General features: G+C 43.7%; 2 protein-coding genes across 2 annotated transcripts in view; one reads left to right on the top strand and one right to left on the bottom strand.

Annotated features, from left to right (window-relative positions):
* Nucleotides 1-4,431: 4,431 nt before the first annotated feature.
* On the bottom strand, nucleotides 4,432-57,015 carry LOC139451864 (mucin-2-like). Its single transcript, XM_071233158.1, has 13 exons — nucleotides 56,985-57,015; nucleotides 54,885-54,982; nucleotides 53,007-53,129; nucleotides 51,926-52,022; nucleotides 48,941-49,113; nucleotides 48,306-48,353; nucleotides 41,832-41,914; nucleotides 41,082-41,100; nucleotides 40,266-40,364; nucleotides 10,076-10,423; nucleotides 8,544-9,884; nucleotides 6,857-8,314; nucleotides 4,432-6,552 (listed from the first exon to the last, which is right to left on the bottom strand). The coding sequence occupies exons 1-13, from the start codon at nucleotides 57,013-57,015 to the stop codon at nucleotides 4,432-4,434; spliced, it is 6,039 nt and encodes a 2,012-aa protein (XP_071089259.1).
* A 4,263-nt stretch (nucleotides 57,016-61,278) lies between these two features.
* LOC139452612 (nucleotide exchange factor SIL1-like) overlaps nucleotides 61,279-72,089 on the top strand; it is a 13,162-nt gene continuing 2,351 nt past the window's right edge. The window contains exons 1-7 of the mRNA XM_071234142.1: nucleotides 61,279-61,451; nucleotides 62,997-63,101; nucleotides 65,231-65,347; nucleotides 66,615-66,715; nucleotides 67,718-67,906; nucleotides 69,258-69,379; nucleotides 70,293-70,560. Coding sequence (XP_071090243.1) covers nucleotides 61,298-61,451; nucleotides 62,997-63,101; nucleotides 65,231-65,347; nucleotides 66,615-66,715; nucleotides 67,718-67,906; nucleotides 69,258-69,379; nucleotides 70,293-70,560 — 1,056 coding nt within the window. The 5' untranslated portion in view covers nucleotides 61,279-61,297. The remainder of the gene's footprint in view (nucleotides 61,452-62,996; nucleotides 63,102-65,230; nucleotides 65,348-66,614; nucleotides 66,716-67,717; nucleotides 67,907-69,257; nucleotides 69,380-70,292; nucleotides 70,561-72,089) is intronic.

Below are 72,089 nucleotides of genomic sequence, written 5' to 3' on the forward strand. Positions count from 1 at the left end.
TTTTGAACATTTTGCATAGCACAGCATATGCTTGAAGCTCCGTTATGAGAAAAACTATCATGATGATAGACAGAAAATCTCACCTAAATGTCGTTGACATCAGATATGTCAACACACGTTGATTATAGTTTCATTCTCAGAAGCTGGAGAAGGAGCTTTTAAGTTTCATCGACGTGTGTTGATTCATCAAATATCAAAAGACACTTAGGTGAGATTCTGTTTATCATCAAAAATCATTTTTCCAATTTTTTGAGTTTGTAAGCAGTAATAACCAGTGTTCTGAGAGTAAAGGTTCAGTTATCCAGCTTCAGTGGTCATTTGATCGTGACGTCATGTAACCGTTGACGTAACTTTTGTCTGCAAAGTATTGTGATGCAATTACATTGAAGCGATATCTCATATTGCCTAATCTCAAATAAGTGATATCTCCTCTGGAAGTCACTTTTGAATGATAAATATACGCAAACAAGTATAGTGTTAGTTGTGCCAAGTTTTATCTTTCGATATGAAAATCGACTTAAATTTTATTCATAAACTTTAGCTTATTGTATAGTTATTGGCTGTGTGGTCTGTCTGTTTACCGGGAGACACGATCAGCATGGCCACGGTGTTACTTTGTGTGTTCCTTCATAGTGAACACTAAATCTCTATGTCTGGTCTCATGGGAAAATGTGGTTTTAAACAGCGTCAATCTTGCCCCGTGTTAATCCCTGCTCATCGATCTCATCGACTGGTGCTTTTTTATCCCCGTATCTGGGACAATGACCTCGATCATCAGCCTGGTGAATGATTTAAAGGTGCCCTGACCATAATGAGAGAGGTTTTTTTCGACTCTTGAATTTCTTAATCCAGATGAAACGAACACTGAATTGACAGTTTCACCATATGGGGTTAGAACATGGACCAGAATGTGACGAGTACGTGACCCACTGCGCCACCAATATGATGTGTTCTGTTTTGTGGTTTGTTCCATGAATAAGTTAATTCACTCACTTTTTGAAATATGTCATACAATTTACAAATCGTGTCAATGTTTTATATCATGAGACCAGAAGAGTATCTCTATCAAATACTGAGAAATACATGTATAATTCGTATTTGATTACCATTATTATCAATTACCATTATCACCCAGGTATTAAATAAATTTTTATTCAAAGATATCCCTTTCAGTTTTAGTTCTTTCTTTTGGCTTTATGCTATATGCTTTGATATTTCAGTGTTCTTTATACGCTGCCTTTTTAATTTCTGTATCGTATATTTAAGAGAGGCTTGATATGGTGGACAGGGTGGGTTCCCCGGCAACCTTCTCGCCTCGCTCCTGATTGTGACACCGCCATTTTCTCAAAGCAGGAATATATGACCCCACGGTGATTTATCTGTAAAAAAAACCCCTTAAATGATCGCATCGGGTAAAGAGACTAACCTTGGTGAAATCAGTTATTATCTACCCCTCGAACCTCCGTTTCTCACGCACTAAAAGCAACACCCGGGGAACACATACATCGGGGAAACTGCAGTACATGCATAAAATGACACCTAAAGCAGAGCCCGCCATACATCAGGTGAACTTCAGCATATTGATATATTGCCACTTAAAGCAACACTCCCTATACATCGGGTAAACTTCAGCATACGTATATATTGCCACTTCAAGCAACACTCCCCATACATAAGGTACACTTCGGCATATGTATATATTGCCACTTCAAGCAACACTCCCCATACATAAGGTACACTTCGGCATATGTATATATTGCCACTTAAAGCAACACTCCCCATACATAAGGTAAACTTCAGCATATGTATATATTGCCACTTAAGGCAAAACTCCCCATACATAAGGTAAACTTCAGCATATGTATATATTGCCACTTAAGGCAAAACTCCCCATACATAAGGTAAACTTCAGCATATGTATATATTGTCACTTAAAGCAACACTCCCCATACATTAGGTAAACTTCAGCATATGTATATATTGTCACTTAAAGCAACACTCCCCATACATTAGGTAAACTTCAGCATATGTATATATTGTCACTTAAAGCAACACTCCCCAGACATAAGGTAAACTTCAGCATATGTATATATTGCCACTTCAAGCAACACTCCCCATACATAAGGTACACTTCGGCATATGTATATATTGCCACTTAAAGCAAAACTCCCCATACATAAGGTAAACTTCAGCATATGTATATATTGCGACTTAAAGCAACACTCCCCATACATAAGGTACACTTCGGCATATGTATATATTGACACTTAAAGCAACACTCCCCATACATAAGGTGAACTTCAGCATATGTATATATTGACACTTAAGGCAAAACTCTCCATATACCAGGTAAACTTCAGCATATGTATATATTGCCACTTAAAGCAACACTCCCCATACATAAGGTAAACTTCAGCATATGTATATATTGACACTTAAAGCAACACTTTCCATATACCAGGTAAACTTCAGCATATGTATATATTGCCACTTAAAGCAACACTCCCCATACATAAGGTAAACTTCAGCATATGTATATATTGACACTTAAAGCAACACTCCCCATACATTAGGTAAACTTCAACATATATACAGTGTGCTTAGTACGGACAGTTAACACTTAACAGTATAGTACCGCTCTACCAACACAAAGTTAACAGTGTAGGATTCAAATAGTTGAGTTCGGAAGGCGTTAGGGATCAAATGTACTCCTCCCGATTCATTCAGATTACTATATTTCATGATGTAATGACATATTAACTATAGAAATTTGCAAGAATCCGGTGGTCCTTAAGTCTTTTGGAAGAGGTGGGGGGTGGGGGGTGGGGGTGTGTGTGAGGGAGGGGGGGGGGGGTGAATTTAAAAATATGATGACTTAAGGATTTCAAAGGTCTATGCTTGTATCTAAACTAAGAAACTTAATCCGTAAAATTTCACCGGGAACCGTATGATCCAGACTAACGAGGGGTCGCTATATGCAGTGTGTAATTAGAATATTTGACGACAAACGCGGTGTGTGTCCCTCACAATTGCACTCAGCTGCCACCTTGGCCTGAAGTCAAGGTCATGGTACCAGAGGTCAGCACCTACGAACGGAATACGTTGTCATTAATGTCCATATTATATGGATATAATTATTTTCTCACATTCGGCCCGAGAGATCCAAGTTAAGTCACGTACGAGCTTTTGACAGGTGTTATGATTAATTCTAGTATCGCTGGTGTTGTTTACAAATAGTATGGACTGCGGTCAGCGGTCAGTGTGAGAACGGGATGATATAGCAACACTGAATGGGCTCAACACGTTCACACAATGGTAAATGGTCAGTTGTCTACATGGGATGGGTGTATGCTTATCATATTGGTATTTAATTCATCGTTTGATTGACCTTTGCGGGGGGGGGAACCTATGGCATAAAAGTGCCTGTTGTTCAGATGTATGGGGCTTTGTGTGTTGAGTACACAAAGCCAGGAGTATGTTCGTTGTAAAGACAGCGGAAAAGTATGAATGTGTGTATTTTTTTGCATCATTGTCAAACAGACAAATGTACGATTTCAGCAGTCACCTAGTAACAACGGCAACAGTGGTGCCATTGTGATTACACGGCGATTCAGCAAAAAGCATTTAGTCGTGTTCAATGTTCATTGTCGGTCCAGGAACGACACATAGAATCATTCGAAGGGAAATAAAGCGCATTATTACATCCGATGTTCGCAAGTCGTTAATTATAATTTAACGCATAGAGAACACAGTGTTACTTCCTTACCACATTGTTCCGCCATGTAGCGATATACACGTTATGTCACGATTTTCAGACTGATTGATTAATTCCTATTGATAGAGCGACTCTGTGCCTTTCATATGGCGCAGAAGCATATGCACGTCTATCATTAAAACGGTATTCATTCGCAGCGTGTGTCTGAATGGACAGGGAGTCACGTGGGAGACTGTGTGTGGGGAAAGCGTATGACAGTGGGATATTATATCTGTAACTTCTTGTCCGTGAATCACTGTCCCCCAAGTGTGTTTGCTCTAGCCGACATTCGGCTCATGGGGATCTTCACAGTCCCTTACTGCTCATTTGAGAAATCGTTCGCACCTTATTAAGCAATGAAACAGAATGCCCATTGAGAAGACTCACGTTCTCGTGTTTGTGGTGTCGGGGGGTCATGGCCCGCTCCTAGAAAGTCTCAATCGCTCGGAGGGGCAGGGGAAAACGATGCCCCCGGTACATTCATCCCTAGAGCTAATTGAGCAGTTAGCTTTCAGGTCTGGCCAGGACTTTTAGCCTTACACAGGTGTTCGAGCCATGAATTTGATATGATTTTATTTGTTGGGATCGTCTTCTTTTTATTGCGTTTCTATCTGTGAGCTATCACTTTCACCGGTACAAGGGAAAGGGTATCTGGCTTTACAGGAGGCGGGGTAGCATTACGGGGCTGCTCGGGGGTTGTTGAGAAAGCACACACTCTCTCTCCCTATTCCGCTTGTTAGAGGGCAGATTACGCTACGAGTTGACCAGGGTGAGAAGATGAACGGGGTGATGTGTCGGTATGGGGGTACCTGTGGAAGGACTGGGGTGATGTGTCGGTATGGGGGTACCCGAGGAAGGACTGGGGTGATGTGTCGGTATGGGGGTACCTGTGGAAGGACTGGGGTGATGTGTCGGTGTGGGGGTACCTGTGGAAGGACTGGGGTGATGTGTCGGCATGGGGTACCTGTGGAAGGACTGGGGTGATGTGTCGGTGTGGGGTACCCGAGGAAGGACTGGGGCGATGTGTCGGTGTGGGGTACCTGTGGAAGGACTGGGGTGATGTGTCGGTGTGGGGGTACTTGAGGAAAGCCTGGGGTGATGTGTTGGTATGGGGTACCTGTGGAAGGACTGGGGTGATGTGTCGGTGTGGGGTACCTAAGGAAGGACTGGGGTGATGTGTCGGTGTGGGGGTACCCGAGGAAGGACTGGGGTGATGTGTCGGTGTGGGGTACCTGGGGAAGGACTGGGGTGATGTGTCGGTGTGGGGTACCTGTGGAAGGACTGGGGTGATGTGTCAGTGTGGGGTACCTGGGGAAGGACTGGGGTGATGTATCGGTATGGGGGTACCTGTGGAAGGGCTGGGGCGATGTGTCAGTGTGGGGTACCTGTGGAAGGACTGGGGTGATGTGTTGGTGTGGGGGTACCTGTGGAAGGACTGGGGTGATGTGTCGGTGTGGGGTACCTGTGGAAGGACTGGGGTGATGTGTCGGTGTGGGGTACCTAAGGAAGGACTGGGGTGATGTGTCGGTGTGGGGGTACCCGAGGAAGGACTGGGGTGATGTGTCGGTGTGGGGGTACCTGGGGAAGGACTGGGTGATGTGTCGGTGTGGGGTACCTGTGGAAGGACTGGGGTGATGTGTCGGTGTGGGGTACCTGAGGAAGGACTGGGGTGATGTGTCGGTGTGGGGGTACCTGGGGAAGGACTGGGTGATGTGTCGGTGTGGGGTACCTGTGGAAGGACTGGGGTGATGTGTCGGTGTGGGGTACCTGTGGAAGGACTGGGGTGATGTGTCGGTGTGGGGTACCTGGGGAAGGACTGGGGTGATGTGTTGGTGTGGGGTACCTGAGGAAGGACTGGGGTGATGTGTCGGTGTGGGGTACCTGTGGAAGGACTGGGGTGATGTGTTGGTGTGGGGTACCTGGGGAAGGACTGGGGTGATGTGTCGGTGTGGGGTACCTGTGGAAGGACTGGGGTGATGTGTTGGTGTGGGGTACCTGAGGAAGGACTGGGGTGATGTGTTGGTGTGGGGTACCTGTGGAAGGACTGGGGTGATGTGTCGGTGTGGGGGTACTTGAGGAAAGCCTGGGGTGATGTGTTGGTATGGGGTACCTGTGGAAGGACTGGGGTGATGTGTCGGTGTGGGGTACCTGTGGAAGGACTGGGGTGATGTGTCGGTGTGGGGTACCTGTGGAAGGACTGGGGTGATGTGTCGGTGTGGGGGTACCTGTGGAAGGACTGGGGTGATGTGTCGGTGTGGGATACCTGGGGAAGGAGTGGGGTGATGTGTCGGTATGGGGTACCTGTGGAAGGACTGGGGTGATGTGTCGGTGTGGGGTACCTGGGGAAGGAGTGGGGTGATGTGTCGGTGTGGGGTACCTGTGGAAGGACTGGGGTGATGTGTCGGTGTGGGGTACCTGTGGAAGGACTGGGGTGATGTGTCGGTGTGGGGGTACCTGAGGAAGGACTGGGGTGATGTGTCGGTGTGGGGTACCTGTGGAAGGACTGGGGTGATGTGTCGGTGTGGGGTACCTAAGGAAGGACTGGGGTGATGTGTCGGTGTGGGGTACCTGGGGAAGGACTGGGGCGATGTGTCGGTGTGGGGGTACTTGAGGAAGGACTGGGGTGATGTGTCGGTGTGGGGGTACTTGAGGAAGGACTGGGGCGATGTGTCGGTATGGGGTACCTGTGGAAGGACTGGGGCGATGTGTCGGTGTGGGGTACCTGTGGAAGGACTGGGGTGATGTGTCGGTGTGGGGTACCTGTGGAAGGACTGGGGTGATGTGTCGGTGTGGGGTACCTGTGGAAGGACTGGGGTGATGTGTTGGTGTGGGGTACCTGAGGAAGGACTGGGGTGATGTGTCGGTGTGGGGTACCTGTGGAAGGACTGGGGTGATGTGTCGGTGTGGGGTACCTAAGGAAGGACTGGGGTGATGTGTCGGTGTGGGGTACCTGTGGAAGGACTGGGGCGATGTGTCGGTGTGGGGTACCTGTGGAAGGACTGGGGCGATGTGTCGGTGTGGGGTACCTGTGGAAGGACTGGGGTGATGTGTCGGTGTGGGGTACCTGAGGAAGGACTGGGGTGATGTGTCGGTGTGGGGTACCTGTGGAAGGACTGGGGTGATGTGTCGGTGTGGGGTACCTAAGGAAGGACTGGGGTGATGTGTCGGTGTGGGGTACCTGTGGAAGGACTGGGGCGATGTGTCGGTGTGGGGGTACTTGAGGAAGGACTGGGGTGATGTGTCGGTGTGGGGGTACTTGAGGAAGGACTGGGGCGATGTGTCGGTATGGGGTACCTGTGGAAGGACTGGGGCGATGTGTCGGTGTGGGGTACCTGTGGAAGGACTGGGGTGATGTGTCGGTGTGGGGTACCTGTGGAAGGACTGGGGTGATATGTCGGTATGGGGGTACTTGAGGAAAGCCTGGGGTGATGTGTTGGTATGGGGGTACCTGAGGCAGAACTGGGGTGATGTGTCGGTGTGGGGTACCTGTGGAGGGACTGGGGTGGTGTGTCGGTGTGGGGTACCTGTGGAAGGACTGGGGTGATATGTCGGTATGGGGGTACTTGAGGAAAGCCTGGGGTGATGTGTTGGTATGGGGGTACCTGAGGCAGAACTGGGGTGATGTGTCGGTGTGGGGTACCTGTGGAGGGACTGGGGTGATATGTCGGTATGGGGGTACTTGAGGAAAGCCTGGGGTGATGTGTTGGTATGGGGGTACCTGAGGCAGAACTGGGGTGATGTGTCGGTGTGGGGTACCTGTGGAAGGACTGGGGTGATATGTCGGTATGGGGGTACTTGAGGAAAGCCTGGGGTGATGTGTTGGTATGGGGGTACCTGAGGCAGAACTGGGGTGATGTGTCGGTGTGGGGTACCTGTGGAGGGACTGGGGTGGTGTGTCGGTGTGGGGTACCTGTGGAAGGATTGGGGTGATGTGTCGGTGTGGGGGTACCTGAGGAAGGACTGGGGTGATGTGTCGGTGTGGGGTACCTGAGGAAGGACTGGGGTGATGTGTCGGTGTGGGGTACCTGAGGAAGGACTGGGGTGATGTGTCGGTGTGGGGTACCTGTGGAAGGACTGGGGTGATGTGTTGGTATGGGGTACCTGTGGAAGGACTGGGGTGATGTGTCGGTATGGGGTACCAGTGGAAGGACTGGGGTGATGTGTCGGTGTGGGGTACCTGTGGAAGGACTGGGGTGATGTGTTGGTATGGGGTACCTGGGGAAGGACTGGGGTGATGTGTCGGTATGGGGGTACCTGTGGAAGGACTGGGGCGATGTGTCGGTGTGGGGTACCTGTGGAAGGACTGGGGTGATGTGTCGGTATGGGGTACCTGGGGAAGGACTGGGGTGATGTGTCGGTATGGGGGTACCTGTGGAAGGACTGGGGCGATGTGTCGGTGTGGGGTACCTGTGGAAGGACTGGGGTGATGTATCGGTGTGGGGTACCTGTGGAAGGACTGGGGTGATGTGTCGGTGTGGGGGTACCTGGGGAAGGACTGGGGTGATGTGTCGGTGTGGGGTACCTGTGGAAGGACTGGGGTGATGTGTCGGTGTGGGGTACCTGTGGAAGGACTGGGGTGATGTATCGGTGTGGGGTACCTGTGGAAGGACTGGGGTGATGTGTCGGTGTGGGGGTACCTGGGGAAGGACTGGGGTGATGTGTCGGTGTGGGGTACCTGTGGAAGGACTGGGGTGATGTGTCGGTGTGGGGTACCTGTGGAAGGACTGGGGTGATGTGTCGGTGTGGGGTACCTGTGGAAGGACTGGGGTGATGTGTCGGTGTGGGGTACCTGTGGAAGGACTGGGGTGATGTGTCGGTGTGGGGTACCTGGGGAAGGACTGGGGTGATGTGTTGGTGTGGGGTACCTGGGGAAGGACTGGGGTGATGTGTCGGTGTGGGGGTACTTGTGGAAGGACTGGGGTGATGTGTCGGTGTGGGGTACCTGTGGAAGGACTGGGGTGATGTGTCGGTGTGGGGGTACCTGTGGAAGGACTGGGGTGATGTGTCGGTGTGGGGTACCTGTGGAAGGACTGGGGTGATGTGTCGGTATGGGGGTACCTGTGGAAGGACTGGGGTGATGTGTTGGTGTGGGGTACCTGGGGAAGGACTGGGGTGATGTGTCGGTGTGGGGGGTACTTGTGGAAGGACTGGGGTGATGTGTCGGTGTGGGGTACCTGTGGAAGGACTGGGGTGATGTGTCGGTGTGGGGGTACCTGTGGAAGGACTGGGGTGATGTGTCGGTGTGGGGTACCTGTGGAAGGACAGGGGTGATGTGTCGGTATGGGGGTACCTGTGGAAGGACTGGGGTGATGTGTCGGTATGGGGTACCTGGGGAAGGACTGGGGTGATGTGTCGGTATGGGGGTACCTGTGGAAGGACTGGGGCGATGTGTCGGTATGGGGTACCTGTGGAAGGACTGGGGTGATGTGTTGGTGTGGGGTACCAGAGGAAGGACTGGGGCGATGTGTCGGTATGGGGTACCTGTGGAAGGACTGGGGCGATGTGTCGGTATGGGGTACCTGTGGAAGGACTTGGGTGATGTGTCGGTGTGGGGTACCAGAGGAAGGACTGGGGCGATGTGTCGGTGTGGGGTACCTAAGGAAGGACTGGGGTGATGTGTCGGTGTGGGGTACCTAAGGAAGGACTGGGGTGATGTGTCGGTGTGGGGGTACCTAAGGAAGGACTGGGGTGATGTGTCGGTGTGGGGTACCAGAGGAAGGACTGGGGCGATGTGTCGGTATGGGGTACCTGTGGAAGGACTGGGGCGATGTGTCGGTATGGGGGTACCTGTGGAAGGACTGGGGTGATGTGTCGGTATGGGGTACCTGTGGAAGGACTGGGGCGATGTGTCGGTATGGGGTACCTGTGGAAGGACTGGGGTGATGTGTCGGTATGGGGTACCTGGGAAAGGAGTGGGGTGATGTGTTGGTGTGGGGTACCAGAGGAAGGACTGGGGCGATGTGTCGGTATGGGGTACCTGTGGAAGGACTGGGGCGATGTGTCGGTATGGGGGTACCTGTGGAAGGACTGGGGTGATGTGTCGGTATGGGGTACCTGTGGAAGGACTGGGGCGATGTGTCGGTATGGGGTACCTGTGGAAGGACTGGGGTGATGTGTCGGTATGGGGTACCTGGGAAAGGAGTGGGGTGATGTGTCGGTATGGGGGTACCTGTGGAAGGACTAGGGTGAATTGTCGGTATAGGGTACCTGGGAAAGGAGTGGGGTGATGTGTCGGTGTGGGGTACCTGTGGAAGGACTAGGGTGATGTGTCGGTATAGGGTACCTGGGGAAGGACTGGGGTGATGTGTCGGTATGGGGTACCTGTGGAAGGACTGGGGCGATGTGTCGACATGGGGTACCTGAGGAAGGACTGGGGTGATGTGTCGGTGTGGGGTACCTGGGGAAGGATTGGGGTGATATGTCGGTGTGGGGGTACCTGTGGAAGGACTGGGGTGATGTGTCGGTATGGGGGTACCCGAGGAAGGACTGGGGTGATATGTCGGTCCGGGGTACCTTTGGGGAGGGCTGGGGTGATGTGTCGGTGTGGGGGTACCTGGGGAAGGACTGGGGTGATGTGTCGGTGTGGGGTACCTGAGGAAGGACTGGGGTGATGTGTCGGTGTGGGGGGTACCTAAGGAAGGACTGGGGTGATGTGTCGGTGTGGGGTACCTAAAGAAAGCCTAGGGTGATGTGTTGGTACGTATGAGAGCATTGAGACTGTGGATCTGGGGCGGATGTAGGGGATGGGGATATTTAGTGGATACATAGTTAGTGACGAAGTAGGAGATAGGAAAGAATAAATGGAGGTGGTTAAAGTGAGGAGTTTTTGTCTGTTTTATTATGTTACATAGTTTTGTAGGTATGGGAGAAAGGGTTTCTTCTCCTTTGATTTTTGTTTGGTTTGTTTCTAGTTTCAATTTTCCTCGTTCTAGGTTTTGATTTGTTTGTTTGGATTTTGCGTGTCTGTGTTTTGTTTTAATGCTGTTGTGTTGTTTTGCTTTTGTTTCGTATCTGTTTGTTCTAGTTGTGGGGTGGGGTGGATGGGGTGGTTCTTCTTAGTGGGGGTAGGGATAAAAGTACATATGTGATTAGGGAGTCATTTCGGATGATGCTGATAAAATAGTTAATTTGAAGTGACCAGCACAGGTAGGGTACTCTGCCAATCTGGACGATCACCACGTCACAATAAACAATCCCCTATCGTATGATACGTGCAGCTTATCGACATCAAACCTATCACGTCTTGATAGAGTTGTAATGAAGCTATTGTTATTCCCTAGCCTTAATGATAAACAGCGCTGATCATAAGGAAAGCGATAACGCAAACAGACACAAAACAGCCACATCATAATCATAATAAAAATAATAATAATAATAAAATTAAAATAATAATAATAATAATGATAATAATAATAATAATAATAATAATAATAATAATAATTTTAAAAAATAATGTCGCAAATCCACACCCTAACGCATCTCAAACCGTTATTTGTACCCATCACTTAAACTATTTCCATACTCATAAGAAATCTCTACCAAAAGCGGACTCCATTGTAGGATTCCGACTAAATCATAAGCATGAGTTTGTGATGCTTTACAAAGGCTTTGAATGTTGTAACCCTGATCAGACAACTTTTGAACATGAGTCGTATTACGCTCTTTGAAATCTTCGTAGAAAGAGCACATCCGATTGTACCTCAAAAATTGTGAAATGTTGACACACAAGACTTGAGCCGCTGGAATATTGCCCGACATAAAGGGAATGCTGACTATTGGAAGCAACCCCTCGTGTAATGGGGGGGGGGGGGGGGGGGGGGGGGGGGCAGTCGTCTAAGGCGCCGCGATTCGCTGTGCAGAGTTGAGTCCCTTAGGCACGCCAGAAACCTATGATTGTGGGTTCGAATCCCGGTTCGCCCTGATTATGTTTCTAGGTTTGTCAGCTCCATACCCGTGCTCGTGGGTTTCACCGAAGTGGTAAACGTGTGAGGCCTGCATCACTTCGGGCTTTCCTCCCACATTAAGCTGACACGCCGCGATATAACTGGAATACTGTTAAAAGCGTTGTTAAACCCAACTAACTCACTCCATGCACAGATCCAAATATGAAACAGTTGAGGCCACCTCACTGGCCTCCCCCCACCCCCACCCCCCACCCTCAGTTCAGGTGGGCAAATCAGCAGAAAGGAACCGGATATCCGACCGCTTCTGAAATGAGTATGGTTTTACGCCGCAGGGTGCACAACTTTACGCGGGGGTGCACAAGTGATGCCATGGGAATGCCCACTTCTTGTCTTATCCCCATATTTCACATAGATGGTACCAGCGAGGGGGGCGAGCATTAAAACATTTGTTTTCCCAGGAAACCCCCCTATGACATCGGCTTTCATTTTTGACAAATCGTCCCCATCCTCTGAAGACCGAGATGTCATAGATCTATGGCCAGGAACGTTAAGGAACACAATGTCCCATGGATCAAGGAATTAGGGCCGGGACGGGTAACTCGGGTACCCGGGTCGGCTGGGTACTGAGTAGGACCCGGGTACCCACAAGACTACCCGGACCCGTGGTTAGTCACGTGATATATTGTTTATTGACAAAAAAATATCTAGAAGCCTATGGTTACAATAAAGTCACTAACGTTTTTTCTGACTATGCACCAATTCCTTCAGATTTTTTCATATGGTTGAATAAAGATATAACTTAATTCAACTTCAGCGTATGAATGACCAGATTGTTTAATACATGACTGTATCTAAATACGTTTTGCCAGGGCTATGCTAAAAATGCTCCCAATCGAACATTTTGAGACATCTCCTGAGACCTACAGTGAGTACCCGGGTAGGGTCGGGTAATAGGGTGGTGGGTACCCGAGTAGTAAATTTGGACTCGTACCAGCCCTACAAGGAATCCTTTGTCGTATTGGTTGTGGTGTCCAAGGTTCACAAATCAAATGTTTTACTTAATTGAACGTGGTTCTTTTTCTGAGATTGTCAAGAAAACCAAGCAAATCCCTGGATTTTCCAAATAGTATCAATTCCACTTGCCTCAAATACCCTCTGAGAATATAAAGAAAGCCCTTCCATTGTTTTCATGGATTATGGTTAATCTTTGAGACAGGGATTTGGTGGTATATGTACTGGACCCAGCAATATAATTTTTATCCCTCTTTCTACGGATTTCTATGGATCTTGGAATCCTCTACAAAAGATGAATGGACATATCTTCAGGTTTTAGAGTCAAGACAAAAGTTGATGTACTGATGTGCGATTTTGGCAGAACTTTTCCTCGTTTAGCATAGGAATTTCCGTTTATTATGTATAGAATTTAGAACCAGAATAAGGTCCCTCTTCTTTCCGTTTTTGATTGTTAGAAAAACGATAGAATGTTGATTTCGCACCAACATTGTTACTTTAGCTCGGTGGTAGTATTAGATTGCAATTAGCATTGAATAGCCTTACAATAGTAATACACAGACGCTCTGTCCCTACCGGAAATTCTGAAATTGTGCAACTGAAAAATGAACAAGCTAACTGAATACTGTATAACTGAAAAGGAACAGTGCTACATAGTTCTTAAAAGGTTCGTGGTATTTCCGGCTGTGATTGTGTAGTTGTGAACGTTTTTCGTGCCTTTGTTAAAATGTCTTTAGGTTTTTTGGTTGGTCTACATCCAAACGCGTGCGTGGGTTATAAAATGCGACACCTGGCATTCCATGCTCATTGTAACTTTTCCTTTAACGCATGCATAGATAATGTGGCTGCCCTCTTTTCCGATATGGCTTTGGTGTAAAGAATAGCTCAGTTATCTTGGTCTAACCTTGTCTGAGATCTTTACCACTGAAGTAGGCGAGGGTGTATCGGGTCTAGCCATTTCATTATGAATTATTCAATAAGTATAAACGTGGATAAAAGACTAATGCGAGTAAATATCACTACAAATGCACTTTCATTGTGGCATTTCAAACATAATTGAACTGTTCGCTTTAAGCCATTCACATATATCAATGAGATTACAGAACAGGCTGCAGTTTTGAATTTTACGATTTACTAAGACCAGTCCCAGACATTCTTTATTTTCGCCATTCATCCCCACATAATAGTCGCTTTTCATTCCCTACTGGTATGTGGCGAGTTGCATAATAAGGCATGCCACATTATGCTTCATAGTTGTGATTTATCGGGTATAACTGCCTTACATATTGTATTCCTTATGAACGACTTGTAACAAGTTTCCCTTACGCCACAGTCAGACCGCGTGATCGCCCGGATGTGAGTGCCCGGATGTGACTCTAGTGGGTGGTCCCCGAGCTCCACACAGCGCCCTTCCCGATCATGCTGAATGCATGTATTGTAATAACACCCTTTGAACAACCTAATTGACACTGTCGACAAATAGCCGCGAAGAAATGTTCAGCTTGTCTCTTCTCCCGTCGCCATAATAGAGAGATGGTTTAGTGGTATTAGCTCTACTCAGACTGTCGGATTTGATCGTGTTTACACTAGTAAAGAAGTGCCCTTCACACACCGCGTCGTCCAGTATAATAAGAAATAAACACTCGGAGATCGCTTCACAAACGATGCCCTTTCTATGTGACATTTAAGAAATGTTTTCATTTACAATTTAAGTCGCTGGTAATTCATCGGCCGATGTGTTGTATTTGACAGAAAAACATTTCCAGTGTATTCTACTCGCCGGTGTGTGGAGTTTGTAATGCGGTGTACCCACTCCGTTGTTCAACGCGCATTCTCTGTTTCCTATCCCAAACAAAATATCTTATTATAGAAAACAGAGAGAGAGCAGATTGACATCCCCAGCGACTTGGGGTGGATGTAATCACCTATCTACACACACGGGTGGGTTTGTGTATAACACACCCGTGTGTGCCACCCTCGTTGTCCCGCAAGGAATCCAGAGAAATCCTTTGATGTGCCGACAGAGTTAAGAAGGCAGGAGGTGAACTTAGTACGCGGGTCAATGAGAGAGTGAGGGAGGGAGCAGGGTTTAACAGCATCAGATTCAGATTCAGTTTAGATTCAGTTTATTTCTTAACGCCATTCGTTGCCGTGTTGTTTTGGTCGGGTGTTTCAGTTTGTGAGTGAGTGAGTTAATGTTGTTTAACGCCGTAGTCCGCAATATTCCATCTGCATCACGGCGGCCTACAGATAATCGAGACTGGGCCAGTCTCTAAAAGCATGAACAACGAACCGCGGAATTGGGGTACGATAAAAAGGAACCAAGTGAATCTAAGCCTATCCATCCGATCCCCATTCCTCTCGGCTCTAACGACTAGCATTAGTTACTGGGATCATAGGGCTGAAATTGATTTGTGCAAAGGGCCATGGGCTCCTCACAGGGCTGTGAAAGAAACGGAGTCTTGGGGGACAATGGCAACGAGGAATGTAGCAAGAGGGGGCAAATTATCCGTGATTCCTCGTAATCACTTTTGTCATTCTCTAACTCAAAAATTGTAGCGGTCGTAAAATTTCGAATCCCGTGAATGGATTCGAACCACCAACTTTCTAATCTGAGGTCTGACACCTTGTCCACATGACCAAAGCGTTAACCCCGACAGCAAACTGACACGGTAAGGATGTTATCTGTTGGATGGCCCCAAGTCCTGCTATGTTACAAGAACAATAAACACTTGACGGTATCACTCGACATATGGGGAAATTGGCATACAGTAGCACCTTATACAGCACTATGCGACCCATAGACTTTGTATTGTAGAACCCCGTGTGAATGAAGACTCTCACTGTTGTGCAATTAGGGCAATCGTTACCCGCTCGATTGATCTTCACCATACCATATGATTATTGTTTGTGTGTTTGTTCGTCGTTTAACACCACACACGGGAATAGTCCAGCTATATGCATATGCCGCGGTCTGTAAATAATCGAGTCTGGACCAGACAATCAAGTATTGAGATACGATGACATGCATGAACACGTGGGTTGAATGATTTGAATTCAACTTACATCAACTGCCACTTTTGCGGTGGATCACGTGATCAGCCATGGTTATAAGACATCGGCGCCCCCTGGCCGTTACTCTTTCATTACTCTTTTGTATGTCATTTTACTTATTTTAAATATCAATCATATTCCTGGATAATGACCATTCCTTACGTTTCACTAGTACACAGGCGCGCAAGTGTTAAGAATTTACTATAGCCAAAAGGCGTACAAGCATTTCAAAGATCATCCTATTAGTAAGTATCCCGTCACAGGTACGAGTATATAGTCCTGTCGTACAAAAACGACGCCACTAATACATGACCGGTCTGGTATACGTCATAATACATTCAGTCCAGTAACGTGAACATAAGGGACATTCCACAAACAGCAATGCTTGGAATGTATTCTAAGACATCCTGCCAAGTCGAGGCGGAGTGTTATTCAATGCACTATCCATTCATTAAGAGGCTAACATATTTACGTGGGATCTTTTGCGACAAACAACAGTTGTGTCACGCGTCTCGTTTACAGACCTCTAAATACTCACTGACTTTACGACAATCGGCAACAAGGAACTACATACATATATAAGATCTATTTACGCTGGAGAGATGTTCTACTGCAGCAAACCTGTTCTTGGTTTACCCGTGAAGATCCGGGGTAGAATGGGTCTTCAGCAACCCATTCTTGCCGTAAAAGGCGACTATGCTTGTAAGTGGCGACTAACGGGGTCGGGTGGTCAGGCTTGCTGACTTGGTTGATGTATGTCATCGTATTCCCATTGCGTGGATTGATGCTCATGATGCCGATCTCTGGATTGTTTTGTACAGACTCGATTATTTACAAACCGCTACCATATAACTAGAATATTGCGGAGTGCGGCGTTTAACAACAAAGAATCAATAGAAAACACTCGGTTTCCACCCCCATTATAGTGAGAATGATGGAGTTATACGTAATATTAAGAACTGCATAATGTACACAAGATACATATATATTATATGTGCGTGTTTGGTGTATGTGTGCTAATACTACTTAAGTGAAAACATGTCATTCCACCGATAACGAATATTACAGCAATGACAAACATTGCAAAGTGCGCTTTTCGCGATATTTCATGATTCTGTTTCAAGTGGCGGGGACCTTGTGGTCACTGTGGAATCCACCTGACCCTTCGCAATGACCCCTTTCGGATCAACTGTGAAAAATAGATTTTAATATGAGACTAATTATGCTCGCATAAACTTCGCCGAACATGACGCTTTTCGTGGACAGTGTCCTGTAGGGCTCGGTCCCTGATGTGAAAGAATTAACACTTGGATCGGTGGCCGAATTTGTTAGATTCCGCTCGTCGACGCGACTTGCTGTGAAATGACTGGAAGCAAACAGCGCCTTGCTGCGATCGTGAACCTTTTTATTGGACAATATTAGCCTCCAGCGGTGGAGGTGACCGTAGGACTGGACACTGGCCTGTTTCTATTGAGATGAACCCCTCGAAATATACATCCCATTCATCCTGCGGTGACTCCACTGTTCCCGTGGACAATGCACCGTCCATTGAATGGACAGATTCAAGGTCTTCTATCCATGTCTGTATGTCTGTCCAGCCATGTGTGGACAACGCCCACTACAACGATAGAGAAAGATGACCGTAGCTTATAGCTACTGATGACTATCACTCAAGGCAGGACAATTGAAGATTCGTTCCGAGGCAGAGACGCTGGTCATATCTTTATCATGGCTGCACAAGTACGTTGACATCAACAGGAAATTGGCACTAATGTCCTATTCCAGTAAAACGCTTGTGCCCTATCTGCGCGTTTAACTACCTATATGGCGTGAGGGGTATACAGCGTTTTTCGACCGTCCCTCTTTGCCCCATTGACCTCAATGTGCCTCCTCTCCCCTACCCAGGGGGATATCAGGTTGATTAGCGTCCCCTACGACCACCCCCGTCCGACATTAGTTCCACATACTAGTTCCATCTCCGCAAAATTGGGATATTTCATATAAGTGTCAATAGTATCATTACCCACATTTTTATAGCCCTACTATCTGTCAAAACCACATAAGCATAAAATGTAATTCAATTGGCCGTAAAGTACAACGGAAATTTAGTACTTTTTGAATACAAACATGACACTTTGATGTGTGCGTGTCTTGGAGGTCTTCCACAACAGAAAGAGATGTATGAGCGGGAGGATGGGTGTGAATCTATCCAATTACAAACAAGATAATGGGTTTTCTGTGATAACCAGAAGCTTTATAATAACAACTTGTACTGCCGTCCCGTGTAGACAGAGCACGGTCAATCACGTTATATAACGTTAATGCTGGGCGCTGGGACTGCAGGTGCGCGGTAAGCGCGCGGCACGTCTGGTATTCGGATTTACAGCGTTTAAATACAAAAGGATAATTGTAGTTAGGGCACATGTGGTAATTTTCTCAACTAACATAGCTGTCTTGGTTGTAAGCTCTGAGTTATTGCACATATCGTGTCCTAATTCTAGTCATTTGCAACCCCGGTTACAGATTTTCTTCCTCATAACGACCACACACAAATGAATATATCAAAAGGTATTTTGTGAAGGATTCTAAGCATACAATTGCACCAGACATGCATGTATTCAGTATGACGCAAATGACACGATAACTACATGTACTCGGTGCCCCTGTCCGGGAAAATAGGAGTATTTCTCGGAGTGTATTAACTAGATAGGTATTGCGAGGCCGTATAGCCGACAAGGTTAGGAGTTTGTATTTTTTGCCTGGCAAATTTATATATTTATTCATCACTCACTCACTCACTCACTCACTCACCAATACGTCCAATACTACAAAGCCATATTTCGACACTATGCCATATATTTGTAATACTGTAAAACGCCATTACGCCACAATGCAATATATCTCAAATATTACAAAACAGTATTATGCCGATATGCAATGTATTTCCAATACTGTAAAACAATCCTAAGCCACTGTGCAATACATATATCTCCAATACTACAAAACAGTATTACGTCACTGTGCAATTTATCCCAAATACTACAAACAGTATTACGCCCCTATGCAATATATCTCCAATACTACAAAACAGTATTACGCCCCTATACAATATATCTCCAATACTACAAAACAGTATTACGTCACTGTGCAATATATTCCCAACGCTACAAACAGTATTACGACCCTATGCAATATATCTGCAATACTACAAAACAGTATAACGCCGCTATGTAATATAATCATGTACACTACAAAACAATAGTATATAACCATGCAATGCGACCTAAAACACGAGGAAACCAACAGTTCGACTCTATGCAATATAATCTCCAAAACAGATTACGCAATTTGCTGTTCAATCTCCAAATATCAGTACACCAGAATTTCAACATATCCCCCTAATAGAACATGTACCTACAAGTACCAATGTTACCTTGAAGTAGCATTGTATGCACTATGTTGTACGGATAAATGTGACTGTGTCGATATCTCCCAAGTTACAGTGTCGGCCTCTGCCCGGCCATAATGTCGGCCTCTCCCTGGCTACAGTGTCGGTCTCTCCCTGGCCACACTGTCGGTCTCTCCCTGGCTACAGTGTCGGTCTCTCCCTGGCTACAGTGTCGGTCTCTCGCTGGCTACACTGTCGGTCTCTCCCTGGCTACACTGTCGGTCTCTCTCTGGCTACAGTGTCGGTCTCTCGCTGGCTACAGTGTCGGTCTCTCCCTAGCTACAGTGTCGGTCTCTCCCTGGCCAAAGTGTCGGTCTCTCCCTAGCTTCACTGTCGGTCTCTCCCTGGCTACACTGTCGGTCTCTCCCTAGCTACAGTGTCGGCCTCTCCCTAGCTACACTGTCGGTCTCTCCCTAGCTACACTGTCGGTCTCTCTCTGGCTACACTGTCGGTCTCTCCCTAGCTACAGTGTCGGCCTCTCCCTGGCTACAGTGTCGGTCTCTCCCTGGCTACACTGTCGGTCTCTCCCTGGCTACACTGTCGGTCTCTCCCTAGCTACAGTGTCGGTCTCTCCCTAGCTACAGTGTCGGTCTCTCCCTAGCTACACTGTCGGTCTCTCCCTAGCAACAGTGTCGGACTCTCCCTGACTACAGTGTCGGACTCTCCCTAGTTACAGTGTCGGTCTCTCGCTGGCTACACTGTCGGTCTCTCCCTGGCTACACTGTCGGTCTCTCTCTGGCTACAGTGTCGGTCTCTCGCTGGCTACACTGTCGGCCTCTCTCTGGCTACACTGTCGGTCTCTCCCTGGCCAAAGTGTCGGTCTCTCCCTAGCTACAGTGTCGGTATCTCCCTGGCTACTGTGTCGGTCTCTCCCTGGCTACAGTGTCGGTCTCTCCCTGGCTACACTGTCGGTCTCTCCCTGGCTACACTGTCGGTCTCTCCCTGGCTACACTGTCGGTCTCTCCCTAGCTACAGTGTCGGTCTCTCCCTAGCTACACTGTCGGTCTCTCCCTAGCAACAGTGTCGGTCTCTCCCTGACTACAGTGTCGGACTCTCCCTAGCCAAAGTGTCGGTCTCTCCCTAGCTACACTGTCGGTCTCTCCCTGGCTACAGTGTCGGTCTCTCCCTAGCAACAGTGTCGGTCTCTCCCTGGCTACAATGTCGGCCTCTCCCTGGCTGCAATGTAGGCCTCATCCTAGCTACAGTGTCAGTCTCTCCCTGGCTACAGTGTCGGCCTCTCCTGGGCCACAGCGTCGATCTCCGCCAGACAACAGTGTCTTCCTGCTGCCAGATAAAGTGTCGACATCTCACTGGATATAGTGCCGGAATATACCAGGCTACAGTTTCGGCCTCCCGCCGGCTACTGTGAGCCCAGGTTACAGAGAGCCGTCTTACAACTCGAGTCAAGCAACTAGAGGATGACGGCAGCGTGTAGGAGCAACAATGCCGGCGTTGTCGGTAGATGTGCATCACAGTCGTTGTACGTATAAGGTATACTGTCGTCAAGCCGTGAAATCCATCAAAGTTGGACTGTAATGCCTACACTGTTATTATATGAAATTCTCCTCCCGGGGTTGTGCGAGTGTCATCCCCAGGCGATTGTGTTCCTCATCTGATTAGTTAGTTATTATTTAGTCGACGTCACTTGTCACATAAAGCATGTTGTGTGTTTTTGCACCGGTGTAGTGTTACTATAAAGTGAGATATGAAGGCCTGGCTCCGCCTCGAGGAAACTCGGCAGCGGTGATCCGGCTCCTTGTAATTGGTCTGTAATTGATAAAACGAGAAGCTGACAACTCATGGATATACTCTTTCTTGAAAAAAAGTTGTTTTTATGTGTTTTGTGGGGTTTTTTAAAGAAAAAATGTCATGGGTACGGTGTCTGATAAATGTTAGTGTTATTCATGCCAAGCAGCAAAAAGAATCTTGACTACCGCCGAAGAAAGAGTAACAGCAGGGGTAAAAAAAATCAGAAATGTTATAAAACCGGATGGCGCTGCTGTAAAACGCTACTGAAAACTAAATTTATCACAGCTGTTAAATATATGCTAATACTCGTGAAACTTAAGCCATTGATCCCCATATCGTTTGCAATTGCTAAACAACGAGCGGATTGGTTTCATGGCATAGTAATAGGAATCTGGCGTCCCGCGATCCTTAATCTACTTCTACTTTCGAATGTATCTTTTCTTGTTAAATGACGACGTCTGTGTGTCTCGGGTTGAGAGGATGAGGAGGAACGGGTAGCTAAGAAATCGACGTTGAGCAACATTCACTCATCCGCATGGTTTAAGGCGACGCCATTCGCAGAGCTGCGTCCATTACCTGGTTGAATCTACTTGGGATGGGCCTGACACCCTGATTCGACATTATTATGAGCTGTTATTTATATTTTTGCTTAAAATATCGTCAACGAAAAAAATGTAAAAGCAAACACCTTGTATGAACCGGCGTTTAGTTCACTCACTCAAAAACTTTAAGTTCTATGATTTCATTTCTATGATTTCGACAAATAAACAGAAAATACAACTTTCCACGAACTGATCCTTTAGGAATACATCCTTTCATCAATATCAATACCCTACTAGAACCGTCAGGAATGTACTCCCCATCAATGTACCCTACAAGATAGAACCGTCAGGATTGTGCTCCCCATCAATGTACCCTACAAGATAAAACCGTCAGGAATGTACTCTCCATTAATGTACCCTACAAAATAAAACATCAGGAATGTACCCTCCATCAATGTACCCTACAACATAATACCATCTGGTATGACATGTACTCTTCGTCAATGAACCCTACAAGATAAAACCATCAGGAATGTACTCTCCATCAATGAACACTACAAGATTAAACCATCAGGACGTACTCTCCATCAATGTATCCAACAAGATTAAACCATCAGGACGTACTCTCCATCCATGTATCCTACAAGATAAAACCCTCAGGAATGTACTCTCGATCAATGAAACCCACAAGATAAAACCCTCAGGAATGTACTCTCCATCAACGAAACCTACAAGATATAACCTCAAGGAATGTACCCTCGATCAATGTAATCTACAAGAGAAAACCCTCAGGAATGTACTCTCGATCAATGAAACCCACAAGATATAACCTCAAGGAACGTACTCTCCATCAATGTACCCTACAAGATAAAACCCTCAGGAATGTACTCTCCATCAATGTAATCTACAAGAGAAAACCCTCGGGAATGTACTCTCGATCAATGAAACCCACAAGAGAAAACCCTCAGGAATGTACTCTCGATCAATGAAACCCACAAGATAAAACCCTCAGGAATGTACTCTCCATCAATGTACCCTACAGGATACAACCGTCAGGAATGTACTCTCCATTAATGTACCCTACAACATTAAACCATCTGGTAAGACATGTACTCTTCGTCAATGAACCCTACAAGATATACCCTCAGGAATGCACTCGTCATCAATGTACCCTACACTAAGACCCTCAGGAATGTTCTCTCTATCAATGGACCTTCTAAATATGGCGACAGTTTCTTTCTAGGTATACTGTTGTACTTGACCCATATACTGGACAATACGTAGATACACATCTACCAAACACGTGCAAGATGAAGTACACATGAACAGGAAACCAGGATCAGCAGCCAACTTCCTGCATTACATGTGTCTACTTTCAAAGTTAACAGTAAAATTATTTGAAAGGTTCATGACCGTTTCATCCTAAATACTCCTCTTCCCAAAAATCAGATACGCTCGTTTCGCTACACTTTCAGAACATCTGCTTATAACCATGGATTACAAAATAACATGATCGTAATCAGAGAAGGATGAACCCTCTGTATCACAAAAAGTCTACCACGTATGCCACAGGGGGTCCCTGTGCGTGTAGCCCTTCATTCCCGTATGTCATCCGACATAACCAACCATTGGTGGACTCACCCAACACAACCAACCATTGGTGGATGAAACCATGCATTGCTGATTAGGAAAGTGTCTCTTTCTGTTGCTGAACCTGAGCCCCTGCCCCCAGCCATATGTCTTCCTCCATCACCACCCTCACCATCACCCACACTCTAATAAAGACATACCCTGTTACTCGGCTCACAAGGCAGCCAGTTTGTATAGCTGACAACAATATTTACCGCGATTTGCCCGATTGTCATCTCTTTTGCAAGTTGTTTGAAAACCCATGGTTTTATAAGGGCCCAGAAGGGAGCGGCACAAAGACAAACTGTTTTCCACTGTCCCGAGGAGAAGAGGCAAGCCTTGCAGTGTTTCGAGTGATACTTACCAGGGTAGTTGCTCTCTACCTCTTACTCGTGCATTGCCGAGGGACAATATAGAGTGTTTGGCAATTCAACTGTGTTGAAGGGGAAGAGAGGGCCAGGCTCGGAGCCATAAGACTGAATACTAAAGGAGGTAACTTCTAAAATGCTTTCCTGTCGAGGGGCCACTTGTTCTTAATTACAAGTCTTTCACAAGATGTTTCAAGTATGTTTTTCTGAGTGTCGAAATGCCAGCTTGTTCTCATGTTTAGATACCTATTCATGTTCGGAGATGATGGCTCGACGTGGAAGAAAAGATTTAGCTAACGTGCATACTTTTCTTGAGCCCGGTATTGACCAGTGTGAAAAGAAGGCGACCATACTCGCCCACAGCGATACAAAGGTTAAACTGACAATATAAAGAACAGTCTACAATTCAAGCAATGGGTCACGAAACTTACACATAAGATCACGGAAATCATGTGAGGATATTTGCAAAGTTTACAACATGTTGATTCTGAAAACACACGATTTGACAGCAAACACCGCTACCCTTCTTCGCCTTCTTCTCAACAAACTCCTTAAACCATTTTGACTTGTGATAGGCAGAATTGCGCCATTGAATCTGGAAGTATATTTCCAGCGAGTCCTTCAATGATGATTCATTGTCACGCATAACTGTGCATCTGGTATTATGAAATTGTCACGTTTAGGATTTATAGTGATGGTAGTTGATTGATTCAAACTAAAGCTTGTGTAACGGACGACTCATATGATTACTTGTCAGACTCCCATCATGGGAATATGGGCTGAATGGAAAAAAACGAAAATTCAAGGTAACTTCAAGCCCAATTTGCCCTACGAATATGGTGAGATTGGCGTACAACATGTGATACATGTACGTACCCCTGAGAACATGCATTTCATTGGCGCCTCACTGATCTGGGTCTGTCGAAAAAACGTATTTAAAAGAAATTTAATAAAGGTTCATTTTATTATAATTTAAGCCACCTGACAGAAATGTAACCATCGTCATTTTTTTTCGAAACGTCATTTTGTCATCCGAACAACACGCGGCAGGATCTACTGTGACACGGTTCACAGTGAATAAACGCAATATCACTACTCCACTGGTGGAGGACGAGGTGTGTAGCTGGAGGACTAAGCCGAGAGGACCATCACAGATTTGCAGCAACTTTGCCCCCCGGGTCATCCGTGTTTTTAATAAGAATGCTATATATAAAAACAAGGTGTGTGTGGGTGGGTGGGGGGGGGGGGGGGGGGGGGGGGGGGGTGGGGGATAACTGTTCAACGCAAACTACCCTTGTAAAATATGACTCTCTGTATCAGTGACGAATCCAGTGGGGTGTGGGGTGGAGTGGGGGTGTTCTAGGGGTGGCCACCCACCCCCTTTTTCATTTCTGACATTTTGTGTGCTCATTGCATGCCATAACAATTAACATGTTGAGTTGGTTAAAGCAAAACTAATAATGCTTTACATATTGTGTTTGTGATCTTTGGGCCACGCTTTTGGGCGGACCCCCATTTCTGACCGTATTTCGTAATTCCGTAACGAAACGTCAAATTACAGGAGGCCAAGCAGACTCAAAACCATGACGTCTATAGACTAGAGTAGCTTCCCTTTGTTAAAGGGAGGCTACTCTAGCAGACCGACCGATAGATTGCCGGGGAAGGCAATCACTGACAAAGTTGAAAATATATCTAAAGGCAATTGCCTTTTGGCTTATATGGCAGTTACGCCCCTGTCGAAAAGACAAGTTTCAGTTGGAACTATATTGTTTCATGTCACTGACTAATCACTGACATTGTGACGTAATGTATTTTTTAGCCCATTCCAGGAAAACTTGCAATGTTTAGTACCGTTTGAGAGAGATGAAAATACTTACTTTAAGGACACAATCTAAGACTGACATTGTGTAATAAAGAGGCTATCACACTTGTATGTTTTCGAATGACAAATCAATGTTGACTTGTCTGCTCCAGGATCAAACATGCACACCAGTGTTTAACAGCTCAGATTTGCAGATCTCCTGATAAACACTTGTCTCGTTTGTTATCGTGTATTGGTAAAACCAGTGTCCCAGCGTTCACTAAGTAGTATGCTCTGATGCGTGGGCAGTAGAAGGGTGAACCGCCCGCGTCTGACCCCTAACTCTCCCCAACTCCGGATTACTTCACCCAGAGAGCATACCCAGCTGGCGGGGATACGGGAGGGGTGCTTGGCACGTGGGGACAGCATGATGTATCCCCCCTGTCCATGAACCTTTCGGGGGAGCAGAGAGAGGCGCTATTTATATATCTACTGAATACTTACCAGATCATGTGGATTATGAAGCTGATATGGATTTGCTCTATCCCCTGTGATTAAAAGCTATATATGTCGCTCTCTGAGACTGGTTGATTGCACATAGCTCTTTGGCTCAGGATCATATAAATAGTATGTCTGTTTGTTTGTTTGTTTAACGCCGCATAGTATTCAAGCTATATGACGGCAGCCTGTAAATAATCGAGTTTGGACCAGACAATCCAGTGATCGATATTGTGAGCAACGATTCACGCCGTTGGTGCACGATAACACGCAATCAGTAAAGTCGCCGATTCTGACCATCCGTTCCATTTGGTTGCCCCTTAGAGCCACAGAGGTTGTTGAACCTATTCTAACCCGGCATCCACATGGGGTTGATATGTTTAAATGGCAACAACCTACATTGAGTAGCATACTGTACGGGTCATCTCAGGTGCTACAATTCACTTTGCAAAGTTGAGTCACTTAGGCATGTCAGTAACCTATGTTTCTAGGTCGATGCTCTTGGTGTCAATAACTGGATTGTCTGGTCCAGACTCGATTAATTACAGACCGCCGTCATATAGCTGGAATATTGCTAAGTGCGGCTTTAAACAACAAACAAACAAAACTACGGGTATTTCTGGGGCGTATCGCACCGCTTGTCTCGTGGCCGCGCAGTGAGGTTACTACGCAGATCCGCTGATCGTTGGTTCGAAACCAAGATCTTTCTTCCGATTGTGATCCCTGGTCTAACAGCGCCATACCAATGCGCGTGGATTCATCTAAACTAAACATTTCCAACTCTGAACTTATCATTTGTGCCACTTTTAGCAATATTCCAGCAATATCACGGCTGGGGACACCGGAAATGGGCTTCACACTTTTGTACCCATGTGAGAAATCGTTATACCTGTTTAAAACGCAGAGTGAGTGAGTGAGTATATTGCGTATAACGCATTCAGGGGAGTTGGTGAGAGAGGAGCCGGACAAGACATCTTTTGTCAGGTCAGCCAGTATCTCCAGCGAACAATTGTTGAAACAAAAATAAGGTTTTAAAATATTTTCTTGAACACATTACCACCTTCAACCAAACTCATCCCTATCCCCATCCCTAATCCCCTCCCCAGATACAACCCCATCCCCAACCCCTACCAAAATCCCAACCAAAATCTCATCCCTACCCCTGTCCCCAATCCCATCCCTAATCCAATACCCATTCCATACCTAAAACAATACCCATCCCTTATCCAATACCCATCCAATATCTAAACCAATACCCACCCCTTATCCGATACCCATCCCTAATCAGATACCCATCCCTAATTCAATACCCTTCCCTTATCCAATACCCACCCCATCCCTAATCCAATTCCCATACGTAAACCAATACCCAACCCTTATCCAATACCCAACCCTTATCCAATACCCATCCCTAATCCAAATCCCATACTTTAACCAATACACACCCCTTATCCAATTCCCATACCTAAACCAATACCCATCCCTTATCCAATGACCATCCCTTATCCAATACCTATCCCTAATCCAATACCAATCCCTAATCCAATTCCCATACCTAAACCAATACCCATCCCTTATCCAATACCCAACCCTAATCCCATACCCACTCCTAATCCAATACCCAACCCTAATCCAATACCACCCCTTCCCTAATCCAAAACCACCCCACCCCTAATCCAATACTATCCATACCCTAATCCAATACCTACCCCTAATCCAATACCATCCCTAATCCAATACTACCCCATCACTAATCCAATACCATCCCATCCTTAATCCAATACCATCCCATCCCTAATCCCATCCCCACGCCGATACCCCACTCCAATCCAATCCCTACCTACAACCCTATTCCTAATCCCATCCCTACGTCCATCCGCAACCCAATCCCCACCCCCTACCCCATCCTCATTCCCACCACACGCAAACACATAACCCCAAGAATATCCAACATGGTCGGTCTCTCATTACTGTGTAGTGTTAGACTTTTTGGGAAGCGGGCAGCGAATCAAACCGCGACGGAGAGAACCACTCTGACTGAAGTGAATAAGACTGAATGCTTGTCTACAAAACACGGGACGGCGTAAAGCAACAAGGCTGGAGTCCCGTATCAAATTCTGATTATGAGATAACATCGTATACTATTTGATCTTTTCAAATTATCTAGTGATTAACGCGACCACAAAGTGGTCTGCGCGTAGGATAAATATTATTGTAAGCTGTCCGACAACGTGGGGTGGGTTTTATATATCCCAGATGACAAAATAAATGGTATTTTAGTACTGGTTAGAAGTTATAGCCCCTGGTATATGCTGTGTTATTTCATAGAATTTGCATAATCACACTATATACTATTAACGCAACAAAACCTTCAAAGCAATTAGTAATTGCCTTTGGTTATATTCACAGCTCACTTCTGATAGTTAGAGGTGAGGTGAGGTGAAATTGGGTTTAACGTCGCGTCCAAGATTATTGCACTTATATAGCGACTTGCATGCACGTGTGTGTCTGTGGCTGCTTGTACTAGTCCGGACTGATGCCGATTTATAGTGCTAGCTCACTGAGATACCATGCCGCAGTTTAACATGAATACCCCACTCAGACACAGTATACTGACTCCGAGCCGACCAGTCCTTGTTTTAGCCCCTTAATGTCGAGCGCCAGACAGGGTAACAATAAGTACCATCTTTTAACGTCTTTTGGTATGACGCAGCCGTGGCTCGAACTTTCCGCTCCCCGGGCGGACGCTCTACCACAAGACCACGGAGGCGGCACTGATAGTAAGAGGTTACTATTGTTATCTAAAGACTTGTTATCGTTTTCGGAAGGTAAAAGTGCTTCATCAAGATTGGCCGATTCATTTTGGGGCTTTCATGTGTACCACCTGCTGCACATGGAGGCTTACCTGTACCACCTGATACACAAGGGGCTTACCTGTGCCACCTGATACAAATGGAGGCTTACCTATGTTGTACCGCCTGATATACAAAGAGGCTTACCTGTGTTGTATCGCCTGATACACATGGAGGCTTGCCTCGGTTGTACCGCCTGATACACATATATGTTTACCTGTGTTGTACCGCCTGATACAAATGGAGGCTTACCTGTGTTGTACCGACTGATACACATAGATGCTTACCTATGTTGTACCGACTGATACACATAGAGGCTTACCTGTGTTGTACCGCCTGATACACATACAGGCTTACCTGTTTCGTACCGCCTGATACACATAGAGGCTTACCTGTTTTGTACCGCCTGATACACAGAGGCTTACCTATGTTGTACCGACTGATACACATAGAGGCTTACCTGTGTTGTACCGCCTGATACACATAGATGCTTACCTGTGTTGTACCGCCTGATAATCATAGATGCTTACCTGTGTTGTACCGCCTGATACACATATAGGCTTACCTGTGTCGTACCGCCTGATACACATAGAGGCTTACCTGTGCCAGCTGATACACATAGAGGCTGACGTGTATCAGCTGATACATATGAAGGGTGACGTGTATCAGCTGACACATATGAAGGCTAACGTGTACCAGTTGATACACGTGAAGGCTAACCTGTATTAGCTGAAACATGTGAAGGCTAACGTGTATCAGCTGAAACATGTGAAGGCTAACGTGTATCAGCTGAAACATATGAAGACTAACGTGTACCAGCTGATACATATGAAGACAAACGTGTACCAGCTGATACATATGAAGACAAACGTGTACCAGCTGATACATATGAAGACAAACATGTACCATGTGATACATATGAAGGCTAACGTGTACCAGCTGATACATATGAAGACAGACGTGTACCATGTGATACATATGAAGGCTAACGTGTACCAGCTGATACATATGAAGACAGACGTGTACCATGTGATACATATGAAGGCTAACGTGTACCAGCTGATACATACGAAGACAAACGTGTACCATGTGATACATATGAAGACAAACGTGTACCAGCTGATACATACGAAGACAAACGTGTACCATGTGATACATATGAAGACAAACGTGTACCAGCTGATACATACGAAGACAAACGTGTACCATGTGATACATTTGAAGACTAACGTGTACCAGCTGATACATATGAAGACAAACGTGTACCATGTGATACATATGAAGACTAACGTGTTCTACCAGATACATATGAAGGCTAACGTGTACCAACTGATACTCATGAAGGCTAACGTGTTCAACCTGGTACTTACACAGGCTAACGTGTATCACCTATAACAGCTAATACATGTAGAGACAGGTGACAGGTGACACAATTAGACTTATCAACCGATTCCACTTCAAGTTCAGGCCGTCCCATCCTGATGATAAGTTTGAAGGCAACTGTTTACCCGCCGCCGGATACAGCTGATGTCAACAACATATCTGTTCAGATTGCATATTGAGAGCTCAAAAGGTCATTTACCAAGCTTATATGAAAACTGACAAATATATAATCTTCTCTTTACAATCAGCCATGCTTGACAGATCAGGAATTCGCGGAATTCAATTACCTATACGTTGAAGACAGAGCAAACCTCGCATAGCGGACTGCGTGATACGAGGCGGCCGTCCGATCACATTGTCTACAGGCTCGTCTAACAAATTAGACCAACTGTCACTCAAAGCGTTTGATTGACTTTCCAGTTTCCCCTTGATGTGGGTCTGTCCGGTCCAGCTGTTCAGTAGATGCGGGGATATCTTGCCATTTTACAACGTAAAGGAAGAGCTTGGTTTCTTGTTGCAGCAAGCCTACATCTCGTTGGGGGATGTGACGAGGTTGTTTGTGAAGACAGTCAGGAATTACAAATATGGGGTTAACTATTTCAATATTTAATTGTGACAATAAAGACGATAGATGTTCATGGATATGTTACTTCAGTCGGCTACAACATATTTATTGCCTGTTTTTCAGCAGGCTGTGATATTTGAAGATATCGCGATACAGTGAACACATTCATATTCTGACTTCTCGTGGCAAACAATCGTTGTGGAAGGCGCGTGTTTGTCGATGTGTGGAACATTATATATATATAACCTGTTGGTGATGGAGAGTTGACAGGCAAGCGGTGACTTTGGGTTCAGTCCAATTATATAAGGACGAATAAAGCAAAAAAAGTGACAAAAATGTTTAACACTCTGATTAAACGTACGTGAACGACTGATTGTCTGGGATTCGAACTCAACATCAACTGCTTATTGGGGCCAAGGGGCGTAACTCTGTATGCAAGTTCTCATATCACAGGTCTCAGGAAAGTAGACTGGTTAATCGGTTTTTTTTGTTTTTTTTGTTTATTTGTTGTTTAACGCCTCGCGTAAGCGAGATTCCAGCTATATGACGGCGGTCTGTAAATAATCGAGTCTGGACCAGTGATTGACATCATGAGCATCGATCCACGCAACTGGGATACAATGACATGCATCAACAAAGTCAGCGAGCCTGACCCCCCGATCCCGTTAGTCGCCTCTTACGACAAGCATAGTCGCCTTTTACGGCAAGCATGGGTTGCTGAAGACCTATTCTACCCCGGATCTTCACGGCAAGCATGGGTTGCTGAAGACCTATTCTACCTCGGATCTTCACGGCAAGCATGGGTTGCTGAAGACCTATTCTACCCCGGATCTTCACGGCAAGCATGGGTTACTGAAGACCTATTCTACCCCGCAGCTTCACGGGTCTAATCGGTTTTGTGGAAAAATGGGAATGGTTTTGTTCATCTAGGGACTATAACATGTTACCAGGCGCTCACGTGTTCTGCTTCATATGATTCCTCAGAATATTGAATGTATTGACGCTGAATAACAATGTCCTCATGAACACGAGTAGTTGGTTCCTTTAGGGCCGACCATTATATATTCCGGAATTGGCGGATGGTGAGACTGGACTTCGAGTAAATATGTTTTTTCTTTTGAAGTATGTGGCGTTTTTAAAATCGTCGATCTTCGGCCGAAAAAGTGTCCTATTATATTCGTCTTTGAAAAGTCAACGCATTACTTGGCTTCTCATTTCGATGAGCTATGCATCACGGGCATTTGTCAAGAAATAGGAAGAAAATATTTCAAGAATTTACTTTTTACGGCAAAAATGTAAACTTGGGGGTTATGGTTTAGTTCTATAAACCAAATAAGAAAATATTGCCCATTAGCAGAGAGTAGCGAGGATGCTTGCCCCGAAATTTCCCACGGTGCCGTCCTCAGGAGATGGTATAGTCAACGTACACATTCCGTACATACTGGACAAAGACTTGGAGATATCATCAAAGTCGTGAATGAAGCCGCCGAGATGCCATCACTACTTCACGTCACTCATCGTTGTTTGGGTAGGATGTATTCACTATTACTGAAATAGTTAACAACAATCACGGTTCGGGCTTTGACAGACATCCCAGCAAAAGTCGCTCGTTATACAAGATCACAGATAGGATAATATAAAATGGACCAGCACCATTGAAACATATTGTCAATATTAATAAATGAAACCAGATTTACATTTTTCAAGCAAAGTCAACGAAGCATAAAAATCATATATCACACACAGACATATTATGTTATGTGTAAAACTGTCTTGAATTATGGTTTGGAAAGACGTACCTAACGAGGTATAGACGAAACAAATATTTTCAGCAATTTTCGATGCGTTTGTTCCTGGTGAAGACGTATCAGGTCACAGGGTTTAGTCCAATTAGATCTTTTAATCACGGGTTCGGGTGTACTCACAGGAAGAACGTGAAGAAAGAAAAATAAATGTTACGTTGCACATTGTAAGGCGAGTGGTACATTATGGTGTTAACGTGAAGAATACATGTTATTAAAGGTGAGGGCTTGAGACGCTGTGTTAAGGAGGCGAACGGCGACGGCCATTCTCTTCAAACATTGGGCCATAGTATGTAACAAAGTGATGAAGCTGACAACGCGGGTGACCAAATAGAGGTACCCCCATCAATACACTCCTGCACACAAAGTTTACCTTGGGCTTCTGGATTAGGAGTGAGGGTAAACATCAGCGCCCGACGTACCTCGCGGTTTCCTGTGGAAGTTTAATTAACATTGACCAAATACCGCTAAATTGCTAGTACAGCTTAGCTGCTACAAATCTTTTACCATGTTGGCGGTCTGCGCTCCATTCACAGGATTCCGTGTGACAATAGCGGGATATGGTGGCGAGACGACACACACGTGGCGATCCCTTGTCCAACTAGGGTTTGATGCTGGCCTTTGGACAGCGCTTGTCGCTGGTCATCTCTTGCATTCCGCTTTCTGAATTCCCCGCGTGTCAGTAGTGACCAATCAACATAGAAGCTACCAAATTCAACAAACACCTTTGACATTCTTTCGTGATATTCTGGGCACATTTCAAGACAGGATTGGTATTTAACTATGTACTTTCCTATACGAGTGAATAAATCCAAACCTGTGGGTCGGCAATATCCTGTCCATATTAAGACTTGTACATGGGGGAAATCCAGCATTTTTTTTTAAAAGGAGGGGGTACAACTTATCAAAATTGTTGGGGTGGGGGGGGGTGGGGGTAGTGCAGCTGTCTTAGCATCATCGTGTACTCGTGGCAGATCATGAGGAAGAAATAAAAATATCTGTTTGAAAATAGATCGTAACAGTTGAAGGCAGGTGCTCATGATGTCAATCACTGGATTGTGTGGTCCAGGTAGTTATTTACAGGCTGACGTCATATAACTGGAATATTGCCGAGTGCGGCGTTAAACAATAAATAAACAAACATAACTGGAAGCAACGTGGCACGCCATCGAGTGATGAAGGCACGCAACTATTCACGTCGCTGGGTCCGACCCATTCCATTTGTCGGCTCCAACAATCATGGGGTACTTGGTTTCAGGGGGTGCCTGCTCCAAACAGGTGAGAAACATAACGCATTGTTGAATCCCAGACTATGGCGTGGTTCCGACAGAAGCAGGGACCATTATTGGATTAGCGGATACTGGTGGATAAGGGATAAAGCCGTGAATGGTGTTTTACGCCGTATGTGTCAAGGCACAGCTACTCCTAGAACTTCTCATGTTGATATATTATAGAGGGGTGTGTGTGTGGGTATGTAACCAGTCCTTGTTTTCTAGCCTAAATCCCAATCGCAATGCAGAGTAATAAGTACTATCTGTTAACGTCTTTTGCAAAGGTTCGGACGGGGATCGAACAACCGACCTTACAGCAAAGGTTCTTTCCATCAGACCAGGGAGGTCAAGAAGACAGCGCGTAGTTTCAACAGCAATCCTCCGCGAAAGATGACGCTACAGCAAAATCAGCAGTTGCGCTGGTCCGATATTCAAAGAGGGAGGGAGTTTCATCACTTCGAATATAGTTTGTTATTTCACAGCGTGTCAGCTGACAGTCGGTGGGATTCAGGTCTAAGGTGGTCATTGAGACGGAACCCTCAAGTACGTACATGGTGCTAACAAACCAAGATAGTTAATGTGGTGAATCTAGGATTCAAACCAACAACGATAGGATCCTGCTCAGCCAGAGACGTAACGCTGCTTAGTGTGCATAGCGTCGTCAGAGTACTGGAACACCCGTGTCTCCGATACCTTTGAAGTCGTTTTTACTGCAGTTGGAACTAGCTTATTCGTCACGGCATCAACCAGTCAAGATCGTATGTTTACTTTCTTGTATGCAGATACGGGTCGTAATTCGTAGTATGTTCGTAGATTCAAATATACTGAATATACACCGCTATTCCACTGGCTGCGATCGTGAAGACCGACTACAAAAACGTATTAACTGAGATGCCTTTCGGGGCACGGCAAGAGTTCAAATATGGGACATTGCTTAGCTATCGTTTTTGCGGCGTTTGCACCAAGTTCAGTCTTATGTGAATGTTTGAGTGCATATTGCTGGAATAATGGAAGAGCTGAAGTTGTTCCTGGCGTAATCCAACATCTTTTGACCTGGTTGTCATATTTGATATCATTTACTTTACATGGCTGAAGTTTTGGTGTATCTATTGAGGGAGAGGTTTTATAGTGCTAGCCCACGGAGACAGTACACCGACTCCAGAGCTGTCCAGTCTTTGTTTTAGTCCCTTAATGCCGAACGCCAGGCAGGGTAACGAGTACCATCATTTTATCGTCGTTGGGTACGACGCAGCCGGGGAAATAACCCCTAACTTTCCGCTCTCCGGGCAGACGCTATACCGCTAGACTACGGATGCGGTCTGTCAAAATTATAAGAGTGAATTGGGTTTAACGCCGCTTTTAACAGTATTCCAGTTATATCACGGCGTATCAGCTTAAAGTGGGAGGAAAGCCCGAAGTGAGTAGGTCTCAACCATTTACAACGTCGGTGAAACCGACGAGCACGGGTATAGTGCTGACAAACCTAGAACCAATCGGGGCGAACCGGGATTCGAACCCACAATCATAGGTTTCTGGCGTGCCCAAGGGACGCAACTGTGTGCACAGCGAATCGCTGCGCCTCAGGCGACTGGGCCACACGATCCATATGGTCGCCTTTAACGACCACGTCCAACATGGATTTTTGGGGTCCAAGAGTAACCCGGAATCTATACGGGGGAATGAATCCTATTTAACGCCGCAGTCAACAATATTGCATCTGCAAGAGTATCAAATAAGTTGTCAACACAACTTAAGCACACGCTGAACTCAATATCACTGTAAAGTGAATTGTGATCCGTAAGCTATACAACTCAAAAGAAGTTAAAGAACATCCACAATTGGATTGCTGTGTTGCAATACCACCAGTCATGACAAATTAACTTTAGTCGTACAGGTGTTCTTCAATTTCTTTCGAGTATTATAATATATATTATGGATTACACTTAAAACTGTATCTAACAAATTTATAACACCACTAAAGAAACCCCTGCATGCCCCAGATAGATTTATTCCGCCCACCAATGTACACAGATCACTATAAATACAGCAGCACTTTAATACGGGGTAAGACGAGGAGGGGCTTTCATTTCTTGCCTTTTTTCACAGTCTTCTTAACAGCGGCCTGAAAGCAGAATGTTGCGGGCTTAAGTCAATAAGGTGGACATCAGATGGAGCCATGGAGCAACCTTTAACCGTTTCCTCATCATTAACATTAATCTGCATAATTACGTGACCATAGAAACAACATCTAAAATTACACCACGGCTGAGGCGTATATAAGCGTTGGGCTACTTTTAGACCATGTCACTTGTTAGGGAAACATTTCACGAGATGAGTACCGGAAGAATTACATATCCACATCATGAACAGAATCGGTACATTTCGCCGTACCAGTCGGCTACCATTCCATGACAGATGGGTAAACGTCCGATCGATAATGTTTCATAATGTATTGATACAGTGTCTTATAGCGCATCTTATTAAACATTAACTTCAGTGAGACAATGCATAGAATCAGCTTAACATATGACCTGTAGAAGCCTGTGATCTGGTGGAGAGGGGTGGTTTTGTTTGACATTTTGATCCAGTCGAGAATTAAAAGAAAATGGTTTCTTTCTTGTTTCTGACAAAAGCAGTCATAAAATGCAACAAGCCATGATACCGGACTTCGTTTTTCAAACAAGCATTGAGCACAATAGTGAGCTTTGTTTGTTGTTTAAAGCCGCACTCAGCAATATTCCAGCTATATGACGGCGGTCTGTAAATAATCGATTCTGGACCAGACAATCCAGTGATTGACATGAGCATCGATCCTCGCACTCGGGATACGATGACATGCAACAACCAAGTCAGCGAGCCTGACCACCCGATCCCGCCAGTCGCCTTTTAAGACAAGCATGGGTTGCTGAAGACATTCTATCCCGGATCTTCAAGGGTCCCCTGAGAAATGCAGTTCTATCAATTTACTACTCAAAAGAAGTTAAAGAACACCCTGTGATTTCATATTACTATTGTTAATCTGTCATAGCAGGACAGATTAACTACAGTAATAAAAGAACCAGTTGTTCTTTAACTTTTTACGACAAGCCGACAAGCATGGGTTGATGGAGACCAATTCTAACCGGATCTTAACCTTCAGCTAAACACCCAAGGGAATATTTTATACCTTCGTAGCTGGTTTCGCCTTCTTTGCTGCTTTCGTAGATTTTACATCTTCTTTGGCCTGTTTGAAATAAAGTTGAAAATATTTCACACAAGGAAGACCTGGAGCTCTTCATGTTAAACATTGTCCAAACATAAGCTTTGCATTGCAGACATGGGTTACATTGGCGGTGAGGTCTACCGAGCTTTCAACAGAATTTCAGTTTTATCGAGAAGGACTTAATATTACTGATCCCGAAACCAGGTTGACAAAGTGAGTGAGATGTGTTTTATGCCGCTTTGAACAGTACTTCAGATCACAGTGTCAACTTGATGAAAGAAATCACATGCATGAAAGTGATATAGATCTTGCAACTTGACGTTTACCACTTGTTTCCCACTGGCGAAACCCACGAGAATACTTATGAGGCTGTCAACCCTAGAAACATAACCAGGGCGATAGGTTTCAAGTGAACTTTGTGAGGGAGTGATTAAGTATGGTTTTTCGCCGCTTTTAACGATATTCCAGCAATATCACCGCGGGAGACACCACAAATGGGCTTCACACACTGTACCCATTTTGGGAATCGAACCCGGGTCTTCGGCGTGACGAGCGAACGCTTTAACCACTAGACTATCCCACCGCCACTCAAGTGAACAGAACCACAGTTTTAACCACCCGGGGGAATAGATCGGGGTAAGCGCCGAATGAGTGAGCTTTTACTCCGTTTTCCGCCATATTGTATGAATAATACACGCCAAAAATAAGCACGACACACGTAACTATGTGGGAAATCGAACAAGGGCCCTCAGTGTGGCAAGCGTGACGGGGTAAAACGATTAACCTCATCTAATGTTCCATCAAAATTAAATGGAGGCAAAAGAAAACGGGAAATGAGATCATGGAGGCAGCTTCTGAATGTATCAACTATCTGCCTTCTTGTCCTGGTAGTTTTTCAGAGACATACAATGTATTGTAAATGTCACACCAAATCCATTAGAAATTCTGCACACGAATAGTGGACAGCAGGACATGTCTTCAGCGGAGGCACGGGTTTTGTTAAATCTTTTGTCTGAGCTGACGTTGATTGAGTCCATGATCCCTGAACTAAGTTTTTTTAGTTTAACCATGTTGTGTATTTTTAAATACAGATTCAGACTACTCAGCAGATATTTCTGATACATATATAGCAGAAAATACAGGTTTTAAGAAAAGGAAAGTTGGAAAATCTAATTTTTGCGAACACCTGGCGTCAATGATTTTCAGCGATCCAGTCTAATAACTTTCACCGCATTTTTGCCTTTACACCCAATAAAATCGGTTTCGGTGGATAATTGAGAGTGGTTATTCTCTGACGTTGAATCTATGTTCTACGAAGACATGAATAATGTCATTCATAAACAATTATATATGTACACACACTAATTTATATATATATATATATAGTAATAATTAAATAAGTGGAGTAAGTTAGCCCATTAAAACTGTTCAATCTTACTCCACTTATTCAGTTATTACTATATTGTGCCTGAATTAGAATTTTACTGTGCTTTATATATATATAATCTTGAACATCACATTCGTGAAACCGGTTGAGTAAATTATACAGCTCATCTTTGGACTTTTGTATTTAATCTATATCTATATAATCTGCTTAAATTATTGGCAATATGTACCGTTAAGCTGTCTGAACATCAATATATGCATGCCTCGGGATCTCAATCAGAGGCATGTCAGGAGCGGATTGATCCCCAGGGGTCGTAGCGCCTGATCCCCACTACATACCCAGCCGCACGTCCCCCGTCAGACACGCAGGGAGGGGGTTAAGTAGGGGTGGTAATGAACTTCACGAAACTTACCACAGCCCACAAAACCAGATAGCCCATTGAAAAACTAAATGAAGTAGCGAAGCGCGACAGCTACCAATTAACTTTGTTGTGACAGACTTAGTGCTCACAATGCCCTTGTAAGGCGGGGGTGGCTGGAGTATTGCCACTCGTCATTGGACAATAGAAGCAGATTAGCAGCGATTGGACAGGGCCTCAGACAGCACAGGAATGCATGTTATAATCCAGTAATGATATGCAGCGGCAGGCTCAAGCCACGCAGCCCCGGTCTCAAAGAGGCATGGGGCTGGTCAAACGAGACGGACAATTCACGATGATCAAAGAGTAGATTCCAACATGGCAAACACCAGTTGAAATGTTGATGGGGATTATCTCATAGTTTAGTACTGCTTCACCTTGTCTGCGAGTTGTGACTATTGTCCCCCTTCCCCCACGTTCTCGTGTTAGTAGACCCCTCAAAACCTACACAAGTTCACCCCTTCCCGACCAGGTGTCGTCCTATTGAAACGAGCTCGCGGAGGTTTGATTTTATTATGCGAGTACAATCCTATTCAAATGGACGTTTTGGCTTCAATGATCGGTAGTTTTATATGTCTCTAACCCGCCATGACTCGAGGTGGAGTTAAACAGGTGGCCCGGGCGAACCTCATGGGGATCCTCTATCAAGTCTTCAGTTATTCACAAACGGGCATTAATGGAAGGTAACACCATTCAAATGACAAGACATTTAAAAAAAACGAGAGCATGACTTACCACAAAAGTCAGTCGTACAGCTTTCACCCCACAGTGCAATAATGTGACATCAACGTCATGGCATTTAGCTGTAGAAATATTCCAAGAACTTAACTTTTGTCGGAGAAACAATCCCAGATATGCTCGCTGGGAATGTGTACAACTGCGTTGCTTGTCACTTTTCAAACATACCTCTGGAGCGTATGACTTAAAATGATACTATTAATCATTTTCTATGAACTAAATACCGGCAAAAACACGATCATACGGTTGTCTGTTTTGATCAAAACGTCATTGTACGGTTGCGTGTAAAATGCTGGGGCAGCGGCATTGGCCACCATTACCTATGGTACTGATATACTACAAGCCAACTTCAGCGGAATAACTGATTTTAGTGTAATTTCAAAGCCATAAGTATCACCATTACCTGTGGTACTGATACACTTAAAGCTAACTTCAGCGGAATAACTGATTTTAGTGTAATTTAAACGCCATAAATCATCCCCTGCGTCAACGTCAAAACAATTGTAAGAAATCAAGGTGCGAGAGGATGGGTTAAAGTGGGAGTATTTTTTATCAATACTCAACACGTCTCGTCGCGTTGTTCGACACGCCAAGCTTTATGTATAAGTAATATTTCATACAACACTGCCGTTGTCAAATGGCGGGTGTATAACAGCTGACAATACCTTGTTGTTGGCCCTGACGGTGCCGCTTATCCGCTTAATACACCTACTGTCTCTGTGGCACGTGCTTCCTCTCTTATCCCCATTAATTCCCCATCCTCACACAATTACTTGTTATACTTCATATCAACACCCATCAATGAGAATAGTGGAGCTTTTTGTGCAATCTGTCTGGAGGATTATCACCAACAGGAGAATACGAGCGCTAACACCTCTCCAGACCACACCAGCGTTAGGCGGGGCATGATGGATGAGGCATGATGGATCGGCTGTGTGAGGGAGCCATTGACCCCCATCTGTCCCTCTATCAGCCCCTCCCAAGAGGGCTGACAAAACATGAAGAGGATATAAACAAAATCAAAGTATATTCATTTACTCTTTAATTCTCGTTTTTCTTTACGGCGCGATTTAACAAAATTTGGCATTCAACACGTATCGTCATGAACTACATTTCGATAGGTGGTGAGGTTAACTGGGTAAACGTCGCGTTCGATATTATTTCAGTTACATAGCCTACGTACGTACGTACGTACGTTTTGTTTGTTTGTTTGTTGTTTAATGCCACTCAGCAATATGGAAGCTATATGACGGCGGTCTGTAAATAATCGAGGCTGGACCAGACAATCCAGTGATTGACATGAGCATCGATCCACACAATTGGGATTCGATGACATGCATCAACCAAGTCAGCGAGGCTGACCACCCGATCCCGTTAGTCGCCTCTTAGAATAGCATCGTTGCTTTTACGGCAAGCATGGGTTGCTGAAGACCTATTCTACACTGGTTCTTCACGGGTCACGTTCCAAGGCATGTGCGTGCGTGCGTGCGTGCGTGCGTGCGTGCGTGCGAACTTGTATGTGTTTGTGTATGTATGTGCATGCACTAGTCCAGTTCTATAGTGCTCTTGCACCGAGATACCATGCGACAGAAGGGAAACAGCAAATACCATCTTTTAACGTCTGGGGTCGCCCCCGGGATTCAAACCCATTGCTACTGGAGTGAGTTGCGTCAACGTGAACACGGAACCACAAATAACGACTCACCTTTTTGCCTTTCTTCTTTCTGTAAACAAAAGAAAATATCATGCAACCATATATTGCCGTCAACACAAGTATATGTGGGAGATCATAACAAATAAAAATCCAAATTCATTTCGGTCTCAATCTAAACAGCATGCATACGGACCATTATATTTATATATTCACATTGTATCTCTCTCTCATATATATATACTACTCAAAAGAAGTTAAGGATCACCCATTCTTTCTTATTGGTAATGTTAATCTGTCATGGCATGAGAGATTAACTATTGTAATATGAAAGAATCAGGTGATCCTTAACTTCTTTTGAGTAATATATATATATATATATATATATATATATATATATATATATATATATATTATATATATATATATATATATATATATATATATATATATATAAGAATATATATATATATATATGAGAGAGAGAGAGAGAGAGAGATACAATGTGAATATGTTCAATGATAAACTGCGATACAGGCTCAGCGTGTCAGGTTGATGTGGGAGGAAAGCCTGAAGTGATGCAAGTCTCAGACGTTTACCGCTTTGGTGAAACCCACGAGCACGGGGACCTAGAAAATCTGGTACCATCACCCATGATCATTAATTCCTGGCGTACCCAAGGGAGGCAACTATGCACAGCGAATTGCGGTGTCTTTTGACATACGTGCCGCCTTACCACAAGCGAGACACGCTTGCTGATAAGGCTACACAACCGCACCAACACTAAAGGCAATATAACTTTACGTTTTCTCTGGTGTTTCCTCTTCCTCATCGTCGTCTTCATCGTCGTCTTCATCGTCATCGTCGTCCATGTCTTCTTCGTCCTCCTGTAACACCACAAACATCATGTACCAATGGACACAGTAACATGTGCTTCATTAAACACCAGGGCCGGCTCTCACAAACAATCTTAGCGCAATGACGATCGTAAGTATGCTCAAGTATGGCTGTTACGAAACTCTTAACACAATTATCTTTGCGCAAAAAGAGTCCAGGTACCTCATGCTATTAAAAGGTTCTACACCTACGAGCGTCAACTATAGTGCCCGAACGTGGCAATTTAAAAATTGAAAGTAGGACACATTTTGACCAACCGATCCTCATTTCAGTCGACTATGGGGTAACGGTGATCTCAGCTCATATACAACGTTAATTACATTTGTCCATCACTACTTTATCAACTGCATCAATAGATTTAAGTAAAAGTAAAGTTAAGTTTCCTGCTGCTTCTATATTTTGACATATTTCACCTGATCCGTGAAGATCCGGTAGCGAATAGGTTTTCAGCAACCCATGCTTGCTTTAAGAGGCGACTATGCTTGTCGTTGGAGGCGACTAACGGGATCAGGGGGTGAGGCTTGCTGACTTGATTGATGCATGTTATCGTAATTGCGTGAATCGATGATCCTGATATCACTGAATTGACTGGTCCAGACTCGATTATTTACAGTATGCCGTCAAATAGCTGGAACATTGCTGATTACGGCATTAAACATACATATTTCTACTGTTATTATACAACGCTAACCATGTACATATTTTGGGAGAGGGCTAGCTAAGTTGTAGCTAGCTAACGTGTACCCAATCCTTTTCCTAGTGAATTAAATTTGTTTAAATCAAAAAGAGGACCTTCCCTGTCCCGGAATCTCAAAGCAGGTTTAAGTGTCAATTAATGCTTCAAATAAGTGATACACTTTTTCTCTCTCGATTTTTACATGGTTTTCCTGCAACACTGCTCTACCGATATAAGGTATCAAACCCGGAACGTCGATGGGAGAAGCGAACGCTTTGACCACAGTGCTACCCCATCGCATATATACTACACCACTTTGGATAGCGATGTTTTTTTCTTTCCATGGTACACCAAATTTTAACTGATTCTCATAATGTCAAGGGTATGTTTTAATGGATTCGCATATGTGATTATCCTTATCAAAAGTTAAGTCGGATATTTGTTGACGATAATACGAATCTAAAATACCTTGATCATAAATCCACATGGTTATTATGGCAACGAATACATGAAGCAATCTGGCCTGCCATAGCGGGCCATGTGACTCTGGTCTCATGTCCCGCGGGGGATTACAGTATAGAATAGATCCCCGAGCAACTCATCAATATCGTAAAAAACAACTTAACTGGGGGTCGAGTTGCCAAATGGACTTCGAGGGGACAGTAATTGGTTGGATGACCACCTGGAACCATTTGGACTAAGCGACCTTAACGCTGAGATTACTATAACACCGTATAGAAGAAAACAGGAGAATTCAATATGGCCCTTTGTCAACATTCTAGTATCATGTCGGCAAGCAGCAGTCTTCAGTAGCCAGTGTTCGGTAGGTTATACGACTTATATTACTGTTGAAAGGATCATCTATACTAGGTTGTACAAAGTAACCACGCGATACCCGGTTCAGTCGGATCATACAAGTGATGGATTATACTACTCAAAAGAAGTTAAGGACTACCCGATTCTTTCATATTATATAGTTAATCTGTTATGGCATGACCTTTGCGATAGTGATATGAAAATCGGGTGGTCCTTAACTTCTTTTGAGTAGTATACTTGTCAGATGACTTTAATGGCACACAGCGGTAATACAGCAAATAGTTGCCAGACAAACCAGTGGCTAACATCATGAGCAACTATCCACGCCGTCGGGGAACAATGAGCTCTATACCGCTTTGAACATTATTTAGTAACACCATTTTGTCGAGGGAAAGATGGACGTCAGACACTTAACCATTTGGTGAAAGCCACGAGCAAACGCTGACAAACGCAGCAGTCAGCAATTATCCGTTATATGACGGCGGTGAGCTCTATACCGCTTTGAACATTATCTAGTAACACCATTTTGTCGAGGGAAAGATGGACGTCAGACACTTAACCATTTGGTGAAAGCCACGAGCAAACGCTGACAAACGCAGCAGTCAGCAATTATCCGTTATATGACGGCGGTGAGCTCTATACCGCTTTGAACATTATCTAGTAACACCATTTTGTCGGGGGAAAGATGGACGTCAGACACTTAACCCTTTGGTGAAAGCCACGAGCAAACGCTGACAAACGCAGCAGTCAGCAATTATCCGTTATATGACGGCGGTGAGCTCTATACCGCTTTGAACATTATTTAGTAACACCATTTTGTCGAGGGAAAGATGGACGTCAGACACTTAACCATTTGGTGAAAGCCACGAGCAAACGCTGACAAACGCAGCAGTCAGCAATTATCCGTTATATGACGGCGGTGAGCTCTATACCGCTTTGAACATTATCTAGTAACACCATTTTGTCGAGGGAAAGATGGACGTCAGACACTTAACCATTTGGTGAAAGCCACGAGCAAACGCTGACAAACGCAGCAGTCAGCAATTATCCGTTATATGACGGCGGTGAGCTCTATACCGCTTTGAACATTATCTAGTAACACCATTTTGTCGGGGGAAAGATGGACGTCAGACACTTAACCCTTTGGTGAAAGCCACGAGCAAACGCTGACAAACGCAGCAGTCAGCAATTATCCGTTATATGACGGCGGCTGGTAAAAAAATCGAGCCTGGACCAGATAATCCAGTGTTGATATTGTAAGCAAAGATCCATACTGTCGCTATGCAATGCAACGCCACGCAAACCAGCCTGACCACCCGATCCTTACCGTCGCCTCTAACGACTAGAACATCTGGGAATCGCCCCGTGTTTATTTAGTAACAAATGAAATATATATAAAAATCATAAATACCACAAACAAAGTCGAAATTTCATATGAGAAAAACTTTTTGGCTCGATGAAACTCATCGAATGGTGTGACCCGTGAAGTTCCGGTTTAGTATAAGGTCTTCAGCAACCCATATTTGCCGTAAGAGGCAACTAACGGGATCGGGTGGTCAGGCTTGCTGACTTAGTTGCATGATGCATGTCATTGTATCCCAATTGCATGGAGCGATGCTAAACTGGATTGCCTGGTCCAGACTCGGATTATTTTACAGGCCGCCATCATATAGCTGGAGTATTGCCGAGAGCGGCGTTAAACAACAGACAGCGAATCGAATGGTGTAAACTTCCAGATAAAATCTTTGAAAGAACACAAAACAAGCGAAATAATAAAGAGGGAAACAAAGTTCATGTATATGCTACTTCAAACTATATCACAGACGCTGTGTGTGCGTGTGTGTGTGGCGGGGGGGGGGGGGGGGGGGGGGGGGGTGCGCTGAGTAGGGATAGGTTTTCATTAACTTCTTTTGAATAGTATATGAGATTTGACAAGAGCTTTGGGCAGGTCACACTGAAAAATGGGGTAAGGTCACCCCAACAAGCCTAGTTCATGGATAAGGTCAAGTTGAAGACCTAGAACTATGACGAAATAGGTTACGTCAACAGAGTTCACGAACTAAAGTCTGGCACAGGCAAACCGCGACAGGTGAGAACACACCCGTACATCATGTGTCCAAGATGGTGTGAAGATAGGTTAACCGCTTTCCAATGTGTGAAAGATCTCGGTCATAACAGTGATAGGAAATGTTCCGTCAACAAGTCACATAATCCTACTTGCAGAATAGTCTACACTTGAAGACTTGGGATCTAACATCACAGTGGACGAGGAGTTATGAGTTTGTCTACCGCTCTGCCGCGATCTAATCACTTCCAACAGACCAGTTCAGGGCCTCATTGAACAGCTTTATCAACACGGTGTTGGGTGCACTTATCATACATTACTCAACGTGTGCTAAGGATATTTCTATAGATTCCTTGGAGTATAAGTTAGGAAATGAAATAAGGGTCATATTTGCGTTGACCTTCACGTTTCACCTATTTCTGTTTAACGCCGCACTCAGCAATGTTCGATCTATACGAAAACGGTTTGTGCATAATCGAGGCTGGACCAGACAATCCAGTTATTGACTTCATGAGCATCGATCTACGCAGTTGGGATACGATGACATGCATCAACCAAGTCGGAAATCCCGTTTGTTGCCTTTTACAAGCATGGTTTGGTTGGTTGGTTGGTCTGCAAATAATCGAGTCTGGACCAGACAGGCGTGGGATGCTAGAAACTACAATCATGACGGCTCACGAACTTACTCAGTCAAAAGGCAAAGATTTAGTTTAGTGGCCTTTACAGACTGGATTATTTGGAACCAATTATGCCAATGAGACTGTCTAATTTCCATCCACTGGTATTGATTCTAAGCCCCAATACCCACTTGGGAAAAACAATAGAACCTATGTGCATAAATATGCACAACGTTCACATATTGAACCAGGTATGTTTATTTATCCAGTTTGTACCTTATTTGGATCCTGCTGTATAATATTGGTACATGACGCAAATGTTACTCACTGGATTGTCTGGCCCAGACTAGTATTTACAGACCGCAGTCATATAGCTGGAATATTGCTGAGTGGGGCATTAAACAACATAACAACGGTAGAGGATCTAATACTTCTACACATATTTACTCCTTAAAAGTTAAAACCCTTCCTAAAAAACGTGGCCTGAGTGAAGTGAGTGAGAAGGGAATTACACAGCCCTAATGTCTCCGCGGCTTGCGACTCAAGGGTCGCATTACATCGCCGCCAGCAGCCACAGAGTTAATCTATCAACATCTGTTCCGGAGCTAATCGGCTTTGGGGCCATATTTTTACCTGTAATCTAAACCTACCCTGTTACCCTGCCCGTCCCTGCTGATAAACAATACACGAGAAATACCCCAAGGTGACAACACAAGGATTGGGATTTCACTTGATTGAAATTTTGTCCAAATGATAGCACTTGAATCTGATCCAAAAATGTAGAAAATGTAATACTGACATAGTACGTTGAAGTAAAGTAGTGAAATCAAAGCCTCACATAAATCTTGTTTCATCTCAAGCGGCTGTTTTATACACTGCCCCGTCACCGGGGACATTCCTCCATGCGGCGGGCGTCCTCGGTCGACAGGCAACAGTTCGGCAACATGATCTGCTTGATGCTAGTAGCAATTTCTCAAATTGACTAATTAAAAGTGTTTAATTTCACTAATGACCATAAGTTACAATCTTAATCGTGACTGGACAAAATGAGCCGAGGTTGTCTGGTTCTATTTAGTATGTGTGGTGCAAGATTAGACGTCTACTTAAATAGCAGAAAAATTAAACAGTGCTGACAAAAGTAGACGGTAAGGTGAAATGTTGTTTAACGTTGCGTTCAAGGTGAGTTGAGATTGGGTTTAACGTCGCGTTCAAGTTTATTGCACTTTTATAGAGACGCGTGTTTGGGTCTGCTTGGACCAGTCCGGACGAATGCCGATGATTTTAGTGCTATCAAGATAACATGCCGCAGTTGAACATGAATACCCAACTCAGACACGGTCCGACTCCTTGTTTTATTCCCTTAAAGCCAAGCACCAGGCAGGGTAACAACAAAAAACATCATTTAACGTTTTGTGGTATGACGCGGCCGGGGATTCCCTTTCAAAAATTATTTGTTTTCAACCATTAAATTTTTTTTTAAATCACAAGGATGGGAATAGAACACCGAGAGGCTTGAGAATCTTTGACGCTGCAGTGGACATCATCACGGCGGCATATGAATCATAGGACCAGACAAACCAGTGTTCGGTTTGTTTGTTTGTTTATTGTTTAACGCCGCACTCAGCAATATTCCAGCTATAATGATGGCAGTCTGTAAATAATCGAGTCTGGACCAGACAATCAAGTGACTGACATAAGCATCAATCCACGCAATTGGGATACGATGACACGCATCAACCAAGTCAGCGAATCTGACCACCCGATCCCGTTAGTCGCTTTTTACGACAAGCACAGTCGCCTTTCACGGCAAGTATTGGTTGCTGATGACGTATTCTACTCAGAATCGTCACGGGTCTGGTCGTACTGACGCTAGAGCAACCTGCAAATAGGACTAGGAGAAGAAATTTGACCGTTTATATTGTTCATTTATTGTTTTATATGCTGAGAGTGACCATTATCGTGGTGCGGTGCTTATTTCAAGTTCTAGACGTAATTTATTTCAAGAGTGAAACCGGGAAATCGTCTCTTTCAATAAGATACTTATCCCATAGATTATCTACATCCTAAAATTCAAGTTAACAAGCAAATGACTTGTATAACTTGAGCGAAACGTGCTTGTCTGACAGTTGACAAGAGACTTTGCCTTCCTAAAACAAATATCAAATTTTATGTTCACGAGGACATGCAACGACACAAACTACACTTACGTCTTCGTCATCGTCTTCGTCCTCAGCGCTAACTTCCATCTTTCCTTTCTGAAAAACAATTCAGATGCAGCACCAAACGTGTTAACACTGGCTGGTAGGTTTTGCATTTACTTCTGGCATGTTGGAACTTTTCACCCGCAAGGTTGGGGAACTATCTCACTTCAGGGGAACAATAATTTCAATTATATACGCAATTGATTACAGGCCCATGAAGATCCCGGTTAGAATTGGTCTTCGGCAACCCACTCGATCATTTAAAGACCGCCGTCATAACTGGAATAGTGCTGAGTGCGGCTTTAAACAACAAACAGACAAACTATTACTATCTATTGTAGTTAATCTATCGTGGAGTGACAGATTGACTGCAGTAACATGTAAGGATCGGGTGTTCCTTAACTTCTTTTGAGGAGTACAGATATGAAAGTCACTTGTTATCAGTGAAAGTCCCATTTGATCATTTGCGCCGAACACAAGTCCCTTCCACAAGGCGACCGTAGGCTCAGATGATCGTAACTCCAATACTTTAACAGACTTACAACTGTCATTGCGCTACGTTCGCTTTGTGGAACGGGCCCTGGGAGTACTGGCAGCTAAGAATCCCTGTGTAAATACCTCACTAACCACAATAAAAGTACCTGATCTACCTTCGACTTAGCTGTTGTCTGTGAGCTGGCCTTTCTCTTCTGGGACTTCTTGCCCTTGGGCGAATCTTCCTCGTCGTCTTCATCATCGTCGTCCTCGTGTTCGATGTCGTCCTCGGTAAAGAACTCGGACTCGTCTTGACTCATGTTGTGTTCGGGTGGGAATTCTGGAACAGCATGGTACAAAGTCAGGAACATGTGTTCGACCTCGTTTCGGTAGTGAGTGCGTGAGTATGGTTTTACGCCGCTTTTAGTAATATTCCAGCAATATCACGGCGGTGACATTGTACCAATGTCGGTAATCGAACCCGGGTCATCGGCGTGACGAGCGAACTCTTTAACCACTAGGCTACCCGACCGCCCCTCGTTTCGGTAGTCCACGACAGGCGGCTTAATGCTGCATAAAACATGCATTACTATTATTGTGGCATACTTTCATCTTCGTTGTTTGTTTTGTAACGTATCAACTAACGCTATGGGTATCGGGACGCAAATACGATCCAGTATCGTGACACCGTGTGTCTGGACCGTGAAATACGTGCTTTCGTTACATACAAGGTATCATGTACCTGACATTCCTCCAATCGAAATGGCGACATTCCATCTTTTAGTATTGTGACATATTATCCCATCATGAAATACACAATACCGATATCGTGACATTCTCAACATTGGTACAGACATGGCCATTATCGGTATCGTGACACCCACTATATGTTATGTTACATACCATCTATCCAGATCGGGGGCGGTCGGGTAGCCTAGTGGTTAAAGCGTTCGCTCGTCACGCCTAAGACCCGGGTTCGATTCCCGACATGGGTACAATGTGTGGAGCCCATTTCTGGTGCCCCCCCCCCCCCCCCCCCGCCGTGATATTGCTGGAATATTGCTAAAAGCGGCGTAAAACCATACTCACTCTATCCCCATCGTGACACCCACAATTGGCATCGTGACACCCACTATCGGTGTCGTGATATAGCGATTATACGAATTATCGGTATCATGACATACCATCGCAACAAGACACACAGTATTGATATTGTGACATAGCCATTATCGGTATCATGACATACCCACTATCAGTATCGTGTCATAGTATATCCACTAATCCCATTCACGGTATGGCGACATACTAACTATCAGTAGCCAAACATACTATCCCCAATATTAGTGTTGTGGCATACCCACTAACCCCACTGTCAGTATCATGACTTACCCGCTATCCCCATTCTCGATATGGCGACATACCAACTATCAGTATCCAAACATACTATCCCCAATATTAGTGTTGTGGCATACCCACTAACCCCACTGTCAGTATCATGACATACCCACTATCCCCATTCTCGATATGGCGACATACCAACTATCAGTATCAAAACATACTATCCCCAATATTAGTGTTGTGGCATACCCACTAACCCCACTGTCAGTATCATGACATACCCACTATCCCCATTCTCGATATGGCGACATACCAACTATCAGTATCAAAACATACTATCCCCAATATTAGTGTTGTGGCATACCCACTAACCCCACTGTCAGTATCATGACATACCCACTATCTCCATTCTCCGTATGGCGACATACCAACTATCAGTATCCAAACATACTATCCCCAATATCGGTGTTGTGGCATACCCACTAACCCCACTCAGTATCATGGCATACCCACTAACCCCATTCTCCGTATGGCGACATACCAACTATCGGTATCCAAACATACTATCCCCAATATTAGTGTTGTGACACACCAACTATTCCCACTATCGGTATGTTGACCTACCCACTATTGGTGTCGTGACACACCAACGATCCACACTATCGGTATGTTGACCTACCCACTATTGGCGTCATGACACACCAACTATCCACACTATCGGTATGTTGACCTACCCACTATTGGCGTCGTGACACACCAACTATTCCCACTATCGGTATGTTGACCTACCCACTATTGGCGTCATGACCTACCCACTATTGGCATCGTGACCTACCCACTATTGGCGTCGTGACACCAACTATTCCCACTATGGGTATGTTGACCTACCCACTACTGGCGTCGTAACACACCAACTATTCCCACTATCGGTATGTTGACCTATCCACTATTGGCTTCGTGACACACCAACTATTCCCACTATGGGTATGTTGACCTACCCACTATTGGCGTTGTGACACACCAACTATTCCCACTATCGGTATGTTGACCTACCCACTATTGGCTTCGTGACACACCAACTATTCCCACTATCGGTATGTTGACCTACCTACTATTGGCGTCGTGACACACCAACTATTCCCACTATCGGTATGTTGACCTACCTACTATTGGCTTTGTGACACACCAACTATTCCCACTATGGGTATGTTGACCTACCCACTATTGGCGTCGTGACACACCAACTATTCCCACTATCGGTATGTTGACCTACCCACTATTGGTGTCGTGACACACCAACTATTCCCACTATGGGTATGTTGACCTACCCACTATTGGCGTCGTGACCTACCCACTATTGGCGTCGTGACACACCAACTATTCCCACTATGGGTATGTTGACCTACCCACTATTGGCGTCGTGACCTACCCACTACTGGCGTCATGACACACCAACTATCCACACTGTCGGTATGTTGACCTACCCACTACTGGCGTCTTTACACACCAACTATTCCCACTATGGGTATGTTGACCTACCCACTATTGGCGTCGTGACACACCAACTATCCACACTGTCGGTATGTTGACCTACCCAATCCTGGCGTCGTGACACACCAACTATCCACACTGTCGGTATGTTGACCTACCTACTATTGGCGTCGTGACACACCAACTATCCACACTATCGGTATGTTGACCTACCCACTACTGGCGTTGTGACACACCAACTATTCCCACTATGGGTATGTTGACCTACCCACTATTGGCGTCGTGACACACCAACTATTCCCACTATGGGTATGTTGACCTACCCACTAGATGTTGTCCACCTATGTGTACTGGCCCTGAACCTTCCACCAGCCGGAACGTGGTGCTACACGCACCGGCAAAACTCAGGTCCATCGTCATCTGAAAAGTATCCATAATTTTCTATACAATTAAAAATAATATTCAGCTGTCAATTTCTGTCAACTACACTAATTTGAACAAGAAACCTTTAAAATGCTTGACAATAGTACTAACATCTGTACTGAAACATCGTATTACAAATGAATAAGAAACGTTGAAATCCACAAATCAATCCTGTTCCATTGATATTACATTCGCTACGTCATTCCATGGTTTTACGAAAGGGGAACGTTGTATGGTCAAAGGGAGACTACTCTAATCGTATATGACGTCCGCAGCAGTTGAAATATAGTTGATAGACCTACAACTATACCTTTCCCTCCAGACTTCCAAACAATGAACATAGCAACTTTAAACAAGTTGTATGCATACAGTTTGGGTGATGGTTTTTTTCTTTGTTTTTTTTAACGCAGAATTCGGCAATGTTTCAGGTATACGTCTGCACTTAATAATCAAGGTTTGACCAGAAATTCCAGTGACTGATAGTGAACAATGATCCACGCCGAAGGGGGTACGAGTGCACGACATTAAGTCACCGAGCCTGACCAACGGACCCAATTGTCCGCCTCTTCCGCCCGACCAGCACAGGCTGCTGGGTACCGGTTCTAACCGGGTATTCCCCGCAGAGGGGTGGGCCTTGAAGTTAACGAAAGCGGCTCTAAAATCTATACTTCATGTGAATTGTGATGAAAACGATGTTTTTGAAGGTTGTCTAATGCCACAATCAGCATTATTCCATTTATCACGGCGGTCTGTAATAATTCATGGCAGTCCTCAAGCCCCAGAGAACTAAATTGTGCGGAGGACAAGTAAAATTCCAATGTCTGTCTTTAATGACTAGTCACATTTGATGACCAACACTTTGCCAATTCTCAAAGTTATGATTCTTAAGTCAGTCGAGCAGGACTAGCTCCAAACTCACCGGTGCAAAAATAATGACATTGTAACATTGTTTCCATGACATGCATTTTGAAGGAAACTTACCGTTTCTTGTCCACCATTCCGTAACGAGAACAATGGTTGTTTGATATCCTTATCTTCAAAACTCTTCGTCTCCACCTGTACAATATTCAGTTCTCCTTTCACGGCCTCGGCTCCCAGGACAGACTGAAACACGCGGCTCCATTTACAGGAATAAATCTAAATCTGTAAAAATATCTTATTTAACCAACTGATACAGGTCCAAATATGAAGCCGTGTAATTGAGTTGGGTTTTTATCACCATTTGAAAGGGGGAATATGGGACAGCGATAAATTAAAATAAACTTAAATTATAGTTCATGGAGGGAGGAGCGGATTACAACCCTATTCGTACAATTTCCAGTATTTCAAATTCTTGTCCTCAAATTCAAATATTTGCCAGTGGCGTTCAATAGCATAAGATCATTGGGCATATCTAAAACTTACGACAGTGTCCTAGCGTTATTGTTGCAATTCTATACCATAAACGTGCCGAGATGCTGCTCAGAGTGAAGACATTATGGTATAGGGAAACTCATTTTGACTGTACATAATCATACGGAGTGTTGTTTCTTAACGCCACACTCAGCAATATTCCAGCTATGTGACGGCAGTCTGCATAATCGAGTCTGGACCAGACCAGACAATCCAGTGATTGACATGAGCATCGATCTACGCAATTGGCATATAATGACATAACGACCAAGTCAGCGACCCTGACCACCCGATCCCTTTAGTCGCCTCTTTAACAGCAAGCATGGATTACTGAAGACCCTTTCTAACCCCTCTTCATGGTTTTTGTTTTTCGTATGTTTGTTGTTTAACGCCGCATTCAGCAAATTCCAGCCGTATGACGGCGGTCTCTTGATAATCAAGTCAGGACCAGACAATCCAGTGATAGATATGAGCATCGATCCACGCAATTGGGATACGATGACATGCATCAACCAAGTCAGCGAGCCTCTCCACACGAGAGGACGCTCTACCACCTGACCACGGTGGCGGTCCCGAGAGCCTGGAAGGAAAACTTGTACCATAATAAATTACGTTTACGTTATTTGGTACATGACGTGCTCGGGCATCGAACCACAGACCTTCCGCTGTAGCGGTAGATGCTCTGTACATAGTCGTAAAAGTACATCAGGACTGCAGATTTGTGAATGTGTAGTATAGCAGTATTAAACAAGAGTCATCAGAAAGATGACATATCTCCCCCCCCCCCCCCCCCCCCCCCCCCCCGGCAGCTGTCTGTAAAGTAACCACTAGAAAATGTGCAATTCTCTATGTAATGAGTCAACAGTTGAATGTTCTTCAAGAAGCATACATTGTTTACCCACTGAATGGTTTTCGAATTCTGGCCCGGAAACGAACCCGTTCCCCAATGGAGTCTAGGTCCAACTTCTTTTCATAAAAAGTGTAAAAAATAAAAATTCGTAAAAAAACAAAAAAATCAAAAGGCACCACTTTCGTATGTGCCTGATAGATTTGCCAAGTTTCGATCAAATACACTGAATGGTTTTCGAATTCTGCCCCTGAAACTAACTCCATCCCCAATTGAGTCTATGTCCAACTTCTTTCCATAAAGATTTAAAAAAATAAAAATTACAAAAATTACAAAATATCAAGAGGCATCACTTCAGTATGTGCCTGATAGCTTTGCCAAGTTTCGATCAAAATACACTGAATGGTTTTGGAATTCTGCCCCGGAAAGGAAATGATTACGGACGGACAGACTGGCTGATCGCTATATCCCCCCGCATTATATGCCGGGGGGATAACAAGCAAATAAGTGCAACAGAGTGAATAGTGTGAGTAAGTTGGAAATTAGGCCGCTTTTAGCAATAATCTGACAAATTCACGGAGGGGAAATGGACTTTTCATTCACTGCAAAAGAATACTGACATTTCTGAGGAAGAGCGTGTGGACGAGGTAGTCCGAGTCTTCTTCCTCCTCCTGAAAGGACCATGTCTGGGAAGGGGCCTCCTTCGTCAGCTGGCAACCTGCAGTAACAGTAACACCATCACAACACCAATCCCTCCCACACACCCCTGGTATTCCGGAACAAATAGTCCCGAGCTTTATACACCAAAGTCGAACATCGCCTATCCGGACACGTATTCGGTTATTCGCCGTGCCAGATCTATAGTTATATGAAAGAATCGGATGGTCTTAACTTCCTTTGAGTAGTATATGTGGGAACTGTTATACTACATGGATGTATGAAACTAACAATCCCATCCTGACAAGTTTGTCACGAGGTGGAACTTTTTCGATATTAATCGACGACAAACAGCACTGATGTCAATTATCTCAGAAAATTGTGCATGGCCCCTTAATAGCTGAAAACATGTGCACATGCAAGTGTGTTCAAATGAAAATATTGCCTTAAATATCTGATCTGTGCACACTGCTACATAAGGCAATTAAAGTTTCCAAATTAAAGTGGTAATTTTCATAAGCGTCCAAACAAACAGGTGTCATATGGGAAAAGTTCCCTCATCTCTGACATAGCTCGTGTGATATACGATACGCTTAACAGTGGCCATCCCCAAGCTGATTTGTGCCAATACAGTGGCAAAGAACTACATCCGTAACCCTAGCCTATAATCATCGCACATCACATAGTTACCACTAAGTTGGGACAGACTTTCGAGTAGGAGTTGTCTTCTCCAAACAATCCACAATCTGTCTAAAGGCAACTACCAACAATATAGTTATCAAGAAATATGTATATGTATGTGGGTAGGGGATGTGTGTGTGTGTGTGTGTGTGTGTGTGTGTGTGTGTGTGTGTGTGTGTGTGTGTGTGTGTGATAAACACCGTTATTACAACTATGTAACTGCGATCTGTAAATAATCGAGTCTAGATCACTCAATGCAATAATTGGTACATGTATGTCCAAATATCCACGCCGTCGGGGTACGATGACCGGCAATCGATCAAGTCACCGAGCTTAAAACCCGATCCATTTGGTCTCCTCGCTTTAAAACATGTTTCTTGTATAACGCAATACACAGCAATATTACAGTTTTATGACGACGGTCTGTGAATAAACGAGACCTGACCAGACAGTACAGTGATCGAACATCGATCTACGTAAGTGGGACTACACAGTGAGCCTACCTGATACTGTTAGTCATATCTTACAAGCATAGGTTGCTGATGACCATTTGCTCCAGATCTTCAAGGGGATCTCCGACTACGACCAGCAAAGGTTGCTGGGGTCTAATTCTAACTCGATACCCCAAGGACTTGTCAGAATGAAACATGATGATTGTAATTGGAGTTTATTTTTTTGTTTTCACTTTTAGATGCGTGGAAGTTGAAAATGGAAATAGAAATCATGATTAAATTTCAAATAAAACTCATAATCCAGTTATAATCCAGTATTTGTTCACGGCTATAGGTCACACTTGAGTTGGATCTTTTCTGATTTTCTAAGTTAATACTACAACCTTTTATAGTGCTATTCTTACACCAGACGCACATTTTATAACATTCATAAACATGTATGTAAATAATTAAATATCTCGAATTCCTATCAATATTAATTAGTACCCTATTTGTGCCAGAACATAATTGTATAAATGATGTAAGAAGCTCATATATAAAGCAAGGAATTGACAAATAGGATGTTTGTTTACATCAATATTCATTTCAATGTGACATGTGCGAGATCTCATTTAACGAAAATCCACAAAAGCACGTGTCAAATTCTTGGTTTCAGGGACAAAAAATATATAATAATAAATGTGACAGACTTTCGTATTACAAACACTGAAACATACGTCATTTTAAAAAAATCCCATTTGGAAGACGGACATTTTGAATCGTCAGACATGTTTTATATGGGCAATTGAAAAGCATTTCTCCCAAATTACACCTACGTGAAACGCACCGTTACACCGTCCCAAGTAGATCAATTGGAAAGTTCAGTTTAAGATACTTCTAAACCAATGTTGTTATTAATCACGTTGCATGTTTAAAAGAGTACATTCTCACCCCAGAAATATTCCTTTGCGTCCCTTTCCATATTTGCTGCTGTCTAACAGGTGAACGACCAAGCGCTATCTTGTTGCTGGTGAAAAGAACGATTTGCGTGAATCGCGCACGTGCCCCACGAGAAATAACCACGTGACTCTAAAACAGCCTAAGCCCGCATAAATTATGATAATTACTGGCGTAATAAAAGTAAGTAATCTAAGAAGAAAAACCATGGTACATGAAAGAATATTACAAAAATCCAGATTAGGTTACTTCATGACCAGATAAAACACTAATTGAAACAAACTGGGTTTTTGAAGCCGTGTGATTGTCCCCCTCTGGAAGACGTAGGTACCTACTGTGTTCTGTGTTCTTACCTCTTGATAATTTCCTCCGGAACTTTATCTCCAATAATAAATGTTCCACAGGAAAAAAAAATACCAGAGAACTCATTAACTAGTTAAATCTATTCCTGTTCGGACTATATTCTCAACGGAACTGTTTGTTTGTTTGTTTGTTGTTTAACGCCCCACTCAGCAATATTCCAGCAAAATGACGGCGGTAAATAATCGAGCCTAGACCAGACAATCCAGTGATTGACATCATGAGCATCGATCCACGCAATTGGGATACGATGACATGTGCCATCATTGCATCAAGTCAGCGAGCCTGACTTACGGCAAGCATGGGTTGCTTAAGACCTATTCTAACCTGGATCTTCAAGGGTCCTCAAAGGAACTGATCACAGTTTACAGTGACCATGTTTCAGCCCTTTGAAATGTGCTTCAACTCGCCCCGAAGACACAATATGTTGTAGGGTATTCATAAAATACAAGTCAGGTTGCGTGTTTCCAGTGAAATCCGTGAATTGTCTAGTGTAGACAAAACAACAAGAAAACTTGCATTGTTTTGGTAGCAGAGTTAAAATAAAAGTTATCCACCGGTCTCGCAGTCACCCGAAGGACCGGTGGACAACGAATTTATCTTACCGCCACTTAAAGCAGACGACAGAAAAAAGTTAGAGTTATTCCCCCTAGATCTATTTCATTCGGAAATTATCGTAAGTATCCGGAGATGGCGTATCGGGAATCGATCCCGGGTCTTCGGCGTGACGAGTGAATGCTTTAACCACTAGTCTACCCGACCGCCCTTGTGTGAAGTTAGATAAGGACATATGTTAACATAATTTTGATAAATACATAGTTTGTTAAGCATAGGGTTTGAAATAAACGACTACACAAAGTTCGCAAATGTGTAATGTTTACGTCATCTCAACGGCATTGTTTACGTCATTCGATTCTCTTTGAGACAAGGTCGGAATGACGTCACACTAGAAAGGGTGTCATAGCGGAAGATTGTTGACAATGGTTTGCTAGAACGGCGGTTGTGATCAGTGGATAATTCTAATGCGGGACCCAATGGGATTAAGATTGGTTTGCTTTGTTAGTTAACGCCGCACTCAGCAATATTCCAGCTATATGACGGCGGTCTGTAAATAATCGAGTCTGGACCAGACAATACAGTGATTGAAATCATGAGCATCGATACACGCAATTGGGATCGATGACATGCATCAGCCAAGTCAGCGAGCCTGACCACCCGATCCCGTTTGTCGCCTTTTACGACAAGCATAGTCACCTTTTACGGCAAGCATGGGTTGCTGAAGACCTATTCTACCCATTAATTAAGAAATAAGGGATAATTAAGAAATAATAACACTTGTGTGTGTGCTATTCTCGCCCTCGCTCGGGAAATACAAGAATTCTTTCGTTTCGTAAAATCAGTATTACACACATGCCAGTATAATAATATCTATATATGAATCCATGAAAATGTTGCAACAAATAATTTTGTCTCCGGTTCATTTTGTTCAGTTTCTATAAATTACAGCACTACATGATATGGTTGTGATATTGCAGGCTGCTGTGTTAAACATCATTCGCCATGGTCCTATATACGATTGAAAATTCAGGCAGGAGTTTGTGAAACCGAATTAAAGTTCGGTCTCTACTGCTTTTTCTGAAAGAAATGAAAAACCAAAAATGTGTGTGACCTAGCTTGTACAAAATATTTGATTGAATAACCTTGCAAATACTATGATATTTATTCACTACATTGGATGTCAGCATTCACTGTTCCTCGTTTCAGTCATATTTTGATAGATTGAACGAAGATATTTCAATATCACAACATATGTTTATAATTTATTTAACACAATATATTGTGACCTATATATATACACTATTTAGATTTATCACTAAAAGTCATTGGCCAATTACTACAGACTAGCATCATTCATATGTTGTGAAGATATTAATATATTATACGTATGTTATGCCCTTTAACCCACGATGGTTAGTTTCTGTTTAAATGAATTTGGCATTTTATTTTTGAAGCTAACAATATATCAAGTACATGTATGTTCTAAATAGTACGACCCGTGAAGATCTGGGGTAGAATAGGTCGAAGATCTTCAGCAACCCATGCTGTAAAAAGCGACTATACATGCTTGTGTTAAGAGGCGACTAATGGGATCGGGTGGTCAGGCTCGCTGACTTGGTTGATGCATGTCATCGTATCCCAATTGCGTGGATCCATGCACATGATGTAAATCACTGGATTGTCTGGTCCAGACTCGATTATTTACAGATCGCCGTGATATATATAGCTGGAATATTGCTGAGTACGGCGTTGAACAACAAACAAACAAACAAACAAACAGTTCCGTTGAGAATATAGTCCGAACAGGAATAGATTTAACTAGTTAATGACTTCTCTGGTAATATTTGTTCCTGTGGAACATTTATTATTGGACATAATGAGAAAGACCATCGTCAACTCAGCGGCCTGCAACTTTGATAACATGAAAAAGCATTCTTTCTAAAAATAAAGCTGGTGTTTTCCTGTAGCTAAAAATAGCTCCCGCTATGAAAATGTAAAAGACTTCAAACAAAACTATAACGAAATAGAACAACACAATTCTCGCATCACTCGACAATCTCACTTTGATTCCACACAATACACTCGCAAATGGAAATACATGAGTTGTGAAGATTATCTGCATCATATACTTCACATTTATATCGTGTCAATGAACTGTTTCGTGATCCTTTTTCGGAAGTGCTGACAGCTTTTATATTTATCGAAAATATTAATGGCTGACGTGGCGAAACGTGGATCCGCCAAGTCGAACTCGTGGAAAATCTGATGCAAACCCTCGATGTTCAACAACAAAACCAAACATTGTAACTCCACGTAATAGTTACTTGCGAGAACTGACAAACTAGTTTGCCCCGGATAGTAATGCACACGTTATAGACGACGTTTCTGTCCAACAAAGTGATTTCCTGTGAACGTTTCAAATATTGCCTGTACTCTCCCTGTGATATTCAAAACAAACGGCGCCACTGCATTGTCATCTTGATGTAAGTACCTTTAGTACGTGTTGTTTAATCAAACTAGGAATGTCTTGGAATGCTTGTACTGCTTCGGAAGCACGGTATTTGATGTTTAGCGTTCACCGTATTTGTTGAAATAATGTCTTTTGTCTCGGAATTCAACCCATTGAATAAAATAACCCGTACAATACCGCCTATAAAACCAGTACTGTATTAAAGATATCATGATATTTGTTTTAAAATTGTAATGTTGCCACTATGTCTTCTTTGTGAAAATGGTTATTTGGTTTATTTTTCTGTCATGGCCTAATAAATCTATATTATAGCTAAAATCATGGACCCTAAATATAGGGTATTAAGTGTCCATGCTAAAATGGATAGAATTATCATTAAACCGCCCGCATGTTATCAGAAATGAGCGGGCCACTGTAACTTGATAATGCCCTCATACTGCTTAACGACTGGCCATTATCACGCCGTTGTTAGGTGACGTCATAGGGATCGGGATAGGTGACGTCATGTTCAATAGTGATGTCATCAGGTTTGTGCTATGACGTTTCCATATTTGTAAAAGTGGGTCAGTGACATTTGTGTTGATTGCACTAAATGTTTCAAAACCGATATTGTTGTTTCCTTCGTTGGGCAGTTAATGGAAGACCTCAGACTTCTGCAAATGATAATGCCCTGAAAAATAGCGTTTCACTTATATTAACCGGTGGGGTATTCAGGGTTAGAATTGGTCTCCAGCAATCTATGCTGGTTGTTAGTGGGGCCATTTTTGTCAGTATTTGTCTCTCTTGTGATTTTGTTAATGAACCCAAAACTTATATTTTGCTTGATCTTTTCAGTGACATCAGTCTATTTACGCTCCCCCATCGGTGACATTCAATACAGCTTCCCCCATCAGTGAGATAACTCCACATATCCTATCCAATGACGATGTTGCTGCAAAGCATCAAGGTAGTCAACCTGATGGTGCTGATGCTGTTCCTGGGATGTGCCTTCTACAGCCTGTGTGTGCACAGCGAGACCCCCCCAGGCAGAGAGGGAGCACTTACAGTCGTGGAGACAGAAGAGGAGGACAATGGTATTTATTACTTCTATCAGTGATTATAGTCGATGATTCATCAGTTACATTGATTGATGGGGCGGTCGGGTATCCTAGTGGTTAAAGCGTTCGCTCGTCACGCCGAAGATCCGGGTTCGATTCCCGACATGGGTACAATGTGTGAAGCCCATTTCTGGTGTCCCCTGCCATGATATTGCTGGAATATTACTAAAAGCGGCGTAAAACCATACTCACTCACTCACTACATTGATTGATTGTAAGTTTCCCAAATTGATTGTGGAAAAGACTGTTATTTGACATTCTACCGTGAATATTTTAGAATCCTTCATTCTTATTGGTTCACCAGAGGTATAGAGATATGAAGGATAACGCCCACATTCACCTCGAACCATGTTGTTGTGTGTTGACTTTTTGACTCTGAGAAAGCACTTGCATGCCAATGTATATATAGCTTCTATTTCATCAATCTGGTGTAGACCCCAGACTTTGGAACCATTGAGTAACATTTTCATATCAAATATTTAAAATATAAGCATTATAAGTCATGTCGAAGAGGATGTAATTTGGTCAATGACTTTAAGATTACAAACATTGCATATTTCCCTTGAAAACCAGCATTAGACAAAATGACTTGACCGTAAAAGCGATGCCCAAATACTTATAGGAAGATACACGCTCCGACTTTAGACCTTTATAAAACCAAATGTCTGACAAAACTCCTCTTTTCTTTAAAACAACCACCTTAGTTTTATCCAAATTGACTTCTAAATCATAATCATTACAATACAATATGCTTCTGAAGTCTACCTATGGTATCAGAAATTGGTATAATATCCTCTGCAAACAAGAACAGGAATATCTCTGTAATATCAGGATGTAGTTGTATTCCTGGTCCAGAATTCTGTTCAACTTCAGCAGCTAGTTTATTATGAACATCAAAAATTTGTAAAATACAGTCGTGCCTCGTTTATACGGACACTTGCGTCATTTCACAATTCGTCCCCATAAACGAATTTCCGTATAACTGAAACCAGCTTCTTACTGGAAGAGTTACTTCCCTTCAATTATGCAACTCATGACAGATGACAGAGCAAACAGATACATCCACTCAATCTTTATTCAAGACATACACGTTTCAAAAAATCTGTCATGGAAGTTTGAACTTTACCACATTTTGAGGTTTGAAGTTTTAAACAATAATTCCAAATTGTCCAGATCGCCTGTGTTCTCGTACTAGCAGCCTCCCCTTGAAATTTCCTACATGATGCACTAAGTCTGGATTTAAATCGAGTGAGCCTCCCACGAGAATATGCAAAGTCAGAATATATTTATACAGTAATTATTTCGTTTTGAATGAAAATCGTCCGGGAACCGAGGTTTCCGGATATCTGAAGTCCGTATAAGCGGGGCGTGACTGTATTTGTAAAATTCAGTGATATCATCATGGCTTGACTGTTGGCGCTACTCTATGACTGGGGCAATGCCTTAGAGTAAGGACTTTTCTTTAGCATGTTTATACATCAATGGGAGACTGGAATTTTAATACTGTTGCATGTGTTTCAGATGGAATAATATCCATAGATGAAAACGGAGAGGACGAAGGAGAAAAGACGGAAAAGGAATATGATGTCTTCTATCCAACAAAAGAATGGCAAACCGTTAAAAAAGGTAGCATTTCATTGTACTTAGCATCACAATTGAAAGCTCATAGAGGTAATACGACATAAAACATCGCAGTTTCAATGTCTAGGAGTGGAGTTCAGCTGTATCTGGACTCAGGGCTGAACCAATGGTTGCACTCAGACTGAACAACATGTTCTTCAAATGTTAATCACATTGTCAACATACTCACATGGTCAAACCTATTGACGCTTGTTGGTGTATGTTCAGGTTTGACACCCTACACACCCCGGTGACCCTTCACTTGCCATCAGACTTCTAAAACAGGAATTGCAGTTATATCAACTATCTGTCATAGATCTCCTAAAGCCAAGAGATGCAAATAGCAAAAGCCAAACGCTATTTCTGAAACATGGTCAACTACTCGATTGTATCTAAATGGAAGAGCAAAGAAAATCTATCAATTTCAAAAATCAAACCACAGCAATACGAAAATAGAAATCTTATCAATACTAAACTCCCTGTGTCTGAGTGGGGTATTCCTGTTAACCTGCAGCTTTTTATCTCAGTGGGCTAGCACTATAAACTCTGGACAAGTACGAGAAGCCACATACACACGCTTGCATGCATGTTGTGATATAAGTGTAATAATTTGGAATCCCATCTCACCTCATGATCACGATGATGTGAACACAAAATAATTTGTGTAAATAAATAAATTTTAATAAATGAAATTGTGGAAAATCTTAAAGATTTATCTGCTAGAGTTTTTTATTACCTGTCACAATTCAAAGTCAAAATGGTCCCCAGTAATCTATCCTTGGCGAGAGAGGAATGCATGGTCTTTCTTCCACTCCATCAGTGTGGGACAGTTCATCTTCCCAAGGCAAGGGAGTTAACTGATTGTAAAAGTCCAGTTTCCCCCCTTGCCAAACTAGGCTGGAATTATGGAATTATATTTTGGCTGGACTAACGAGGTTATGCCTAGTCCAATCAAAATCATGAAACGAAATCGACATGCGGTTTGTAAACACATTTTAACGTGCAGATTTCAGTCAACTGCAGCACGTGCAAAAGGATGTGTACCATCAACTGGACATCAACAGATATTTTCCAAATCTTTTCAAGTTTTAATCATGGTGCCCACATGATTTGATGCACTTCACAGGGTAAAGCCCATTTTATTACAAATATAACTTGATCATAGATCAGATCGTCTTGACTGGGAGCCACCATTTTGTATGAAGCAAATGCAAGTGATATGAGAGATGGAATCTGATTAGTCAATAGGAGGGACATAGATGGGACGTAACTCGTAATCAACACTGGTGGCACTACAATCAAGCCCAGATATTCCAGGCTTGTTCGGCAAGGGTGGAAATTGGACTTTTCTAGTCAGTTACCTCCCTTGCCTAGGGAAGATGGGGACAGTACTCATGATATCGACCCTGGCTGTTTGGTCCCGACTGTTGTTATGTTGCTGGAATTTGCTGACTGAGGAGACACACCTACGTTCACACTTCCAGGAACTCTCATGTTCTAGGAATCTGAAACATTAATGTGATATGTAACAAGACAATGGGATTCAGATTGATTGATGTATAGGTTTTTTTATAGATTCTTATTAGTTATAATCGAATGAATTCTGGTTGCATAAATATACTAAAGTGAGTATTGTGGGCTGGGACGGACCAAATGTGCGATCCGATACGTATCACGATACCTTACTCACAATCAGATATGTATCATGATACTTGCATGTGCTCTTATCTGTGGTGCGTAAGCCATCTTTTTCATAGAGAGGATGGCCAAGTACCTGGCACACTGATGATTACAGTTGGCAGTGTGAAGTATGGCACAACAAATGAAAATATTTATATTTTCACGATTAACATGCACTACTGATTAGTGTTTAGTGGAACAGTTATTAAAGCAAACATTTAAGGTCAGAACTGATATTTTTTACTCAATGTGCGACTTGTATCAAGAAGTAACAAATCGGAATCCACAGATGCATCAGTGTATCGTCCTACCACTACTAGATACCATGCTGCCGGTTAACATGAATACCCTACTCAGATACAGTAATTGTGATAGATCCTCCAAATCTGACATGCCATGATACAACTAAAACATGGAACAAAGTAGATTGCAATTTTTCTCTTTAACCTCCTCAGGTCAGGCCATACCAAAGGGGCTCCACGTCAGGATGAACTTTCAGACCGGTTTGACGGAAGCCAAACTTAACGAGGATGACAGTGGAAATAAATTCTGGCAGGCCGGATCTCATCAAGGTAGGAAGGAGCTTGGCTTCAGAGAAAGTATGGATCACTTCCATCAGAGCTCCAAATAACTTTTCGAGAAATTGAGTTTTTACTCAAAGGTTTCCATTTTAATCATGTTAAATGGGTTATTACATTTTTCAATGGGTAACCAATATTTTTTCACTCATCTATTCATCACTCTATTGGGATTTTCCCAAAATGAATAAGCATTTTGAGATTTAAAAAAAGTGAAATAATGTTTTAGTTGTATATAACTGTTCTAAATATAGGTTTGACTCGGGAAGTAAATTAGCTCGTAATTTTGTTCAGGAAATTAGCTCCATTGTACGCATGCTGAAAAAGCTTCATTTGGGTATTATACGTGTGCTGTTTTTAAACAATTGAGTTTTTCATTTAATTCATGCGTTTCTGTACACAGGGTAATTGAAAGTACATGTAATTGGGTTTTGAATAGTTTGGGGGTGTATTTAACGTAAATACGGAGCTTATCTGTAGCTCTGCTTCATTATAAGTATTGGTCGTTGTGAAATCATTATCATACATATGTGTTCAATCTGGTTTCATACTCAAGGAAGCGGTATGATCAAAGGGAGGCAACTCTGGTATAGTTGTCAGATTATCTCCCTTTGCTTATGAAGCCCACGAGCTCCGAACCAGCACATGAAAACACAAGTGAAAGTGGCCATTTCAAGAATCTTGAAATATGTTGTCACTTGTATTTTGTGGATGTATGGGATTTGGGAAAGATGAATTTACGTTTGTTTGCTAAATCAGATTGGTTCGAGATTGCAGACTAACAAAAGCATCCAACCTCATCCTTACGTTATCATTATACCAATTACGAAATAGTTGAAGTGAAATAGAAATTCAAATGGACAAACAAACAAAACAATTTAACGGGGGGAAGAGTATTCGGAGCTACAGCAGTCATCACTAGAATATAAACATTATGGTCAGGAGGTTGCCAGTTCAACTCCACGCATGGTTGTAGGCTGACTAGCACAGTGGGGAGCTGTGACTGGTGGCAGCAATAGTATAGAGAATTCCGTGAAAGGCTATCACTGTTAGGAGCTTTTGAAGCCCAAACCATAATGGTTATATCTGTCTCTGATTCCCAGGTTCTCCACCACAGTAAATCTCCCTTGCATGGAAACACTTTATATCTGCTTGAGAGAAAAAAAATGAAATTATCTCCCGAAATGATACATGTTTGTTAACAATAAAACTGTCCAAATGGCTGTCGCCCTCAGTACAGGCATGTGATTTGTTTATTCAGGCATTGTGAACACCGACAAGAAGTCGTTTACCCGAGACGAGTTGAAGCGTGCACTGAAGGACTTCAAATCTCACGCCGACACCAGCGGCCAGGATCCCAAGGTACTAGCTCTTCAGAAACTTTCCCTTCTAGAACTTCTAGAATGCTTAAGCCGCGTTCATGCACAAAGCAAGGGTGGATAACTCAAATTTTAGTACGAAACTATTCTGGACAGCTCCACTCACAGCTGTTGACTTGTTCAAATCTGGCCACGATAGCACTTGAAATCTTTCTACCTTTCTACTGGCTGCTACTGACAGTTAGCAGAACAATTGTAACAAGAGTTTCTACCTAAAATGACCTAAAAATTTGAATTTAGATATGCATTTGTCACCACTCGCCCCTTTCCGTAACCTGCAAGAAGACTCGTCCCCCTATCGATAAATGTTAGTGCGAAAATACAACAAACCAATCAGAATGCACATGTGATTTCAAGTTCTTTGTCCAAGAATCTCTCAGAAATAATTTTTGATTTTACAGATGTCTTGCATCTAAAAATATATCCAAGACACAGTTAAATGTGTTCTATCATACTGTATAATTCCGCATGTCCAGATTTGCTTTACCGGTAAATTGCATCTGAAATATATATAATATATGGGGAAATATATGTGAACCATTACGCAACGAGTTGACAGTTGTTTTCGGTATGCCCGTTTGCGCTAAGACAGATCCCGGTCGCAAAAATGGCCATGATAGGGGCATGTCGCTATTCGGCTTGTCCCGGAATAATCCGAGTTGGTCACAAATGCCACGATATGAAGCCTAAATATACTTTCACCCAAGTTAACAGCACGGACACAGAGCAATTGATGAGCATGCTCAAAGAACAGAATTTCAAATAACCCTTTTTTTTATATGAAATAGTCTTGATGTTTTGTTGTATCAAGACATCTGCTTGTATCTGCATGACCCTGTAATAATGACCTTCAAAACATATGTTACAAATATACCATACAAATGTAAGTGAGCTGTTCTTGCCTTTTGACTATTTGTCTTAATGAATCAGAAAGACCCCCATGTGCCTTTTTTCCTTCACTACTGTATGTTGCATTGGCTCACAGTCAGCAGCGGAGGCTAAGAAGAAGTTCAAGTCATACGATGATTTAAAGAAGGACTTTGAGGAGATGAACATCGCCATGAAAACTGACAGTGAGATAATCAGCGATCTGTTGGAACGCTTCAAGAAAGTCGGTTCAGACAATGATGCCAAGCAGAATGTTCTGACAGAACTTGAGTATCATCTACATAAGGTAGGACCGTGGTACCATCTACACAACAGTACCATCCACAGTTCTGCATAGTTTATTTAACATAGTCGTAGCCAAATAAAGCTTTGTGAAATGTAATGTTCAGTGTATAGCTTTTCCTTAATGACCTGCTTTTCTTGGATGGTATCCCTGATTTGCATCAATTATCATGCTTGGTTGTGCTAGTTGTCTTCCTTGGCTTATAACAAATATGATCTTTCGATTGTGTTCCATTTACATCCCTAGAATTTTGCAAATTATTATCCTTGGACTGTGTTCTGTTTACAATCCTAGAATTTTGCAAATTATGATCCTTGGACTGTGTCGATTAAGATCCTTGATCTTTGCCAAATATGATCCTTGGACTGTGTCGATTATGATCCTTGATCTTTGCCAATTATTATCCTTGGACTGTGTCGATTATGATTCTTGATCTTTGCCAATTATGATCCTTGGACTGTGTCGATTATGATCTTTGATCTTTGCCAATTATTATCCTTGGACTGTGTCGATTATGATCCTTGATCTTTGCCAATTATGATCCTTGGACTGTGTCGATTATGATCCTTGATCTTTGCCATTTATGACCCTTGGACTGTGTCGATTATGATCTTTGATCTTTGCCAATTAAGATCCTTGATTTGTGCCGTTTATGAGCCTTGATTTGTCAGCACCTAATACAACCCTAATTCCTGAGGGTTTGACTAAAGTAATAAGGGTCTGCAACATTTTTGGCTTTCCTTCCACATTATGGTTGTACTTGGCAGATGCATCCCTTGTGCACAGCCAGAAACCTATGATCTCAGGTTTGAATCCTGATTCGCCCCTGTTATGTCTCTAGGTTTGTCAGCACCATACCTAAGCTTGTGGATTTTATCAAAGTGGTAAATGTCTGATACCTGCATCCCTTTGGCTTTCCTCCCACATTAAGCTGACATACCGTGATATAACTGGAGTACTGTTCAAAGTAGTGTTAAACCCAACTCACTCACTCACTATGCTTCAACTTTGTGATACAGCTGCAATACTGTTTAAAACAGTTATAAACATCATGTTCTCAGGCAAATTAGATCCCCGGTTCCATAGACAAAAGTTAGTATTACTAGTTCATTCGTCATCATGTTTAGATGTATCGGACCCCATGAGATTCCTGATTAAAACTGATCCCATGCAACCTTACCTTGTCATAAGAGTCAACTAAATAGATCACTGGATTGTCTAGTCCAGACTCATGTACGTACAGACTCTCTTGATATAGGTCGAATCCTGCTGACTGTGGTCTTCAAAATTCATTCGCTCCCCCCCCCCCCCCAACAGGAATGGTGTATTAGACCTACTATCATTTATTCCCCAGATTGACAACGCCCAGCTGTTCAGTGCCATGGGCGGCATGTCGCTCCTTGTGTCCAGTCTCAACGACACCAGTGACAGCATCCAGGCGGAGGCAGCCCTCGTCCTCGGCTCGGCACTACAGAGGTACTGTCCACACTTTTGTTCAGTTCCAATTTGTAGCCTTGATTACTGGTTCAGAATTACAGCCCTTAAGTGCCACTTGTCAATGAGGACGACCATCAATGGATTTATACTTGTCCTCAGCACAATTTAGTAGTCTCAGGGTAGAGGACTAAGAAACACTCCAAGTACATATTTCTTTCATAACATTGTTCTGTTCCATCCTCTGTTTTGAGGCCCCTCTAAGCAACCTAATTTGGGTATATTATTTAATTTATTTTCAATTTTTGTTACTTCTATTTCAATAATAACAAGATTATCGACCCGTTAAGATTCCAGGGGTAGAATAGGTCCTCAGCAACCCATGCTTGCCGTAAAAGGCGACTAACGGGATCGGGTGGTCAGGCTTGCTGACGTGGCTGATGCTTGTCATTGATCCCAATTGCGCAGATCAATGCTCATGAAATTAATCACTGGATTATCTGATCCAGACTTGATTATTTTACAGACCCCCGTCATATAGCTGGAATATTGCTGAGGGGGCCATTAAACAACAAACAAACAAGATTGTCCTAAATCATTGGAACAGTTCCTCAGACAGCAGCAGGTGGCATTTGCCACAGTGATTATAACTTTGGTTACACACAGCTCAGTAGACTAATGCACAACATTGCACTGTGCAGAGTTACATCCCTTACTAAACCAGGATCTGCTGGTCAACATGGCAAACATAACCTGCATCGCTAAGCTCATATGCCCTGTTAGGACTTAGATATTGATAAACCCAACTCACTGCCTTGACAGACAGAAGAAGTAAATGCATTAAGGAGTAATGCAGGATAAGTATACAAATGTAAAAAATATTTAGATTTTACTAAGTATGTGCATGTTTAGCTGTATTACCACAGTGTGTTAAGGCTATAATTATTTGTCTCAGCAACCCCAAGGTTCAAATATCTGCGATGGAGCATGGCGCTATGCAACAACTGATCAAGATGTTGTCCATTACGTCGTCCACCACCCTGCAGAAGAAGACGCTGTTTGCGCTGTCCTCCCTTGCCAGACACTTCCCATATGCCCAGAAGAAGTTCCTGGAGCTAGGGGGACTTGCTGCACTAAAGAAGTTCTTCGAAGATTCCAGCATGAATGCTCAGAAGCTTCAGATAAAGGCTCTGACATTTCTCAATGACCTGCTGGTAGAGAAGGTGAGGAGATTTTCCATATGAAGTCAACTATTGCTGTACTCTTATCCCTATATACCTGGTAGCGATATTTTTATTTTTCTCCAATTTTGTCACCCCTTGGTATTTTATGCCAGGTAGCATTCCCAGCGTCCTGTGCTTGTCCTCCCTGGGCATTGCAGCACAGAATAATGGCACGTCAATCCCCTGGGGAGATTCTATGTCAGAAGAGGACCACAATACCTCACAGTACCTCATACTTCTTCGCCATGTGATTCCAATACAGAGTAGTTTCAAGTTCCCCCATAGTTCATACTAGATTCACTGAACTCCATACTTGTGCCTCATGGAGATTCTCGTGAAGATCGGGGGCACGGGTGGCCCAGTCGTCTAAGGCGCTGCGATTCGCTGTGCAGAGTTGGGTCCCTTGGGCACGCCAGAAACCTGTTATTGTGGGTTCGAATCCTGGTTCGCCCCAACTATGTTTCTAGGTTTGTCAGCACCATACCCGTGCTTGTGGGTTTCACTGAAGTGGTAAACGTCTGAAACCTGCATCACTTCGGGCTTTCCTCCCACATTTAGCTGACACGCCGCGATATAACTGGAATACTGTTAAAAGCGGCATTAAACCAAACTCACTCACTCACTCACACACTCACTCTCGTGAAGATCCGGGTTAGAATAGGTCTTGAGGAACCCATGTCTCGTCAGAGGCAACTAACAGGATCGGGTGATCAGACTCACTGACTTGGTTGATGCATGTCATCATATCCCAATTGTATGGATCAATGCTCATGATATCAATCACTGGAGTGTCTGGTCCAGACTCGATTATTTACAGACTGCCATCATAATAGCTGAAATATTTCTGAGTGCCGCGTTAAACAACAAACAAACAAACAGAACACTGGTTTGTCTGGTCCTATGATTCACATGCCACCGTGATGTTGTCCACTGCAAAATGTGATTAAAGTTTAAACATTTTGTATCATTGTACCCATATGCTATTAACCAAACTGTTGTCTGTCACAGATTTGATAATTTAGAGGAACCCATGACATACCTTGAATATTTCTGATTGCTCATAACTATTAATTGGTCCCATCAGACGCAGTGGGAGTTGGGGGCGGTCGGGTAGCCCAGTGGTTAAAGCGTTTGGTCGTAACACCGAAGACCCGGGTTTGATTCCGACATGGGTACAATGTGTGAAGCCCATTTGTGGTGTCCCCCGCCGTGATATTGCTGGAATATTGCTAAAAGCGGCGCAAAACCAAACTCACTCACTCACTCACAGTGGGAGTTGACTGTGCATGCAGTGTCTAAGAACTATTCTACTGACAATACTGTTATGATTGTAATCATAGGAGGCAGTCAGGTAGCCTAGTGGTTAAAACGTTCACTCGTCACACCGAAGACCCAGGTTCGATTCCTGACATGGGTATAATGTGTGAAGCCCATTCTGGTGTCCCCCGCCGTGATATTGCTGGTATATTGCTAAAAGCAGTGTAAAAATATACGCTCTCACTTGTAATCATTGACGATGATCATTTTAG

The sequence above is a fragment of the Haliotis cracherodii genome, unplaced genomic scaffold, assembly GCF_022045235.1.
Source record: "Haliotis cracherodii isolate W230 unplaced genomic scaffold, xgHalCrac1.p SCAF_9, whole genome shotgun sequence".
NCBI classification, from domain to species: domain Eukaryota; kingdom Metazoa; phylum Mollusca; class Gastropoda; order Lepetellida; family Haliotidae; genus Haliotis; species Haliotis cracherodii.

Excerpts from the sequence above, each read along its gene's own strand:
- LOC139451864 (XM_071233158.1), bottom strand. The coding sequence starts at position 57,015 with ATGGAAAGGGACGCAAAGGAATATTTCTGGG. Across the intron at positions 10,424-40,265 it reads TCATGCCCCGCCTAACGCTG|GTACCCCACACCGACACATC; the intron begins GTGTGGTCTGGA and ends GGCTTTCTTTAG. Across the intron at positions 9,885-10,075 it reads TCGCCCCAGTCCTTCCACAG|GTACCCCATACCGACACATC; the intron begins GTACCCCATACC and ends CTCCTTTCCCAG.